General features: G+C 37.8%; 3 protein-coding genes across 3 annotated transcripts; 1 reads left to right on the top strand and 2 right to left on the bottom strand.

Moving 5' to 3' along the window:
- Nucleotides 1-11453: 11453 nt before the first annotated feature.
- Nucleotides 11454-14304, bottom strand: LOC113056396 (carbonic anhydrase 4-like). Its single transcript, XM_026223164.1, has 9 exons — nucleotides 14198-14304; nucleotides 13986-14055; nucleotides 13807-13833; nucleotides 13490-13660; nucleotides 12718-12869; nucleotides 12368-12469; nucleotides 12175-12247; nucleotides 11836-12002; nucleotides 11454-11718 (listed from the first exon to the last, which is right to left on the bottom strand). Exons 2-9 carry the CDS (start codon nucleotides 14053-14055, stop codon nucleotides 11521-11523), a joined length of 960 nt encoding a protein of 319 aa, XP_026078949.1. The 5' UTR covers nucleotides 14198-14304; the 3' UTR covers nucleotides 11454-11520.
- Nucleotides 14305-38058: 23754 nt separating this feature from the next.
- LOC113056394 (matrix metalloproteinase-25-like) lies at nucleotides 38059-56581 on the top strand. The gene is made up of 10 exons (XM_026223163.1): nucleotides 38059-38244; nucleotides 46168-46300; nucleotides 46683-46827; nucleotides 46930-47219; nucleotides 48025-48201; nucleotides 52961-53156; nucleotides 53477-53559; nucleotides 53980-54132; nucleotides 54233-54511; nucleotides 55783-56581. The coding sequence occupies exons 1-10, from the start codon at nucleotides 38146-38148 to the stop codon at nucleotides 56019-56021; spliced, it is 1794 nt and encodes a 597-aa protein (XP_026078948.1). The 5' UTR covers nucleotides 38059-38145; the 3' UTR covers nucleotides 56022-56581.
- Nucleotides 56582-66545: 9964 nt separating this feature from the next.
- Nucleotides 66546-70376, bottom strand: ca15c (carbonic anhydrase XV c). The gene is made up of 9 exons (XM_026223165.1): nucleotides 70224-70376; nucleotides 70020-70089; nucleotides 69878-69904; nucleotides 69567-69737; nucleotides 68154-68305; nucleotides 67782-67883; nucleotides 67591-67663; nucleotides 67255-67421; nucleotides 66546-67130 (listed from the first exon to the last, which is right to left on the bottom strand). Exons 2-9 carry the CDS (start codon nucleotides 70087-70089, stop codon nucleotides 66933-66935), a joined length of 960 nt encoding a protein of 319 aa, XP_026078950.1. The 5' UTR covers nucleotides 70224-70376; the 3' UTR covers nucleotides 66546-66932.
- Nucleotides 70377-72089: the final 1713 nt, after the last annotated feature.

Raw genomic sequence — 72089 nt, 5'->3', positions numbered from 1 at the left:
AAATAATAAGGTATGTGTTTCAATAATCCAAGAGCAACTCTTCAATCTCTAACAAACAACGTGCATGACCATTTTACAATGACGTTCATCCTATACTAACGATATGGCATGACTCATCAATTCTATCGAGTGGATGAATTACCCAAATACTCGATTATTTCTAGATATTCACATATATAATAAATCTTAAACAAATGATGAAAAATTAGAGACTCACTTTTCTCAAATGGACGCACACAGTTATTAATAATTAACCCCAACACTGCATCGCGACTTCAGGAACAGTTTTCCTGTGGCGTAGCTGTTATTGTCATGTGCAATCACTTCCAGCACATCTACTAAAAGCCACTAGATGGCGCTTTTGTGCTACCTTTGTAACACTATGGGACTGACTCCTTTTTGCAGCCAGCCTCAAGCGGCCGGTCGATGAATTGCAGTTTTAGTCACTTCCTTATTGGCTTCACGAGAGAGAGCGGGAGGTTGCCGCTCGGTTGAAAGTTTAGGCTATGAAAACGTTAATTAAAAAACAAATTAGTTTAAGGTGAAGCTGATGTCTACCTCTCATTCGGCACCAGTCCAGATGTTTCCATGTTCTTGACGCATCTGGATACTCAAATACTATTTATTATATAGTGTTTTTACTTTCGACATAAAATATCATCCTTCACATCAGCTATATCAGCATAGTGAGGCGCAGTCACACTGAACGCAACATTTTGTACAATGGTTCAGTGTTATGAAAAAAAATCTGTTTCTTTAATAGTATTATATTTTGATAATGACCAGGCTTCAATATAGCGAAATGATGTTGTGCCGGCGCGTAAGGCTTCGGCACGATGGTCATGCCAACGATGGTTGGTTATCAGTGTTGTGCCTGAACGCGTTCATTGAACGATAGTTCATGAACTCGTTCATATTTTGGGCGAACGTGAACTGAACATGCTGTATTCCTGCCTGATGAACGTTACTGTCAACTTGTTCATTCTGGTGTCTGTGAATGGCACGCTCTCTCAGGTTAACTTCGTTCAGTAAGGTGCCAGATTTCTATAGAGCCTTCCAGGCGAAAACCCAGCTAATATGTATCGGAAAAACACCCAATCTGGCAACACCAGCCACCAGTGTCACACCGCCGTCCGCCGCATGCGTGATGCGTCATCAAAAAAAAAAAAAATAAATAAAAAAAAAATACATGAAGGCGTATGATCATTTAAAATAATTTTATGATATTTATGACAAGGTCGGTGAGAATGGGAGACAAAGCATTAAAGCAACAATGGGGAAATGCTGTCCCCTCAATGCTAATGTAAACCCTGGTTGGATAAGGATTCAAAATTGGATATGAAGATGAAATCTGACTCATAGCTTCATTGTTAAAACTGATAAAATAATAGCTGTCCGTGATTCTATATGGGCTGTTGCAATAATTTTGCTAGCAGCAACATATGGAAAAAGAGAACTATGAACTAGTTCATTTTGGAACTGTGAACTTAGTTCAAAATTTTGTAGTTTGAACTATGAACTGAACTAGTTCATTTTTAAATTTGTGAATTGAACTTTGAACTAGTTCATGTAGAAAGTGAACTTTCCCAACACTGTTGGTTATACAGAAGCAATACATTATTTAAAGCTTTCAAGCTTTTGCTAAATAAAAACTAAAGCTTTTGCAAAAAAAAAAAAAAAAATCCTACTCTTTGTCTTGTTTTGTTTTCTGAAAACTTTGGAACGAGTCACAATGAACCGTAATTTAACACATTGTTTCTTTCATTTTGTGAAATATATTTAGTGTTTATGCCTATATTCCTTTTTATGTAAGTCTATAGTTTCAGATAAACTCAAAGGGCAGTGCATTGCGATTTGCCTATGATGAGTTCACAGCGGAGCGGGCATTTCATGCGTTGGCTTCAACGTCACATTTGCATTGGACGTACTGGAATTCATGACTGGTTGACAGCAAATTTCAAATATTAAGTGGAAAGATAAAATAACGTTATTAACCGGTTAATGGCCATTTCAAATTTTCGATTCTGTGCGGAACTATACAATTTTATATTGTTTTATTTCTGTTTGTGTTCCTGTCAAAATTTCGTTTGTTTCCAGTTTTTGTTTTCGTGCCTTGAACTGGTTCATAGCCCTTATTCTGACAACGACTTTTCATACCTTGTATGGACCTTGACACTGTTATTTACTTTGAAGTCTAAGGGACAATCTTAAGCCTGCAGGCTTTCACCAAAAATATCTTAAATTGTGTTCTGAAGATGAACTGAGCTTTTATGGCTTTGGAACAACATGGGGGTAACTGATTAATTACAACATTTTCATTTTGGGGTGGAGTATCCCTTTAAGTCTACTTCTTGTAAGACTGAGTCCAGCCGACTTGAGACATTTCAAATTATACTAAAATGACTATCATTTGCATTCATTGCATTCAGAACATTATATTATGCTATTGACCATTCTAAGTGAGCTGAGTGATGGAAAGGATGGGTGAAAGGAAGTGGAGGAAAAGGAACAAATGTATAGGTGAGAAAAAAAGCTTTCCTGCATTTTCTCTCAATGAGATGTGGGGAAAGACGCCTGTATATTAATACTCTGGTGGTTTCCTGTTCCATTGATCCCCACCAGTGATGTGCGGGTTGATCCAAAATGACTGGGTGCCTGCGATCACCCGCGGTTACGAGTCATTCAAAATCATTTTTAATGATATTCGGGTCATGGTCGGGTCGTTTTAAATAAAGATGCCAATTAAACCTTGGTAATTTATATAGTACTAGACAATTTTTAAATACATAGGCCTACATTTTATTGGCAGAATAACTGGCGCAAATAGAGTGACCACCTGTCCCGCTTTACATTGTACTGTACAGCAATTTTACCCTTTGTCCCGCCTCACGTAAATTGAGCATCTGTCCTGCTTTTTCATTCGACCCTGCCTAATAAATACATGGATACGTCCATAGGCCTACTGTTAACTTATGTCCAATAGTTCAGAAGAGAGCAATAAAAGCATTAGTCGATAGGCTGAGTCGTACATCAATCAAACAATGCCTCCTCAACATTGTCAACAATCTCAAATTGGAGAGCGCGCACGCGGTTCGTTCAGGTTAAGCAGTCGTGGCCAGTGTGGCCATGAAAAAGAGAAGATGCACTTTTAAGAGCAAACGGACCACAACATACTCTTGGTTAAGACATGTAGATGGTGAAGCAGAGAGAGCTTTTTGCATTTTAGCAGTTTTTCTGTGGGACATAGTGGAGAATATGAAACGAAGCGACATGGTGGATGTGAGTACCACAGAAAAAAAACACATCATCAAGAAACATGCAAATCAGTGCAATCGTTTTTCATAAACCAAATGACCCACAGGCTGACAAAGTTTGGGCAGCAGAAGTGAGGAGCATTTATCATACCGTACATCACACACATTCATATTGCTCTACCGACTGCAGTAACAAGTTAACCCCAGTACTTTTTCCAGATTTTGAAATAGCTAAGAAAAAAGTTGGAGTGAATGGGTGATATATTCTGGGTCAGGGAGTGTCTTAATCTTTTAGTCAGTTGGTTTAAAAACAAATATAGGCAATATATTACAGAAAGCTTGAAACGTCTAATTTTAAAAGAAAATATTCAAATGAAAATAAATAGGCTACTCTCTGATGATGTAATCTATATGAAATGTGCATTTCTCTCTGGCGTCCTTATCGTCAACTTCATCTTTGCAGCGACACAGAAAACACCAGTTTATTACTAAACAATTAAATGTCTACTTGCTAATTTAGACACATTGATATTCATTACTTTACCGGTTATTTGTTTCAAGCTTTATGTGTGCGGTCATAACACTTATTATCCTGTAGGCTATTATAGGCTATTTAAGTAATTAAATTAATATAAAGGCACAACGCATTTACTATTTGTAAAAAATGTGGGTCAGGAAGTGGGTAGGGTACGATATTTTCTTTTTCTTTTTTTGCAGTCCGAGTTGCGGGCGGGTTAGTTGAAAACATCGGTCGGGTGCGGGTTATTTATACATTGAGCTGCGCATCACTGATCCCCACTCCTTCAAAACTTAAACTTTGTTTTCTGTAGAGTGCCAGCTTGTGGCTACTGGAAAGAATGCTAGTGTCACATGCTGTTTTGGTTCTTAGAGTTCTTTTACTTTAGTCCCTGTGTCCTTAGTAACTTAAGTTACTGATTTGTTGATAGTATTTTTCACACTTTCTTCCTGTTATCATCTTACCGTTTTCATATAAATCCTTGCCTCAGCTTTCTCCTTGCTTTCCAACTAACTTGTGACAGAAGACAAAATAACAGAACAGAATATGTGTATTGGTGCAAAGCAGCCTTGGATTTGCTTGGCCGTGAAGTTTACAGGTACTGAACCCCCATGATCTTTGCCTTTATTATGATGTTTTGTTATTGCATGCAAACAATGATAGGGCTAAGAAACATTGTTTTTTTTCCCCTACAGCTTTTCCAATGTAAACAAAAAATCCTGTAAGTCAAGCAATTCTGGATGAGAAACAGATAATGTAGGTGAACGAAACTAAAGCAACTTTCCTTTAAATGTGGCAATGCAACATAATTAGTTACCTTTTTATAAAGATAAAATATTGTAACATGCTCTACAAAAAAATCTGGAAATATTCTGCCAAGGCACTGGGTCTCATTCAATAATTTCATGAATGATTTCATATTTGTATGAATCAGAACTTCTAATATATATATATATATATATATATATATATATATATATATATATATATATATATATATATATATATATATATATATATATATATTAAATCTGTATAATTCAAAACATTTGCGAACAGTTGTCTGGCAGGCCCTACAGTAGCTCTCATAAACAGCTATATCTGCTTTGATTCTAGATAGATAAAAACAAGATACAATTGATTGAAAAACTTAGGCAGTGTCTCAACCTTATCCCTCCTTGGGAGAGACAAGAAAAAAAAAACTTAGACTATAAAATTACCAAAACTCTGTAAGTGTGAAACACACTCCTGATAAAATCCCTTTTTGAGATATAAAAATTACTCCAACATAAATAATGTTAGACGTTTAATGCATTATTAATGTTAATTAAATACAACTAACACACAAATAAAAACTTTTATGGAAAAACAAAGAAAAATAAAGACTTTAAATATGTTGATTGGTCAAGCATGCACACCACTCAGCTAGTATTTGTTTGGAACATCTTTTTCTTGTTCAGCAGCCGGTCTTTAGAATAAGTTTCTATCTACTTCTTGATTTCTAAATTTTTCACACATCCTTGCAAAAGAGCTCCAGACTGGTCATTCTACAGGTGAGTACTGTGGTGTTTGAGTGATGAGCGGTCTTCTGGCTCAACAAATGGCCCAAATATTCAGACGTTCAATTGGACATTTTGACACAGTTTTTTTTTTAGGGAGTAAAGGCTTCCGACCAGCCATCCTGGTCCAGACAGATAAAGAATTAAGTATATTGTTTCATGTTCCCATTACAGTTACTTTAAGTCTCTTTTGACAGGTGCCTTGTTTTATTGGAATGTCATTGTTGTGCCCACACCACGTGTGTTTGTCCGTTTCCTTGGACCGTCTACTCTTGTTGATGATGGCCTTCAAGGCACAGTCATGGCACTTCTAGTGTATTGGAAATACTGAATCGTACTTCTTCACAATGACCCAACACAACACAATTCAGGATTAATCAAAATTACTTAAGATAATTGTAATTATATTTACTAGAAGAGTTAGATTGTAATTTGTTCCACAGAGCACCGTGACTCATTATAAAATGCCATGATTTTATTATTGTATTATTTTTTTTACATCTCAGAACACTGGGTTGTGTAGACTTTTTATACTACACTGCAATGTGGTTAATTCCTCATGACAGTCAGAGAGTTTATTGACTTTCAGGAAAGGTTAGAGGTGCTGAAATCTTTCCAAAGGCAGTTCAAATACGGGAGTCTTTCTGCTTTATGAGGTAGGTATTTATGGGCAGATGTGTTTTGCAATGGTCACAGCAGCTTGTGTACAATGTCTTTTCCGCCAGTTTTTTGAGGTTCAGTAGAACCTGTGGTTCGGACATTAAAGAAAACTCCTGTAGATTCTTCCTGAAAACTAGGTTAAGACTTCTTCCTGAAACAAGAACCAGAGGAGTAATTTAGTTTCTACCCCATAACGTTTCAAACATCTACAGTATTTATGCTAAATAAATGTACTCTTTGGGACTCTTTGGGATCCTAGCTTTCCAACGATGTGTAACACATGGAAATTTGATAATATTTGGAGAAGTTGTGGCCATTTGAAAGTAGGCACTCAAAAAAGCTCAAAAAGCAGAAAATAGCCTTTAAAGATTGTGCAGTTCTCACTGCTGCGAGTGACAATGGGGCTCATTCACATCTCATTTAGATAAGCCATACCCCCTGCATAGCAACGACAGACACTACTGGAAAAATCGGCCGCATACGATTAATAATAAAGGAGAATGTGCATTGTAAATTTCAGTAATTTATCTTTTTTGACTTTTTTAAACTGTTATTATTTTAATGTTTATTTAAACAAAAAGTACATATTGATGCTAATTTTATTTGTTATTTGCTGGTTTTCTACGTAAAACTTAGTGAATTGATTTCATTGTGTAGCATTAGGACTTTTTAACAGGATTCTGTGATAACCGATGAGCTAGCTAATAACAATAGGTAGATATGGGAAGGTCTAAACATGGACTAAACATGAGATAACGTGTACGTGTTATTAGAATGAACACAAAATGACAAACTTTGATGTTTATGGAAACTCACCCCATAAGAAACAAAATTATTCTTGCAGATCTCGATGCCTCCAATTAAATTAGTCGTTCGGGCACACTTTCTCTTTGTCGGGGTCTTCTTTGTGGATGTAACCATCTCCGAAGTTTGGACTGTGCGTCTGTTTGCCTCTAAATGTTACGGATTTTCCACATTTCTCTGTCTTTATCCCCATCAAATGTTACTATCGAGCCTCTGATATCTTACGGTCCAACTCGTCTGACGCCAGTCCAATACATTCTTCCTCGTCATCATCTTCGCTCAGTTGTAGATTAGGGATATTATACAGTCTTGTTATGCCGATTTCATCGTTGCTCAGATCGTCTTCAGAATCAGTGAGCACTTGTTTATAAGCATCCGGCTTGTCTTCAAGTACTTCAAAACATTTTCTGTGTAACGGCCATGGTTCAGCTCGTCTGCGTTCATCTTTGCGGTGTACATCTTCATTGAATTTCGATATCAGCTAGAGCCGGCCAGAGCGCTGCATACTAAGTAGCCACGATTCCCTCGGAGGGCGGGGGCAATAACAAAAGAAACAAAAGCCGGCTTAACCAGTATGGAAATACAGACAGACAATGAAACGCCCTTTACTGCGTGCTAGAATCTCCGACAAACAACCTGATTTCAACCTCAAAATGTACGCTTTTAAATATACCAATACTGCTATCTCAAACACGGAGAGGCTTCTTTGTGATCTCAACTAACAGATTCTGCAAAAAAACGAAAATCACCAATTTTGAAAAAAAAAACACTTCTTTCTCATTTTGCTTGAAAGTTGTGCTGCCGACTTTTGTCACTGGTTTCCGTGACGGGTCACGCACACACATATATAAATATATATATATATATATACACACACATATACATATACATATATATATATATATATATATATATATATATATATATATTAGTGGTGGGCCGTTATCAGCGTTAACGCGAGACTCTTATTGTGCGATAAAAAAAATATCTCCGCTAATCTATTGTAAAAGTTGGGTTAGGAGCTGGGTCTATACTAAGCAAGCTAAGATGACTTTCACCTTGATATTTTATATAACCGACTGGCTGAGGTCAGCCTAAAAAGATGCTCAGGACAGTTAACGAGCCACTGCTGCGCATCGTCATGAAAGCTTTTTTTTCACATGTTTTTACGCCTTACCGCTTGCCGATTTAAACATTAAAGCATCCAAACACAAGACGCGGAAAAGCTGAACAGAGTAGCTGGTTACTCGCCCACTGTGTTCAGTGCAGAGAGAGAGAGAGAGAGCCGGGTAACACGGACAGCGACACTGAACCGAGCTCTCTTCTCCGAAGAGAAAGGCGTCTTAAAACACTTGAACATCGAATTTGCTTATTTTTGCTCTTGTGCCGACAAATACATACAAAATATGTCAAAATATCTACCTTGGAAATTATGCTCGAAAAAACTGTCAGTTATTTCTTAAGTGAAAGTAAACAGTTGAGGGAAAAAATGGGATGTGTATTATATTGGATGCGTTCATCGTCTCTTAAAGTGACCGCGCCTAATTTAGCTACTGGCTGCTGTAATGTTCATCGAAGAAAATGAAAGAAAATCACTCACTGCTCTTGACTGAATTACTTTGTAGTTTTAACAGTCAAACCAAAAATTATTCAGACACCAGGTATATTTTTTTATATATATATAGCAAAACTGTAATACTATGAGAAATGTTGAATATGTCTGAATAAATGTAGGTTTGATTGTATATTTCATTTTTACATTGAAGACTATCCAGTGCTATTTTACATTTAATTATTTGGTTTCCGTAACTTGACACCTACAAACTTGAAAAAAACGTAAACATTAGTGTGAAACAGGCGTAAGGTTGTTTGCACCTTGTGCAATGTGGAATTAGTTTACAGCTTTTTCAAGCACTTTGTGATGCATTTTGGAAACAGGAGATGAGCCCCTTTTCTAATGCACCACCTAGCTTGATAAACCCCTTCTCAAAGACTTACTGTTTGTCAATTTTATTTGGGTAACATACATATTCTGAATGCCTTCGGCAGAATTCGAATGAGCCATTTTAATCTAGATTAATGAAAATTTGAAGTTCTTTTTGGAAAACTGGGAAGCCATTTCACCTGAACTAAAGAGGACAAGGACAACCCAAGTTGTTATCAGCGCTCAGTTCAGAAGCCTGCATCTCTGATGGTATGGGGTTGCATGAGTGTGTGTGGCATGGGCAGCTTACACATCTGGAAAGACACCATCAATGCTGAAATTTATATCCAAGTTCTAGGACATCATATGCTTCCATCCAGATATTGTCACTTTCAGGGAAGACCTTGCATTTTCCAACATGACAATGTCAGACCACATACTGCATCAATTACAACATCATGGCTGTGTAGAAGAAGGATCCGGGTACTGAAATGGTCAGCCTGCAGTCCAGATCTTTCACCCATAGAAAGCATTTGGAGCATCATAAAGAGGAAGATGCGACAAAGAAGACCTAAGACAGTTGAGCAACTAGATAAATACATACACATACATACACACAGTATATGTACACAAATACAAATAAAAGTTGCAACATTGTAAAAGAAAAGGTTAATGCCATTCTCAATAGTGAAAGAAAAAAAACGTAACTAAATAGTGCTATATGACTTATCCTTCAGTTACCGACAGTGTGAAACTACAAAAAATAAAAAATAAATAAAACAGCATTTAGACTGTATTCTAATGTATGTTCACAAGTATCTATGCAAAGTCTGGCTAACATTCATTAAAAACTAAAGCTATCAAATATAATCTTGTTTAACATAAATGTTCACGAATATTGTCTTCAAGACTCATATTAAACATAAAATACTCACAAGCAATGATTTCTGTAAGACAACAAAAAAGGATGAATGTAGATCACATCAGAAGTGGATTCTGCTGTAGTGATGGCCGATTCGTGAATGAATCGTTCAATTTAACCGGTTCTTTTTAGTGAACCGGTTGAACCAGTTCACCAAATCGAACTGAATCGTTTGAAACTGTTCACGTCTCCAATAAATTACGTCTTATTATAACTATATTTTATTTTGATTTTTTTTATTATTATTTTTTTTTTTTTGATTAATGTTTCCAATCTGTATATTGTATATAATGTATATAGGCCAAATGGGTTTTCAGGGAAGTTGGACAATAATTAAGACTCTAAAGACTCTTATGTTTAATAGGAATAAGGGATGATTTATGATATATCTGTACTGTATTTATAGTTAATGATGACAGATTCAGGAATTGAGTTTGTAGTAAACAGAACATGAACACGAGTAGAGCAGCTGATGAAACTGAACTGCAGCACGTGCCGGTTAGAGCGATTCTCGTTCTCGAGTCAAGAACCGGTTGCATCGGTTTTCGGATCATCAGTACACGCAACCGAGAATCGTTTCTGATGGACGTGTCCGAATTGAGAACCGATGATACTGCGCATGCGCGATTCAGCGTGAAGCCAACTGACTCACAGCATGTCTGAACCGAAGGGATTCTTTTGGTGATTGATTCTGATTCTGTACTAGTAATGTTATGAGCGAGGGGAATTTCGAGGGCTTTGATGAAGGGCAATCTGGCGAAACGTAAGTTAATTTAATAACAAATACATCGCAATGGATTATGTTTAGTAAGTGGATCATGGTTTCTGCGCTGATGACACCTAATTTATTTACTTTATATCTTCAAGACTTAAATCCTCATATGCACATTATTGCTGTTACTGTATTTAGGTGTTGTTGAAAAACTCAAATGTAAACTTTTCATGATTATGAGGTTTTAACTGACTAAAGTTATGATTACTGACTTTATATATTTGAATGTTTGATAGACGTGATGCCATTACGTCAAGCGTGAAAGAACCGATGAACCGGTTTTTTCAACCGGTTTATTGAATCGAACCGTCCGAAAGAACCGGTTCGCAGAAAAGAATCGAACTTCCCATCACTATTCTGCTGTCAGCATTTCAACATGTGCTGCATTTCTAACTCTCATGCTAGTAAAGGTTAAACATACACTCTTAACAAATACAACGCCTCCAGATGGAGGGAGAGGAAACTACTCCAGGAAACCTTTCCAGCACATTGGACCCTTTTTATTGGTCTTATGAAGTATTCTAATTTGTTGATATAGTGATTTGGTGGGTTTTTGTCAAATGTGAGCCAAAATCATCGCAATTAAAAGAACCAAAGACTGAACCTTCCTTTCAGTAGACATTCTAATTTATTGAGATTCACCTGTATATAGTGCATAAACAGAAATCATTTGGAGACATTTTATATTAAACAGCAAACATTTATTATTTTAAATGTAATAACTCAGTTTAAAACTAATCGTGTTTTACAATTTGAAAACAAATACTACTGAATTATCCAATATTGAATATAATGACATATGATTTCAAATGTTCTAAACTAAGAATTTGGGATTTAAAAAATGTATAATATATCCTAAGAACTGGTTATCCTCACATATAGCAACTTGTGCTTTTAAAAATATAGTAATAGAAACACAATTGGTAGAAAAAGAAACAGCTGTGTCATAAACTTCTTATTTACATTTAGTTTTTCATGTAACAAGATTCACAAGGGATCAAACAATATTTACAGATATCCTCAGTCAAGATCAAAAGCAAATCAAAGCGTACATCATTTTCAAGTGCAATAAATTAAATCATTTCATAAATGTGCACAAAGTGTATTTCTATAGCCAACACAAACTGGACAAGAGGAGTACTGTGATAACAGATAAAGTGGATGTGGCCGCTGATGAAGCTGCTGTTTGTTCCACCTGTGATGTCACAACTCTACCATTCAAGGGCTGAACTCCTCTGAAGCTGTTGGTGATCAGAACTGAAGCATCTGGATCTTTGAAAAAGACAGTAGTGCTAAAGCGGTTGATCTGTTTGGAGAAATAAAATAAATACGGTTACTTTTTTTTAAACTCAGAATATGAATAACATTGAATCAAATATATGATTTTCATGGATTATTGAACCATAGAGCTGTCTTTACTTACAAAGTTGTGACTGACTTTGACGGGCTCTTTAAACACGGTCCAAACCACAGCTTCATTACAGCTGGGTGTAGTTAGGGAGCCTTGATAACGGTAATATTTGGTCCTGTCCACACCTTCAATCAGACTGTTCAGTGTGGTTTGATTCATGATATCTGTGGTTGTATCACCTAAATATACAAATAAAATAAAATCAGTAGGGTGTCATAAAACAACTTGGCTCTCTTTAGTTATGTGTTGTTAAATCATATTGGTGAACAGAGATTAACCAAATCCACCAATATTTGAGAATTCACTCAAAAAATAAATAAGTAAATAAAACCTGACAAATATGTTTTTCACCTGAATTGGGGATGCTTGTCAAAAATGATGTAAGGACATCCCAGCTTTTTGTTTTGTTCACTTCACTGGTTCCCTGTTGTTAAAAGAAAAAAAAATAGTAATAAAATAAAAAGCCTGTGTGTGTGCACAACTAAGCCATGAATATACTTTTAGGTTTGCGTTTCTTTCAGGATATAATAAATGACATGCTCACCTCTATGAAAAATCCAAGAACAGCCAATGCTGAGCTGTCTTTGGCAGCTAGAGCAGCTGACACACTCCCGTTGTATTTTGAATGAACATTTACAATGTGCAGCTATGAGACATGAAAGAACACAAACACTTAAAAATAAAGATTTTTATCGACATCAATGGTACCACAAAGAAGATTTAACATCCATGGAACCTTCCCTTTGTACAGTACAAAAGGTTCTTTATAGTGAAAAAAAAATTCTTCAGATTTTTTACATTTACTTTAGACTTTGAATAAAAAAAAAACAGATCTATCTCAACACAATATTTGATAATAGAGTACATTTCCAGGGAAAATTCATTCATTCATACCTCCATTGGGTATTGTTTGCCATCCACGGTGTGTTCGGAGCCAGGTGAGGAGCTGCCGTTACCCCAGTGGAGATGGAATTGTTTAGTGTTGTAAACACCTGGAAGACCCCCTCCTTGCACTGACATTTTCTCATCATCCAGGTTAACCACCACTGTGAAGACAATGGACATATTATGGCAAATTTACAAGAAGAGCTTTCTCAGTCTCTGTTTAATGCTGTGCAGAAATAGTATTTACACTGCAAATACAATGGCGCACTTTGGGTGCAGAGGTGGGTAGAGCAGGCTTAATTTAGTTTGGCTTTTATGCAACATCGCATCTTCATATTGAGTTTTAAGCAGGCACAGAGCAGCCTTAACTCATCTGTTAAAAGAAAAATATGATATACACTGATGCTGAGCATCACAGATGATTGATCTGCACTCCATTGCCGTACACCTACTTTTGCCAGTCTAAGTTTCTATTATATATTCTTCTGTTGTCTAAGAGTATATCACCTTCATCTCTTTGCTAGCTCACACTTTTGAACTTCTCTGTGCAACCTTTTTTATTGTGAAACTTCTCGTTACCTATCCTTAACGATTGGTTTTCTAAGTAGACATTCCTCATATAAGTCACTGAATAAGGGATTGCTGAAAGATTTTAGCAATTATATTTTGTAAAGACAAACAAATCCTGAGAAACAATCAAGTTAATTCTGCAAAATGTGAATTGCAATAAATGCAAGTAATATTAGAAAATGCAGGTTCCCAAGCGTGCAGTGATCCTTACTGGATTCGCCGGAGTTTAATATTGACATGAAGGTGGAGCTGTCATCAAAACCATTAAAGTTAAAGGAAGTCAGGTTAGGATTGCCCTGAACACTTGCAGTCACGATATTAATGGGAGATTGCATGGATCCATTGCAATATTTAGGGGCAATCTTGGGCCAGGTGGTAAAATCTATTACAAACAGATAAATACATAAATCACTTCACAACAAGTTTTTAATAAATTAATATTTTTAATAAAAAATGTATATCAAGTTTTATGTTGATTTAGGCTGCAACAAAAATTATAAATAAAATAAATGAATTAATCACACTTACTGCATTCTGCCTTGTGATAGCACCATTCTGTTTACAGTGAAATTACAATATTAATAAATATAAACAAATTAAACACTTTTAAAGAGCATTTAGTGCCTTCTTTAACAGGATCATGCAAAATAAAAATAAAAACGATATTATTCACTGCGTAAATTAAGTTCAACTTCAGTTAAACTCACCCACTGAAGCATCCGCACTGTGGACGGTGGGACACAGAAGAGCAGCAAAAATGACCAGCAAGACAACCATCTACATTAAAAATAAATAAATTAATTAAAGTATAATCATTAACAGCAGAAAGCAATACTGGATTTTATGTTATCATACAAGTTGGCATAATTAATTTAAATGACATGAGAAATGCGATCAATAATGTGTAGTCTGGTCTCACCTCTCTGACTTGATTCAACTGTCTGCAGGGAGGAATGTGATGAGTTATTGGCTTCACTCTCCCCTTTAGTACTCTTCACTGCTCACCTGTAATGGGTGTGTCACTTCAGTTCATCTGCTGATGATAAACGACATTCCTATCGAACGCTCACGTCACATTAGGCGTCGTTTATCTTCGGAGATTTCTTACGAATTCATGGCAGTAGCTTTGATGTAATCTTATCGCCTTTTTAACGTCTCAGCATCAGATCGGTCAGATTCTCTAAAACTCTTGTGATGGAGGGTGAAGACGAAGTAGTCTACACTACACTGCGCTTTCCCCTACCAGCCATCAAAATGAGTCGAAATAACTTTCATTATTAGCCATCGACCTTCAAATGTTTATTTTAAAATAGTAAATAAATAAATAAATAAATAAATAAATAAATAAATAAATAAATAAATAAATTCTGGGTGCTTTTAAAAACAAGAATTCCTTAGTAGCCTAGTGGAACAACCCAAAAAGAACCAACCATAATTAGGTTTAATTAGATATAGGCTAATTCTAAATTTAACTGCCAGTGTCGTTATAAAAAAGGAATGTATGATATGACATTTTTCAAAAAAAAAAAAAAAAATCATTCTTCCGTATCATGCAAAGGCGGAATAATATAAACAGAAACCATTAGCCTCTATTGTTACTGTCAATCATCCCCATTCTTCTTTAGAGGTTATTTTAAAGGGCGTTCACATTATCACGCGTGTTCGGCATCAGCTGATTTAAATTTATATCCACCAAAAAAGTCACTATCCAACCCCCTTTCATTAGAAAACGTCATTATTTTACGAGGTGGCATGCGCTTTTTAGGGGAAAAATATGTAAATAAAATTTAAATATAGAGCCTAAGCATGAAGGACAACAGAAAGGTTAGGGACTTAAATATATCGAACAAATTCATACGAATCAGCTAATCCTTAAAAAGGAGGAGACGGTCTAATAATAAGTAAGTAAGGATAATTTGGGAAGGCTATACATTACCATACCACTTATGGCTTTTATATGACTAATGAGATACATAATAACCTAATTAAATAGCTTAAGAAGCCTATACAAAAAGAGGTTTACTTTCTCAGGGAAATAACCATAGTGTCATAGCTTCTGTGTACACAATCCTTTAGCAGTAATTACAGTCGCTCTTTTTAAGGATAGGCACACAATCCCACAACACAAATGTGCCCCACCTCAGCCAGATAAATTATATAATATAATTTCACTTATATTCATGTTCAGACTCATGCTGGGATGTTCCTTGAAACTGACTTTATAGAATGATCCATGATGCCACCAATGACATACTGCCTCTATACAATTACTTAAAATTACATCTAATTCGACAGAGCAATTGACACCGATTTAAAAGTATGCTGATGTGATTTTTCTTTTTTTTAGGCAACATACACTGAACAAAATTATAAACACAACACTTTTGTTTTTGCCCCCACTTTTCATGAGCTGAACTCAAAAGATCTAACACTTTTTCAATGTACACGAAAGGCCTATTTCTCTCAAGTGTTGTGTTTTTAATTTTGGTCAGTGAATAAACCACAAGGACATCATTAAATTCTAGTAACGTTTTATCAATGCCTGGCTCCTTTACGAAGGCTCTTAAAAAAACACAATAATAATAAAATCAAATAAAATAAAATGTAAAATTCGAAATAAATGTTATGCTTTTTATAAATTTGAATGCATTTCTTTAAAAAGCCAGCCCAGGATGAAGAGGAGATAAAAGTTTCTTTCCATGGGTGTAACACATGACTTCAGCTCTGAGTAACTCTATCTTTATCAGTTTGATCTGTTTTAGTCTATTGATTAAATCCGTCGGATGACTAAAAACTATTTAAAAAGTTACATAATACTTTTGTGAGCTGCCTATCTGCTGCACTACCTCTGCTTACCCGACTTTTAGTCTACATTTATTTTACTGTTACCTCTCAGGTTTTTCTGGTTAGCATTATCCCATTAGCTCTTCTTGAAGATGCTGTGACTCTCACCATCTGATTTTGTCTCTCCCTTTTTTAATGCAAACAACAAATAAATCCCAAATACTTCATAATGTTATACAAATATTGTGAATGTGAAATGTTCTTCCATTTTCCTTGTCTGTTTCATACCACAGCTCAAAACAGTCTCTGGGGTTTGGTTGTGTTTGGTTCCTTTTTCTTTTAGATGGAAAATTAAAAAATGACATATAAAGGAATACTGTGCCCACTGAGCAATTGCTACAAGTTGTTCACTGTTAGACACACACACACACACACACACATATATATAATATACTTATTCAGCCTATGCAGCACTTTACAAATGCTGAAAATGTATTATTTATTATCATAAAAGTTTCTTTGTATCTTTGTTCCTAGATTGATTTCACGTCTTCAGGTTGACCTGTTTTTGTTTTTGTTTTTCATGACTGATACTTAAGTTTAGGTTTATATTTTAAATGTAATGTAACGTTCATGGAGGTGGTGTAGAGTTTTATGCAATTAAATCCTTCATTTGTCCTATTTGTGCTATTATAAGTAAACATGCTTCCTCAGAGAGACACATATTATATATATATATATACAGTTGGGGCACTGAAGCCCCAACTGCTCCCTGGACGCCGCAGCATAAATGGCTGCCCACTGCTCCGGGTGTGTGTTCACTGCTCTGTGTGTGTGTTCACTGCTCTGTGTGTGTGCACTTTGGATGGGTTAAATGCAGGGCACGAATTCTGAGTATGGGTCACCATACCTTCACTTTCACTTTGGTTAATTTAGGTATTTCTACAAGAAAGTGTCCCTGGAAGAACAGAAATGAGAATCCATGTTCTTTAACCAATTTATTTTAATGAGAGTCATGAAAACAAAAATAAGTTTTTGAAACTCGAGATGCAGTGCATTTTTGTAGGGCTGTGACTTTTAATGATCTGTATCAATATTATAAGGGTTCCTTCTCTGAGCAAGATTTGTCATGGGGTCATTTTACATTTATATTTTATTACAAAAAAAGGATGGATAATGAAATTATACTGATTATATTAACTATATCAAATTTACATGATCCATTATTCTTAAAAAAAAAAAAAATTGAAGTTCTTAATCATTGTTTCCCTGTATTCTGTTTATTGTTAGGTTGTAAAAAAAAAAAAAAACATCTAGCTATTTCTATCATAGCCAAGTGCTTAAAAAAAACAACAAATAGTTTTGTAAGATGAAGTTATGTAAGCTAAGTTTTTTTTCCCTCTCTCTCTTTGTCTTCTCTTTCATTCTCTTCATTCCGCGTGTATATGCTCATACAGAAGGAAAAAGATCATGTGCTTTCTGTCTTTAATTTGCACAATGGAGGGGAGGTTTTAAGTGACCCATAAATATGTTTGCGGGTGTGCGACTCATCATTAAACTGTAGCTTATTCAACTAGTCTCGCAGTGTTCTCCACAACTGGCACTCTTGATAAATAAGTGTGAAAAAAACTGGATTTGCTGTTCATCCTATTTGTCTTTCATTAAAGAAAATTTTATGAAAATTTGCTCACCCTAAGGGCATCCAAGATGTAGATGAGCTAACATTCTAGATTAGTTTATTTCTCCATCTGAGCATATTTAAAATTACATCTCTTGCTCACCAATGGATGCTGTCAGAATGAGAGTCCAAACAGCTGATAAAAACATCCACAAGCTGTGTGTTTGTAATCAATAAAGCAATGCATCATAATGATGTTTTTTTAACTGCAATGCATCATAATGATGTTTAATTATTTACAATTTTAATAATTTAATAATAAATAAATAAATAAACCAACAAACAAACAATTTCATTTTTTTTCTCAGTCTGGCTGAGCTGACGTTTGTATGTTTAGTTGGTCAACTAGCTAAAAATCCAACCAGCTAACCAACTCTTTTTTTTAGTAGGGTAAACATATCGAATGCCATATCCATAAAACTAGATAGTCCTTGCTATAATCTTTATAATCTTTCTGTCCTAGGATATAATAAAATACATCAATAATGTACCAATATAAAGAAAAATGCATGGCTTTTTCTGACTTACAATGAGTAAAATGAATGTTTTGTATTTAAACTACATGCATAATTTTCGGATTGGGGCTCCTGATTGGTCAGGTGCTGTAGGACTGCATACATTTCAAATGAACAGTCACATGCGGTTGAGAGCAGTGGAAGAATAGACCACGCGATTGTTTTGCATTTATATGTTGTCATAGGAAATGTGTTGGAAGCCTTAGCAGCTAAAAAAAAAAAAAAAAAAAAAAAAAAACTAAAACTAAAACTAAAAGTCACAAGGAGCTGACCTGGAAAATGATATGACAACATTCATCATTTTACTGATCGCACTGATTTAGCAGAGGCGCGTGTGTATGTGGTAACATGTTCAAATCACAAGGGCTCTGCACCTGCTGCCAAAGGAATTTGGTTCAGATGTGTAGTGTTCTTTAAGAGATGAGTGTGATAAGAGACAATGACACAGGAAACAGAGTGTTGAAAGAGGGAGGAATATAGGGGAGATGGAGGCTAGAAAACATGACGGTAATATGACAACAAGATAAAACAACTGATATAGGCTACACATCACCTGAGCAGAAAACTCATGTGGACTTGTCAATCAAGCAATGTTATGTAAGCAGATATGAGATTATGAAACATACAGATTCCCCTCTGTAGGCTAGAGACTGGTGATGCGTTTAAAGTCTTTATTTAAAAAAATCTATATATTTTCCTTTTATAACAACGCATACATACATACATACATACATACATATATATATATATATATATATATATATATATATATGACATTTTACTCTCTTCTAAGCACTAATGTCATGTTTAGTTCCTGTTTATTTATTTATTGTGTGTGTGTGTGTGTGTGTCTGTTTGTTTGTTTGTTTTATTTGCAATAATAACATTACAAATGTTTGATGCCAGCATAAAAACCAGGAAATAGAAAAAGGAACAAAACACAAAAAGGACACAAGTGCACTTAGTAATTAATACTTTTATAAACATTTTTCTTGGGCTATACTACTCCAATTAGTGAAAGTTTGTATTCTATCCCCATTAATGCTTGGAATGCTGCCTTCTAAACAGGCAATATCATGAAAAGACAGCAGCCAGAATCTTCTAAGTTCCATGTCAGTGTGAACCATTGCTGTGAATGTTTTTTTGTTTTGTTTTTTAGCAGCAGCAGTGAAACAAAATATTAACAATCTTCTTTGAACTTAAATAAACTTTTGTTCTCTTAACATATACATAAGAAAATAAAAATCTAAATAGGCTGAGGCTGAATACAAATTGTCAACATAATTAATAAACAACTAGGCTATATCTGGTAAAAGATATCAGTGCAGAAATAATAATAATAAAAAAAATTAATAAGAAACCCTATGTTGAAAAAAGTGCATCATTTTCAGGTAGCTACGTTCAAAATCCTGTGAAACATTATGGACCGTTGACGTAGACTATAACATGTTTTAATGTCTGTAATAATTTCACCACTACCAACAATGCATTTAATTAATATTTTAGTTTTCATGTCTTAAAATGTATTATATAAAAACAGTGATGCAATAATGATCAGTTAATTAATAAAAATCATATGGTTTTATTTAATAACACTGGTAATATAATGTAATACAAAATAAACCATTTGCATTATTACGAAGGCCTGCAAAGGGCAACGATGGCGTGGTAATTGCCGTTGTTAGACTTAAAGGACGATCAAATTCTTGTTTTATATTTACCAAACATTTATATCAAATAACCAATTAATTTTTTTTATTTTTTGTCCACCTTTTTGCGATAGGAATGCAGCCCAATGACATCAACAAAAACATGTGGACATCACAACCTTTACCAAAATTAACCATGGTTTTATCATATTAAAACTTTGATTCAGGGTTAGCATCATCTGAGGTCCTCTGATGGTCAGCATCCTACCTTCTCAGGTGTTCTGGATCCAGACTGGAGCTTGTGTAAATCCTAGTTACCACGGGATGGAAATCCCGTGGCAAAACATAGAAACAAATAGAGACATCATTAGCATAGCTGCTGTTCCAACAAAGTAAAATTAATTAGTTTAACGCAAGCTAAAGAATAAGATTGCGCATTTGATCAGATGCAACTACACTCACAATTTAAAGGTGCCGTATGTAGGATTGTGGCCTAAACTGGTACTGCAATCACTATAAAAATACTGCAGAGCGGTGTATCCCCTCCCCCCCTGACTCGAGGTTGCCAGATAAGCTGCAGGATTCAGCAGAAACGTAGGCTGCTTTATTGAGCTTCCAATGGCAGGTGACGAACAGACGTACACAGTAAGTTTTTCTGTTTTCTGTTAATTATGTTTATGCTTCATGAGAGATATTTTGATAATTAATTATGTATTTAAAAAATGTAACCATTTGATACCATTCTAACGTAAAGAGTTAAATTCAAGTTATTATTGTTGTATATATGGTTTTACAAATTGTTTTTTGATTTGTTCTGTTTTTTTTGTTTGTTTGTTTGTAAAGAGCCTTCTTCATTTTTTCAATAAAAAAAAGTTTATTTAGAATAACAATACTATGTTTTTTACAATGTAGAGAAACAGTATATAAAATGGTATAATGCTAAATGTTACACAGTATAAATAGAAAACTAGACTCAGCTGCTCTGTACTGTTGAAACTTTTAGTCTGAACTTGTTGATAAGCAGCTTGTGACACAAAAGTTTACATGGCCATGAACATGGTCAGGGTTGTGAGGCTCTGGAAACTGGGCTTCACAGGTCTTTAGTGTGGAATGTTGACACTGAGAAGAGCAAAATAAAACCTGAAGTTAGTTTATTTCAAACTTGGAAGTGTTATGCATGACATCTGAATTGGTGTGTGGCATGTAGCCCAAGGTGCAAAATAAATAAATTGGCATTCAACCTACCAAGACCTCTCCTGACTTGGGTGTGCAGGAGTTCCTCAATGGTTGGTGCTGGCACAGGGGGAAGTGGGCCGTACCTTCTGGGGTCATCAGGTCGTAGTGTCCTCCGTCTGGGCATCCCCTTATCAGTTAATCTCTTTTGGAGGATCATAGCTTGCAGTTCTGGGATGTAGCCATACGTCTTGGATGTCTTCTGAGTGTATAGAATATACCTGCGAGCATTCTTCTTGTACAGCCTCCTGTACCTGAATTAAAAACAGAAAGGGGCGGGAAGAAGACATTTACATTCCAAGGGACATTTGTTGTAGTGTTTAAAGGGATACTCAACCGAAAAATGAACTTTCTCCATCAGCTGTTTGGCCGTCTTTACCGCAGACTCAGCTTTGCCGTTGCTTTGTGGATATGCTGGAGATGACGTTACATGTTTAAATTCCCAAGCCGTACTGAACTGCTTGAATTCTTGTGAGCTGTACTGTGGTCCGTTATCAGAGATCACAGTGTCTGGGATCCCGTGTCGTGCAAAATGGGCCTTTAACTTGTGTATTACTGTACTTGACCGTCAGTCCGTGAGACAGTCTACTTCCCAGAAGTTTGAAAAGTAATCCACTGTGATGAGATATGCTCTGTTGTTAAATGAAAACAAATCTGTTCCCACTTTTGACCATGGTCTCATAGGAATGTCATGTGGGCACATTGTCTCTTTCTGCTGCCGTGCATCCACTGCTCTGCAGACTGCACAGTTTCCTACGTATGTTCTTATGGCAGCACTCATCCCCGGCCAGTATACGCAGCCTCTTGCTCGGCGTAAGCAGCTTTCTATGCCTAAGTGTGAAGCATGAATTCTCTCCATGATTTCTGTTCTTAGCTGTGCTGGTATTACAGCTCTCTCTCCTCTGAAAATCACACCATGTTGCACACTAAGCTCTTCTTTTACTGAAAAAAAATGGTCTCACCTCTTCTTTCAGCTGAATCTTCTCTTCCGGCCATCCTTGGACTATCACTTGCTGTAATATCTGAGATGTCCCATCCCTAGCCATTTCTGTCTGTATCTTCTGTAGACTTCCTTCTGATATGGGCAGGTACTGCAGCATGTTAATCGTCTCAATTTCGGTCTCTACGGATCCTTCTGTAGCACACTCCGGTAAGTACGCTCTGCTGAGAGTGTCTGCTAGGTACATTAGTCGACCTGGAACATAGACAACATTGATATCATATTGCTGAAGCCTCAAAAGCATTCTCTGCAATCTCTTAGGTGTGTCTAAAAGTGGCTTTCTTGTGATAGTTTCTAGGGGTTTGTGGTCAGAATGGACTTCTACATTCCGGCCATAGGTGTACTGGTGGAATTTCTCCATCCCAAAATCAGTTGTCTTAATGCGTCGCAGCTATCTGACAAGTGTGCACAAAATTTGGACAGATAGTTCACCTTACCAAATAATCTCTGCAGCCCCTTCACATTTGACGGCCTGGGCATCTGCATTATGGCTCTCACCTTCTCTGGATCAATCTTTAGACCCTCTGAAGTCAGTCTGTGTCCGATGTATGGCATCTCTTGCTGTTTCAGCTTGAGTTTGTTGAAATTTAGTTTGATGTTTCTGTTTCTACATCGCTCCAGTAGTTGTCTTAGTTTTTCGTTATGATCTTTCTCCGCTGCCTCATCATTATCGCCTTCCCCACAGATGAGGATGTCATCCGCTATTATCCGGATTCCTGGGAGCCCCTCCAGCACCTGAGTCAACCTGTGCTGGAAAACTTCTGGAGCCCGGGCTGATCCCCATGGGCATTCTGATCCATCTATACCTGCCAAATGGAGTAGCGAAAGTAGTAAGATAACTTGACTCTTCTGACAGCCTTACATGCCAAAATCTGTCCTTTACATCACACACTGTAAAAACTATCGCCTTGGTCAGATCCGGGAGAACATCGTCTATGGTAGGCAGAGGAAAGTGTTGACGCTTAAGTGCTTTGTTTAGTGGTCTTGGATCTATACAGATTCTTAATTTTCCACTTGGTTTCTTCACCACCACCATGCTGCTAATCCAATCTGTGCTCTTTTCAAGATATTGAAAGGCCCGACCCCTACGTCGGACATCTAGCAACTTCCGCACCGTATAGACCGGGGAGCCATCCAATAGACAGGGGGGTTGGGGCAGATGGAACAAGATGGGAATGGAACACGTTTAACCCTGAAAACATGGAAAACAGGGTGCACCCGACCAAGCGTGGTAGGGAACTTGAGCTGCACCGCCGCCGGACTCAGGACCTTGGTGATCCGGTATGGGCCAATGAACCTGGGTGCCAACTTGCGTGAGGCTACCCTGAGAGGTAGGTCCTTGGTGGAAAGCCATACCCTTTGACCACACACCGCTGCTTTGGTCCACCTATTAGCCTGGGCGAAGGCCGCCTTAGCTTTCTTCCAGGTGCGTCGACACCGTCGGACAAAAGCCAAAGCAGATGGGACCGCAGCTTCGGGTTCCTGTGTGGGAAACAAGGGAGGTTGATAACCAACAGAACTCTGGAATGGGGACATACCTGTGGCAGAAGCCAGAAGGGAGTTATGGGCGTATTCTACCCAGGACAGCTGTTGACACCAGGAGCTGGGATTGTGGGATGCCAGGCAGCGAAGAGTGCTTTCCAAATCCTGGTTTACTGACAGAACTCCCTCCAAAACCGAGAGACAAACTCGGGACCCCTATCAGAGACCACATCGACCGGAAGACCATGAATCCGGAATACGTGATCAACCATCACCTGAGCAGTCTCTTTGGCTGAGGGGAGCTTGGGAAGGGGAATGACATGGGCCACCTTAGAGAAACGGTCCACCACCTTAAGAATGACGGTGTTAACCATGGATTCTGGGAGGCCAGTGACAAAATCAAGGGCCAAATGTGACCAGGGGCGAGAAGGGATGGGCCACGGGTGGAGCAGACCAACGGGAGGCGCATTGGAAGTCTTGTTCTGAGCGTGCACCGAGCAGGCAGCCACGAACTGCCTGACATCCTTGGCCATGGATGGCCACCAGAACCATGACAGATGGCAGCCATCGACCTCCGGACTCCTGGATGACAGACTAGCCTGGATGAGTGACCCCACTGGATCACTTCAGAGCGCAACTTGGTGGGAACAAACAGATTACATGCTGGACCCCCCTTTGGCACATGAACCTTAAGTAGAGCCTCCTCTACTCGTCTCTCGATGTCCCAAGAGAGGGATGCCGCCACCACCACCCCCTTGGGCAAGATGGTGTCTGCTGACTCCCTCCCCTCAGGAGCCTCGAAGAGATGAGAGAGCGCATTGGGCTTGAAATTCTTGGACCCGGGCCTGTATGACAGGGTGAAATTGAACCAACCAAAGAAGAGGGCCCGGCTAGCCTGTCTGGAGCTCAGTCTCCTTGCCGAACGGATGTACCCGAGATTCTTATGATCCGTCCAGACCAGGAAGGGCCGAGCTGCGACCTCCAACCAGTGACGCCACTCCCCCAAAGCCAGCCTGACTGCCAACAACTCCCGATTACCTATGTCTTAATTCCGTTCTGGGGGACTCAGGCGGTGGGAGAAGAGGGCACAGGGATGCACCTTACCATCCTCGTGTGACCGCTGAGATAAGACCGCGCCCACACCAACATCTGAGGCATCCACCTCAACAAGGAATTGACGTTCAGGGTCTGGAACAGACAAGACAGGACCAGAGATAAAACGGGACTTTAATTTATCAAAGGCCCCCTGTGCCCCAGTATTCCACTTGAACGGTACCTTGGGAGAGGTGAGTGCCGTTAAAGGTGTAGCAATCTGACCAAAGTTCCGGACGAACCGCCAATAGAAGTTGGCAAACCCCAGGAACCACTGCAAAGCTTTACGAGAGTCAGGAGATTGCCACTCGGCAACGTCCCCTTACCTTACAGGGGTCCACTTTGATCTCCCCCGCAGAAACAACAAACCACAGGAACGGAACCGACTGGGCATGGAAGGCGCACTTCTCCGCCTTGACATAGAGCAGGTTCTCCAGCAGCCGTTGTAACACCTGGTGAACATGCTGAGTATGTACCTGCAGAGATGGGGAAAATATCAAGATATCATCAAGATACACGAAGACGAAGCGATTCACCATGTCTCTCAACACGTCGTTAACCAGGGCCTGGAAGACAGCTGGGGCGTTGGTCAGACCAAATGGTAAGACCCGGTACTAAAAGTGTCCTGTGGGTGTGTTGAAAGCTGTCTTCCACTCATCCCCCTCACGTATGCGAATCGGGTGATAGGCATTCCGAAGGTCTAGCTTGGTGAAGACCTTGGCTCCCTGCAATAGCTCAAAGGCAGATGACATAAGAGGCAAGGGGTACCTGTTCTTAATAGTGATGTCATTCAGGTGACGACTCCTCAGTCTTCCAGGGTGGATGAACTGCCAGGTGCTGACATGAATCGCGTAGTCCGTCACTGAGCGACCCGCCTGACAGAGCCGTACTAGCTGGTCAGCCACTTCCTGACCTCTGGCAGAGTGGTTAAATAGCCTCTCAATCTCTTGGCGGAAATCCTTAAAAGAGGCGCAACAGGGAGCTTGAGTCTCCCAGATGGAGGTTCCCCAGTCTATAGCCTTGCCAGTTAGAAAAGTCAATACATAAGCCACTTTGGACATCTCAAATGCGAATGTTCCTGGCTGCAAGGCAAACACCAGTGAACACTGGGACAAGAAGGCCCGGCAGGAATTAGGGTCTCCATCATAGGGTGGTGGGTTATTGCATCGGGGCTCGGGCTCATGGTGAGGAAGATGGTGAGCTGCCCCACCCTTTGCAGCCTCTCATTGCAGCTCTTGGATGCGGGTGGTAAGCTCAGCCACTTGGTTGGCTAGGAACTCCACCACCCTTGTGGTGTTCATCAATCTGGCTTCGTGCTGGCCCAAAAGAACACCCTGCTGGGTGACTGCGGTTCTGACAGGATCTGCGCCTGCTGTGTCCATCTTGGCCAGATCGTTCTGTCAGGAACACAACTGGACACAGATGCAGGTTATAGTGTGAGAATTTCTTCAAAAAGTCCAAAAGAAAAAAACTCCCTCCAACTAACAGAAACAGGCCGGGAAATAATGGAAAAAGGTCCAACAGAAAAATAAGAGACTTCAATGTCCTTGTGTAAACACCCGGCAGGGGGCGCCCGACGGCGCGGTCGAGTAGAGAGCGGAGGAGCGAGGAGGACACGAGAGAGCCCGTCATGTAGCAAACCAAGAACACTTCTGAGGAATGCAGGTGCCCGGTCTAGGAAATGAGGGAGGGGAAAAAATAGAAAACAAAACAAAACCAGTAGCAGCAGACAATGGCACAACGGAGCAGGACTAGACAGAATGGTTACACATGGGCTGTAGTCGAACAACAATCTGGCACCAATTGTCGCGACAGATGGGAATAAATAGAGGAAAAGATGAACAGACACTGATTGCAGGTGAGTGGAGTCAAACAATTAGAAGTGGAAACTGTAGTAATGAGGGGGAGGGAGGAACGCCACAGATAGGTGCAAGACGAATGATCAAAACAAAACACCATGTGCACACGAAATGAAGACATAAACAAAAACACACACACACCGAAGAACTGGGTGATCAGACAGTGGACATGACACAAGTACATAATACTTTTAGGTTAGAATGGACATTTTAAGATAGAAAAAAAAAAAGAATTAAGGAAATCAACAGGTTATGAATAATTTGCTGCCATTGTGTGAATGAAATGTAATTATGTACATAAAAAGAAACTGTAATCTAATTATTACCATTTTAATGCAATTACTACAATTTAAAGCTACCTGAGATAAAAAAAAAAAAAAATTGGGTCAGTAATTAAAAAAAAAAAAGTTTTATTTGGAAAAAAAGTGGTAGTAAAGTCATTTATACCCTTTCTTTCAAAAATATTTTATTAATCCAAGAATCCTTACAAATATGTTTCCACAAAATATGAAATAGCACATTAAAATGTTTTTTGACCAAATCAGCAAACTATTTCTGAGGGATCATGTGACACGAAAGACTGGAGCAATGATACTGAAAATTCAACTTTGCATCACAGGAATTAAATATATTTTGAAACATATTACAATAGAAAACAGATATTTAAGGGCCAATCACCGAAGGTGTGTATTGTATTTCATTCTTCTTCCGTTTCCATTTCTTGAGTCTATGGCAGCCCATAGAACTGCTTGCGGACTGATAGAGGACAGTCCCTATCATGACTCAGAGACAAGATGCAAGTGCAAGTGCAAGTTGCAGTTTAATGTCTATATATATATATATATATGGTCAGACAAACAGACAACAATGACGCTCCAAACACATAGGGAGAGCGGCAACAATCACAAGCTCAGATGGTGTGTGATGCACAGACCTCGGTGGGCAACAGTGATGATCCTCGGTGATCCAGTGCTGTAATCCTAGTGAAGGTACTCGTGTTTCGGGTGCAGGGAACAAGAAGACTCAACGAGGAACAACGGGGGAATCCACGATCCAACACAGCTAGGGGAACAGAACGGAACACAAGGAAGAACTACAATGATCTGACAACTTGAGTCACCAGTTACTTCACTTAAATATACACACACAATGGGGCGCATGTGGTGCTGTTAATGAGTAGTGATCAGGAACCACACCCACAGACATACACCTGCACACTAAACAAGCAGAGAGAGAGACAGCGAATTCATGAACAGTGACAGTACCCCTTCCCCTAGGAATGCCTCCTGGCATTGCTCAACGGACTTACCTGTCAGTTGTAATCCTTGATCAGGGAGTGATCCAGAATGTCCCTAGCAGGAACCCAACATCTCCTCCGGACTGTAACCCTCCCAGTACACCAAGTATTGGAATCCGCGTCCCCTCCTTCTTGATTTTCCAGAATACAGTTGACCGAATAAGTGAGTTCCCCATCTACAAGACAGCGGGGGAGGAACCGCGACTGGCAGGTTAATAAATGAATGAAACAGAGGTTTTATTTTAGACGGGCGGGATGAATTCTCCTGTACGCAGGAGGAAGTTTGAGGTGGACTGCCACCGAACTAAATGATTTTGGTGAAAGTGAATGGGTCAATAAATTTAGGAGCCAATTTATTAGATACAGATTAGAGCGGAATGTTCTTAGTAGAAAGTGTTACGCCCATATAGGGGTAAAGGCATAACATAAAAAGAGAAGGGAGGAAACAGGGATTCTTTCGAGGGTTTTTAATTGAACCAAACAAAAATACAACCAACAAAATAAGTAAATGGGGAATATTCTTCAGGAGTTGACCAGGCCAAAATAATAAACAGAAAATAAAATAATTTAAGAAATCTTTCTTATACCCTAAACAAAATAAAACAAAACAAAAGTACAATATTTTAACCTAACACCCTAAACAAAAACAGAGATCAAAAGGTTACAATAAACAAAATGGCGTCAAACTCCTTACGTCCTCCCAACCCTCTATATTTACAATAATATACAACTATTTACAAGATCAGGCAAACAGAGTTACAAGGAGAATCCAAATCCACATCATAACAAGCAATAGAGTCAAAATACCAAACAGTACCTACTTACAAAAATAGTATCAAAGTTCAACAGAGATCAAACAACCAAAAACCAACAATTCTCTCTCTCTCTCTGCTCTGCACTGCACTGGAGAAAGGAAGTGACATCAGGGCTTTTAAGGTGTGCCTAAATTTGAATGCACCAATCCACATGGGCCAATCATTAGCCTGTAGGAGCCAATCAGCATCCTACCTGTACACAAAATACTTTTTCAAATACAAAAAAGAAGACAAATGACAAGATGCAAAACAATGGGTTGTAACAAACACCCTCACACATAAGAATAAACATGGCAGCAGGTTTATACAGATCACTGTGACAAAGAATCAGCAATTACATTATTCACACCTTTCTTGTATCTGATTTGTAAGACTCGCATGAGTCTTTGATTCTTATTGGACATGCGATGAAGAAAATCAAGTGGATTGTGGCCTGTAAATACCTCAACAGGCTGTGAACTTGAACTGATGTACACTTCGAATTGCTGTAATGCTAATAAAAGAACTAAAGCTTCTTTTTCTTTTTCTTTAGTGCTGTAATTTAACTGGTGTCGATTGAATTTCTTGGAGTAAAAGCATACAGGGTGGTCGATCCCATGATCATCCTCTTGTAGGAGGACAGCACCGGCACCGGTTCCACTGACATCCACTTCAAGTTTGTACAGTTTGGTGAAATCTGGAGTAGCAAGGACAGGAGAACTACACAATGTTTTTAGTTTAGTGAATCAAAAGCAATTTGACAATTAGGACTCCAAACAAAAGAAACATCTTTTCGAACAGAAGTTTCTGTAATAACCGACCATGCCAAGAAAATGCCGGAGTTCACTTTTAGATTTAGGAGAGGGGAAATCCATGATGGCACGAACTTTAGATTCTACTGGTCGAACCATACCATAAGCAACCTCCTTACCTAGATAGGTGACCTTGGCATGACAGAAATCACATTTAGCTAAACTGAGGGTGAGATTAGCTTCTTGGAACCTAGAGAGGACTTCCTTTAGAGTCTTTAAATGACTTTCCCATGTATCAGAGTAACAAACAACGTCATCATGGTAGGCTTCACAATTTTTTACATTAGACAGCACCTTGCTAATTAATCGCTGGAAAGTTGCAGGAGCATTTTTCAGGCCGAAGGGAAGAACCTTGTATTGCAGGAAAACACTTGGAGTAGCGAAAGCGGAGATTTCTGAAGCATGATCAGTGAGTGGCACCTGCCAATATCCTTTTAGTAAATCTAGCTTTGTCACAAATTTGGCCTGACCAATGCGTTCAACACAATCATCTATTCTAGGAAGAGGGATTGAGTCTGATTTAGTCAACTGATTAACTTTTCGGTAATCTGTGCAGAAGCGTGACGTTCCATCTGGTTTAGGAACTAAAAGACATGGGGAACACCAGGGACTTGAACTTGGGACAGCTAAACCATGCTCAATCAAGTACTGCGTTTCCTTCTGCATGATCTCACGCTTTACTGGATTGATACAATAAGCATTTTGCTTAACAGGACGAAGATCACCCACATCAATGTCGTGCTCCAACACATTTGTTACAGTGGGCACATCAGAAAACAGTGAAGAATATTTTTCAATCAACTGCATTAGTTCCTTTTGAGATGAACTAGATAAATGAGACAATTTTGAACTGATTACCGCAAGGGATTCAGAATTTTTCAGGAAAATGTCAGACAAACAGGCACTTCCAATTCGTAGATCATCTACACTAGGTGAATATTCAGAAGAGACTCCACTCACAGATACAATAACAGGAAGTGGAACGGTGCATTCAGGCTTAGGACGTGAAACATACAATTTTAGCATGTTAATATGACATACCCTCTCTTTCCTCTTCCGGTCAGGGGTTTTTACCACATAGTCAGTGTCACTTAACTTTTCCTCAATCTAAAATGGACCCGCAAATCTAGCTTGAAGAGCTGACCCAGGCAAAGGCAGTAACACAAGAACTTCATCACCAGGCTCAAATGAGCGTTGAACAGTGTTTTTATCATATCTACTTTTCATCCGATACTGTGGACTTTCTAAGCTTTGTTGTGCCAACTTCCAGACAAAATGCAATCTTTCATGGAAATAACTGACATGATCTAACACATTCTGTTCTTTAACTGAGTGACTTTGAGAAAGAAGTTGTTCTTGCAATCCAAGGGATTCCTGGACAGTATTTCTGACAGCAAACAACAAGAGGGGAACCTCTTCATCCCAATCCTTCTCATGTTCAAGACAGTAAGTTCGAAGCATAGACTTAAGAGTTTGATGGAACCTCTCTAACACACATTGTGATTGTGGATGATATGCACTGGATACACAATGTTTGATATTCAATTCTTTCATTACCTTATGAAACACATGGGACATTAAATTAGATCTTTGATCTGACTGAATTATTTTTGGCATACCAAAAGTGGTGCAGAACTTAATGATGGACTTCACAATTTCACTTCACAATTGTTTCTGGAAACCTGGTAGCAGGGCACATTAAAGTTAACAGATACGAATGGCCGGACTTAGTTCTCGGCAAGGGACCAACACAATCTATTACCAGTTTCTCAAAAGGTTCGCTCATTACCAGAACAGGCTTTAATGGTGCTGGGGAAACAACCTGATTGGGCTTTCCAGCAACCTGACAAGCATGACACGAACGACAATACTTAGTTACACTAGCTTTCATGCCAGGCCAGAAAAAGTGTCTTAGCAGATTGTTATAGGTTTTCTTGATCCCCAAATGTCCAGACAATTCATGGTCATGAGCAACACGTAGAACATATTCTCTGTAAGAATTAGGCACAACTATTTGGAAAACAGAGTTCCAGTTACATTTTCCTTCCGAACTCCATTTACGCATAAGTACTCCATCATCTAAAAAATAAGCAACAACATGATCATCTAACAAGGTTTTATCCATCACAGCATTAAAACAAGTCGTCAGTGTACCATCAGATTTTTGTGTTTCGATTAGGTGCTTCCTATCAAAAGGAAAATAAAAATTTGGCCCAAAACTCAAAATTTGTTTGTCTACGTTTAAACTAGTCTCAACATCTGACTGATCAGAACACATACATGAGTCGGACAGATCAAGTTCTTCTTCAAACTTACGAGCTTGTGCTCGTGTAACAACACAGGAATGAAATACCATAGGAAACTCCTGAGTCAATAGCACATTACTCTTTGATACACAGGGTATATCATCTACTTCAGGAAGACAAGACACCTTACTTCTGGCTAAATCATTACCAAAAATGAGAGAAATGCCCTTCAGTGGCAACTGAGATTGTACAGCTATTTTAACTAACCCAGTCACAAGATGAGAACGCAAATATATCTCGTGGAGCGGAACCCTAACTACCCCAGGTTCAATTCCTTGAACAAGGACATCTGAACCACAGCTGGACTGTGTCGAAAAAGGAAGTACATCTGTCAAGATGAACGACTGTGCCGCACTCGTATCTCTCAAAATGCGTACATGTTTATGCTCTGTGTCTAACTCAGAAAACGAGACTGTACCATCACACACAAATGGTTCAAAGGTGGGATCAATCACAAGCATAGACTCTGAAGGGTGGGTACGCACAAAAGCAACACTTTTATGTGTGGTCTGTGTTTTCCTCTGGTTCTTACATTGTAACTTAGGACATAAAGCAATCAAATGACCTTTCTCATGACAGTAAAAACACTCACGAGAATCAGGACCCTGCTAATCATTCTGGCCAATCACAGTTTTAGGATTGTGATTCCGCTCAGTGACACGACGAGTAGGATGTAAAGGAGAAAACACAATTTTGTGTGTAAGCACAAATTCATCTGCAAAGATGGCAGCTTCGGTGAGTGATGTCACCTTTTGCTCATTTAATGAACTAAAATCTTTTCAGACCAGCAATTCTTAAACTCCTCTACGAGGATTAACTCCTTAAGTTGTTCAAATGTGCTGATTTTACTTGCTGCACACCATTTCTCAAACAGAGTAGTCTTTTCTCTGGCAAATTCAACAAAAGTTTGGCTGGAGGTTTTCATATGCTTTCTAAATTTTTGTCGATAGGCTTCTGGAACAAGCTCATAAGCTCTTAACACAGAGGACTCAATTACATCGTAATCTAGACTTTGTTCTAAAGTCAATGCCGAACTTACCTCCTGCCCTTTACCCACTAGTTTACACTGTAACAGTAAAGGCCAAATATTCTTGGGCAACTGCAGAGTAACAGCGATACGTTCGAAAACAGTGAAATAACTAACATTTGCTAACATTTTCTCTTTTGGTGAAGAGGAATTATCGGGATCTATGCGCTTGTCCTCATTAGACTTGAGCTCCTTTTCTAAAGAGTTCAAGTCGTCAGAAAACACTGGATTTGTTGCAACACCCGTTACCTCAGCTTCACCAGGTAAAATCCTTTGCTTTACAAACTCCTTGTGCAAGACTTCCTTAATCTCTCTCTTAAGCGCATTTCGAGACACGCCTATAATCAAAAAAATCAGCAAATAACAATAAATCATCCTTTCGACACTTTTCAAACTGTTCTTCTGTAGGCACGATCGTAAATTTCTCAAGTTCAAATTTTAACGACATTGTAGACCATAAGCTTCCTCCCACACTAGATGAAAACCACCAGGCAAACACAAGAAAAACACAACTCTGCAAAAACAGTGAGTACCCAAATACTAAACTTCATTCAGATGGAGTAAAAAAGCTTCTAATTTCATGCGAATGGACGGACGAGCCTCCAATTCATGTTACGCCCATCTAGGGGTAAAGGCATAACATAAAAAGAGAAGGGAGGAAACGGGGATTCTTTAGAGGGTTTTTAATTGAGCCAAACAAAAATACAACCAACAAAATAAGTAAATGGGGAATATTCTTCAGGAGTGGACCAGGCCAAAAATAATAAACAAAACTTCTGTAGTTTAAGATCTCTTTCTTATACCCTAAACAAAATAAAATAAAAGTACAATGTTTTAATCTAACTCCCTAACCAAAAACAGAGATCAAAAGGTTACAATAAACAAAATGGCGTCAAACTCCTTACTTCCTCCCAACCCTCTATATTTACAATAATATACAACTATTTACAAGATCAGGCAAACAGAGTTACAAGGAGAATCCAAATCCACATCATAACAAGAAATAGAGTCAAAATACCAAACAGTTCCTACTTACAAAAATAGTATCAAAGTTCAACAGAGACAACCAAACAACCAAACAGCCAAACAGCCAAAAACCAACAATTCTCTCTCTCTCTCTCTCTCTCTCTCTCTCTCTCTCTCTCTCTCTCTCTCTCTCTCTCTCTCTCTCTCTCACTCTCTCTCTCTCTCTCTTTCCAGTCAGCACCTTCTCCATCTGAAGTTATCTACTTTACTTCTTGGTTTATTTGTTGGCTGATGGTTTTAAAGGAATAGCTAACCCAAAAATGAAAATTTGCAAAACATTTACTCATCTTTAGGCCATCCAAGATGGATTTGCTTCTTCATCAGAACAGATCTGGATAAATTTAGCAATGTGTCACTTGCTCACCATAGTGAATGGGTGCCATTAGAATGTGAGCCCAAACAGCTGATAAAAAACATCACAATAATCCACAAATAATCCACATCACTCCAATCCATCAGTTAACATCTTGAGAAGTGAAAAGCTGTGTGTTTGAATGAAACAAATTATTATAATTGATGGACAGTGTGGATTACTTGTGTTTACGGCACCCATTCACTGCAGAGGATACATTAGTGAGCACGTGTTGTAATGCTGAATTTCTCCAAATCTGTTTTGTTGAAGAAATAAACTCATCTACATATTGGGTGGCCTGAGGGCAAGTAAATCTTAAACGATTTTAATTTTATTTTTATTTATTTATTTTTTTTTGTACTATTTAAAAGTGCATTAAATTTTCCATCTTTTACTGTTTTAGGTTTGATTTCTCCAGGCATCTCTGTACCTGTCCAAGTGCCAGGAAATGATCAAAATATGGGGCAGTACTGGGCCAGAGTGCAGTGATACTAAATAGAAATTTTTACGGAAGAATACAAAAAAATCGAAACTCTGTGGAAAACAATCCTCTGATGGTTCAACCTAAAGAACAAAATTCATAAATTTGACATGCACATTTATTTTAGCCATGTTTTTAGATCTTATGACATCGTGCAATATTTGCTTCTGTTTCAGACAAACAGGAATATACAGTATATGATTTATATGCATATGATGCACTGTGAAATGACATTTGTGCTGATTTTAAGCAAACGTCTCTTCAGAACTATTGACATGAGTTCCTGGCAGAAACTTCATAGAATTGGGAAGCATATTATGATGATTTAATAACATAACTCTGGCTTCTGCTTCTTTTACAGTAATTCCCCATCTCTACACTGTAATTTCCCCATTAAAGTAATTTATTTGTTGTGATCATTTTCATAATCAAATATATGATATATCACTTTTTAGGGAATGTTTATGACCATAGCTTTTCACAAACCTCACTAAGCTTGAGACAATCATGTTTGCATTAATCGTTGACCAGTACACAACTGATTTAAAAGGCAGAAAGCAGTTAGTGACAATCACTTCATTTCTCTGAAAGCATCAGTGAATATTGTATGTCTTATTTATTCTCAAAAAAATCTTCTGAAAACATCTCATCTGGCAAGCCAAAGTATTTATACTGAACATGCTGTCATACAGTATATATTCATGACTCTGTGAAAATATGTCTGAATATTAAGAAACTATGTCTGTAAACTATAGTTTATGGATTGTGTAGAATGCAGCGATGTGTGTGTCAAGTCGGTCGAGTCAGCTTTATTTATATAGCTTCTTAAAACAGATGCAAATCAACCAACCTATTGGATTAGAGCTGTTTTGGCTTATAAATAGGTCTTGATCTGTGCTTATTTCTCTCCTGATTCAGACAAGATGACTTTTTCACAGGAGGAAGCCATATTATGGATAGAGAACTTGTATTTTAGCCAGAAACAATGGTTTAAAAGTTAAAGTTTGAAGTTTGTCATTTTTTTATCCCTTTGTACTTGTATGAGGATGTTATGTTCACTCGCTTAGTCAACCCATTTAATGTATGCATTAAATCCTTTAATAAAATGTTGCAATGATTAAATGTGAGTTGTAACGGTCTCAAATACAGCATCATCCCAATTGATCATAATTATTGTCCATTTAACCAAATAAGCATATAGTAATTTTTCACAGTCCATACACACATGTAAATGGTTTCACTTAATGGACATTCTGATTGCATAACACCATCATGAGATTAAAGAGATGAAATATATCTCTTTATGTATATCCTTAAGAGGCAGTCATGGCCTAATGGTTAGAGAGTCTTGGGACTTGTAACCCAAAGGTTGCAGATTTGAGTCTCAGTACCAGCAATGATTGTACGTGAGGGGAGTGAATAACCAGAGCTCTCTTCCACTCTAAATACCACGACTGAGGTGAGACCCTTAAGGCTGCCCACTGCTCCGGGGGTGTGTTCACGGTGTGTGTGTGTGTGTGTTCACTACCGTTTGTATGCACTTGGATGGGTTAAAATTCCGAGCATGGGTCACCATACTTGGTCACACGTCACTTCACACTTCTATTTTACTAGTTTCATATTTGAGTCTACATGATGAGTCACTCTACAAGCTTTAAATAGTTTTAGTGAAGTAGGAAAAAAAACAGACTATATAGCCATTACTACATCACTGTGTCTGGCTCACTTCCTTTTTCTTTCATTCTTTCATTCTTTCTTTCTTTTTCTTTCTTTCTTTCTTTCTTTGTATCTAATGAGACAAAAAGTCAGAACTGCAAGTTATAGGCAAAACTCAGAATAGTAATATATAAACAATAGAACATACACAATTATCTTAAAAAAATATTCTGTAGTAGAAACAAACAAAAATATATATAAGGAGAAAGGTCAGAATAGTGAGATGTAAATAGGATTCAGATCAAAGAAAAGTCAGAATTGCAAAAAATAAACTCTGAATTACGAGATGTAAACTCATAATAGCATTCAGAAAGTCGTTTAGAACTAATTTCTTTATCTGTTGATGAAACAACCTTCCATAGACAAGTAATTATCTTGAGTCAGAGTATTATTCGTATTTACATGCATGGGCTTGGAAATATATTGGCAATATTGTGTGCAAAATGTAAATTAGTCAATATTAACTCACTGTTTATTGAACTGTTGTATAAAAACAATATCAATGTGGGATCACATTGGTATTATTCCGGTCAAATTACACGGGCAAAAAATTTTGAACTGCTCACACAGAAGTCAATTTCAACCTAAGCAGTTTCTCTTGGTCCGTGAGGTGAATCTGAGCGACCAGCTTGAACACAAGCAACCTTTGAGTAAGGACATTTTAGTTTTATATTTGTTTCCAGGCAGAACGTTAAAGAACGTGACACACACGTCTCGTGGAAATCCTGTAGAATTCAATCAATCCGATGATGACTTCGACACTCCTGAAGTGTTTCCACTTTTGTGTGCCATAAGCATCAGACGTTTAGCCAACGGTCAATCGGAGGCTGAGACTAAGATATAGGTCACTTCAGTTTCTTCAGTAGAACACAGAGCAAGATTTTTAGCTCAAACCTTTGCAGTCTATCACTCTTATAACGTAAGTGTATGAGAATCATGGCTAAAACATACAATTAATAAAAACAAAAAAACATGCACAAACAAAACAATACGTTTCTTGCACTGACCAATTGTTTTCTGTCTTTACACATCAGTGTATTATCACGAGCCGCAGGGTATAATTTGGTTTTGTTCATGTATGTTTGTTTTGTTTTATTGTATGTTTTAGCCATGATTCCCATCCACTTACATTATAAGAGTGACAGACTGCAAAGCTAAAAATCTTGCTTTGTGTTTTACTGAAGAAACAAAGTCAACTACATCTTGGATGCCCTGGGGGTAAGCAGATAAATATAAAAAATTTAATTTTGGGGGGAAGTATCCCTTTAAGAAATATGAGTGTTGTAACGGTTTACTAAGGCTTTAAACATCCGGTCTCTTTCAGTTATGGGTGTTACTGCATCTTTAACCTAAATTGTGTTTTGTGGGTTCTGGTGACATTTGATTGATTTATGTAGGGCAAAATGTGAGAACGGCAAAGGATGACTTGTTTTGAATCAAGGGATAGTGGAATAATTAATGGTAATATTAATTATGTATATTAATGCAGTTAAGTAATGCTCATTTGTGAGAGTGAGATTTTCTTAATTTTTCGGAATAGACAAACAGAGATATGTGTGTGTGTGTGTGTGTGTGTGTGTGTGTCTGTGTGTGTGTGTGTGTGAGAGAGAGAGAGAGAGAGAGAGAGAGAGAGAGAGAGAGAGAGAGAGGGAGAGCACACTTCTCATGTATTTGGTCTGCAAGAGCTGCATCAACCTCAGAAAAAAAAAGTAGATCCTTTTGATTGTCTGCAGCTGTTTATTAAATGGTATTCCGTCCAGCAAGATGACTTTCTCAGGATGTCTTTGGTTGGTTTACCTGACCTGCACTTTGCTTGCGTTTGTCTCTCCGGCTCCGATGCTGGACCAGTACTCTCAGGGTTTGGTAAGATGAGCTATTACATTACTAAAAGTTAAATATTTTAATAAATAGGAAAACAAACGTTGTGCCATATGTCCAAAGTGAGTTTGGGTTGTATTGTTCTTGATGTGCTTATGTGAGCATAATTTTCCATGTGTAAAATCCCTATGTGTCATATTAAAATAAAAAGGGAATTTCTTGAATTGTTTTGATGAGGGCCAAAATGTGTTAAACAATATGAATATGATCTTAAATTGTGGACTTTATATTTATGATTATATGCAGCTGTAGTCAATTCTCTTCATTTGTCCATCAACTGAGGTGTACGATAAACAAAAGACCCATTAAATGACCTTAAAACAGATCAAACTATTAATTGGACAGTTACACTATGAAAGTGATACAATTTCACTACATTCTTAAAACTGATGGGTTGGAAATTTCTTGAACTTCTAGATGAGGTTAACACATTTTGTGTTACTTTTAAGTCAACAAGTGTGTTAGCCCTCTTTTGGCAAAAGTGTGTTTAGATATTGTAATGTGTTATAATCACACAATTTGTGTAAAAAATATGCTATTTGACCCACCACCTCTCATAATGTATCTATATAAACTGGTGAGCGTGATTTCACCAAGTACAACATGTTGTAGGCTTAAATTCAGGGTAAGGTGCTTCTACACCCTTGTTAAGATATAATTTCCCAATGATTTTAGGAATGAAATATGGGTAGGGTTAGGTTTAGGGGTAGGGATAGGGTTAAGTCTAAATTTTTGGACAATAATGTTGATCCAGGATCATCAACAGATTTTGATCCAGGAACAAATCGTACTTGGGGTGACCATAAACTACAGTTTTAAAGAATAAAGAAGTTTAGAGGGACCTTCCCGTGGCCATGTAAAAAGAGATTGAGAATATTTCTGGCAGCACCGATAGATAAAGTTATAATTTTTTCAGTTTTTATGGACAAATTATGCAATGCAAAAACTCTAGCAATAGCTCGCTTCCATCCATGAACACGTATCACTGCATGAAATTTCACAGTCTGATGCATCAGTCATATAGAGAGAGAAAATAAAATAAAAAAGAACACGCGCTGTGTTTTCTCAAAAGGACTTTCATAGGATAATACTTAGGTTATGAGACACTGACGCATCATTGAAGAAAAAAGTTACATTAAATTCAATATCTTGTGTCTTTAAGACTTGAGAACCAAATGATCAGTGACAGCAACACAGAGCAGTGAAAGGTGTCCCGAGTTTATACCTTTTAAAAAAGGCACAAAAACTGCAAAAATCAACAAAATGGTAAAATACATCCACCCAGAGCATGCTCACAGCTGTTGAATTACAACAGAATACAATACAATGCCGATGGAGTGGATATTCACGATTGAAACAAAAAGAAAAAGAAAAAAATTTAGTAAATTAAAATAGCTACTGTTAGTGCAATTGACTACTTATTTTTGACAGTTTTTTTTTTTTTTTTTTTTTTAGTTAGCCTCTCCAAAATGAGCCTTTTTTCAGTTATTTATAGGTGATGCAGTCATTAAAGAGATAGAGAGGAAGAGATAGAGCGTGTTTTTTTTTTTTTTTTTTTGGACGTTTGCATGAGAATTTCTTGCGTGTGGGAAAGACAGGACATCAGTGGTTTTCAAACTCTGACGTCAGGTCAAGTCAAGTCAAGTAACCTTTATTTATATAGAGCTTTAAACAAAATACATTGCGTCAAAGCAACTGAACAACATTCATTAGCAAAACAGTGTATCAATAATGCAAAATGACAGTTAAAGGCAGTTCATCATTTAATTCAGTAATGTCATCTCTGTCAAGGACCTCCAAGGAAAATTTAGTTGAACACGTTCTAATCTATAATATTTAAAAGATCTTAGTGACCACAGACCACACAAACTTACACAATACAAAAGTAATAATATAAATCTTCATAATACTGTTATTGCATACTGTTCAAAGGTTTTTATGTTGTGGGAACAAAGGTTCTTGAAAAAATCATGTCAATAAAGCCCATCTGAACTGAGAAAAATAATAATAATAGAGATACAAGAAATCTGAATAGAAATAACATATTATTGACATGACTTTTCCTGACCTTTAAATATTTAAAGCCCACATTGTGATGTTTGCAGCAGCACTAACTGCCACCTTCTCTCCTGTCTTTTCTCAATTGTTTCTCTATCACCCTATTAAATTCTTCAACTTCACTGAAATAGTAAATGGAGAATATAATCACTGCTCAGTTAACGGAAATAGTAGTAATGATTAAAAAAGGATGGATTGGACATTGTGTAAAAACAAAGGCCACTTTACCATAAGCATACAATCCCAGTGTTTTCCACAGATCTGGCGTGGCAAGCCCTATTATCAACAAAAGGTAATATTAGTGATACTTGAAACATCAGCGGCTGTCCTCTTTTCTAGAACACTTCACATGATTCATATGACTCAAAATCAGGATTCATTCATAAATAGTGGCATGGCTAGTTCAATCGACAGAAATATGGCACATAAATCATAACTGTTGCAAATTAGCTTTCCTTATAATTACGTACATTTCACTTCAACCTTCAATGAATTATCACAAACTTTTCAAAAGACATTTTGAAAGTCTTTAGTAGGCTATTATATAATCACCTGACTTCCAAGTAAGCGATATTCAGTGAAAAGTTGAGGCACCAGAGAAATAATGGCTTGTGAAGTGACATAAAAAGCAATAATTAAATGGAAATGAACACATTGAGTTTAACAATGCATTTTTTATTATTATTTTATAAAACACAACCAACACAAAATGTATAACAATGATGTTCCTCTTCAGGAACTCGAGCTGCGTCAAATGCGCTTTGGGGAACGCGCCCAGAGTGAGCGTCTCCGAATATTGTGTGTAATCAGTCTAATGGAAGAGCGTGACGTCACAGGCGGGGTGATGTAAGCAACCAGGAAGCTATAAAAGCACGTGCCGCGCAGCTGGCATCAGCTTCGCGTCTTTCAGCAAGTGCTCTGTGTGTGAATGTCACTTGTTTGTCTTGTGAGTCTTATTTACTGTTGTCTGTCCAGTTAGAGCTCCTAGACATGCCAAAGAGCAAGGCAAAAGTTAAGCATTCTGATGGCGATTCCAAATCGCGTTATAGGTTGTGTGTTTCTCCTTGCCCGTGATATATAATGGGTGGGGATACACACAGCCTATGCATGGTTTTTCTGGGTTTGAAGCACGCTGAGTCGGCTCTCGAGGGGGCTGACTGCCTGCACTGTGAGCGAATGTCGGTGCGGCTGCTTCGTTCCCGGAGGCCCCTCTTTGAGTAGGGGGCCTTCGCAATTTGTTCCCCGCAGTGCTGGTCCTGCTTCTGCTGAGGCAGAACGGTGGCTGCACTCGTGGGGTTCGCAAGTCCCTATCTCCTTCCACTTCCCCCAGATCTAGCACCCAATCCCTAGAGTCGGAAGCACACTCTGCAGTTCCTTCCACTCAGGGAGAGGGGTCGACGCTCCGCCTCTCTTCCTCCGAGGAGGTTGATGTTGAGTCGGTCGACAGGGATTCACCACCCCACTCGCTGCAATATGAGGAGCTCTTAGAGGTGGTTAAGTTAAGCATTGATTTGCCCGCCAAAAAAAACGCAGCGAAGCAAGCTTGATGAACGATTCCTGTGCGCGAGTCAGCCACCTCCCAGCCGGGGCCTTCCATTCTTTCCAGACCTGCATGAAGAGATCGCCAGGTCATGGAAACGTCCATTCTCGGCCCTCCTCTACGTCCCCTCATCTGGCTATTATGGAAATGTGGTGGGGATGGGAGAGCACGGTTATAGAGCGATGACCCGGGTAGAACAGACGCTCATGAGCTATCTGTTCCCCAGCGCGGCATCATCTCTGAAGGCCCAGTCATTGCCCTCAAAGCCACTCAGAACAACATCGGCTTTGGTGGGCAAAGGGTATGCGGCTGCAGGACAGGCATGGTGGTGTTACAGGCGTACCAAGCCGACCTACTTAAAGTGCTAGACGAGGGAGAGGAGATCAAGTCCCATGATATTTCAGAGCTAAGAAGGACCACTGATCTCTCCCTCCGCGCCACCAAGGAGACCGCCCGAGCGATTGGGCGGTCCATGGTAGCTATGGTGGCCGCGGAAAGGCACTTATGGTTGACCCTGTCCGATATGAAAGAGCGGGACAGGGTCTGCCTCATGGACACCCCGATTCAGCCTACTGGCCTGTTCGGCGGCGCAGTCAATTCTGTCGTCGACAGGTTTCAGGAGGCCCGCAAACAAGCGGCGACATTCCATAAGTTCCTCCCTTGTCGCTCTCTTGGGGCATCTGGGCGGGAGATGCCCCAGCCGCACCCTAGCTCCTCGTATCACGAGGCCCAAAAGCAGAGCATCGCCTCTCATGCTCCTCCGCTCTCTGCCTAGGTCTTCTAAGCCCAAGCAAGATCTGAGGGCAGTTATTAAGCTAAGAAGTCCTCTGCCAAGAAACCCTGACGCCATGAGCCCAGGGTTTCAGAGGGCAGCCTCTTCTGGGGTAGTGCAGTACACACCGCAGTACATGGTGCCCGTCTCGCCTCAGCACCATCTGGTGGCCGGTCTGCCAACCCTGCCAGTGTTCTAGGGTGCAGCGGTCCCCAGCGAGCATCGGACTCAGTATCTTCCGCCCGTATGGGTAGCGGGGCTGAGACACTCGCCGCCCCTGCGGGGGCCTCTTACACCAGAAGTCAGTCTCGAGAGACTGATTCCTTTAGTAGATTATTTAGCAGTGTGGAAACTGCTGCCAAATGTATCTCCATGGGTCTTGCACACAGTAGAAAAATGCTATCGTATTCAGTTCGGCTCCGCACCACCACTATTCAACAGGGTCATTCCGACGATAGTCGGCCCCAGGCAGGGTCTGGTTATGGAATAGGAAGTGAAAACGCTATTAGAGAAGGAGGCCATCGAGGTGGTCCCTCCTCAGGACAGGGAGTCCGGATTTTACAGCCGGTATTTCATAGTACTAAAGAAGGATGGGGGGCTGCGTCCGATTATAGACTTGAGAGTCTTAAATCGTTCAGATATGAGATTAGAGTTCAGAAAGCTCACAATCAAGCATGTTGTAGCTCAGATCAGGTCCGAGGACTGGTTTGTCACAATAGATCTCAAAGACGCATACTTCCACATATCCATCCTTCCACAACACGGAAGTTTCTGAGGTTTGCTTTCAGGGGCGAAGCTTACCAATATCAAGTACTTCCCTTCGGCCTTGCTCTCTCACCCCGCACATTCACAAAATGTGTATACGCGGCTCTGGTCCCCCTGCGCATGCAGGGCATCCGCATTCTCAACTACATTGACGATTGGTTGATTTTAGCTCAGTTAGAGCAGGTTGCAGCTCGGCATCGAGATGTCATTCTCGCACATATGGGGGAGCTGGGTTTGAGACAACGCCAAGAAGAGTGTGCTTTCTCCGGTTCAGAGAACCACCTATCTAGGCGTAGTATGGGATTCGTCCACGATGCAGGCACGATTGTCCCCTGCTCGTATCAAGTCGATCCTCATCTCAGTCTTGAGAGTCAGAGAAGGCCAGTCACTTACTGTCAAACAATTTCAGAGATTGTTGGGTCTGATGGCAGCTGCGTCCAACGTGATACCTCTTGGCCTGCTGTACATGAGACCCCTACAGTGGTGGCTCAAGACCAAGGGATTTTCCCCCGAGGGGCAATCTACTTTGCACTATCAAGGTCACGCTGCTCTGCCTCCGTGCCTTAGACATGTGGAAGAAACCTTGGTTCTTGAATCAGGGCCCGGTGCTGGGAGCTCCTTGTCGCCGTGTAATACTAGCGATGGACGCATCCCTCACCGGGTGCAGTCATGAGTGGCCACCCTGCCCGTGGTCTGTGGAGCGGTCGCCATCTATCATGGCATATCAATTGTCTAGAAATGCTAGCAGTTTATCATGCACTGAAGCACTTCCTCCCAGACCTAAAGGGTCACCATGTGTTGGTGCACACCGATAACACATCGGTGGTCTCTTACATCAACCACCAGGGAGGTCTTCACCCAGAAGTGGTGAAGCAGATATGGAGAGTATTTGGCAGGGCTCAAGTAGACCTATTTGCAACTCAAGAGACATCACAATGTCCCCTTTGGTTCTCTCTAGTTCATCCAGCTCCTCTGGGACTGGACGCTATGGTACAGACCTGGCAGAGGCTTCGTCTGTGCGCCTTTCTCCCTATTGCTCTGCTCCCGGGAGTTCTGGCGAGAGTACGCCGGGACAGGGTCCGTCTGTTATAAGTAGCCCCGTTCTGGCCGGGCTGAGTATGGTTCTCAGATCTAGTCTCGCTCGTCGACGGCTCTCCGTGGGAGATACCATTTAGGACAGACTCTCGCAGGCGCAGGGTATGATAATTCACCCTCGGCCGGAGTTGTGGAAGCTGTGGGTGTGGCCCCTGAGGGGGCACAACTGTTAGCAGCTGGTCTCTCAACTGAGGTTGTTGAGACCCTCCTCCAATCCAGAGCTCCCTCAATGAGGAAACTGTATGCCCTGAGGTGGAAACTCTTAACCTCATGGTGCAGAGACAGCCAGTTAGACCCAGCAAACTACCCAGTTGGTACAGTTCTGCAGTTTCTACAGGCTAGGCTCTCTGCAGGATTGACCCACTCCACGCTGAAGGTTTATGTGGCGGCCGTTGCGGCCTACCACACCCTTCTCGATGGCCAGTCACTGGGAAGACACCCCCTAGTTACACGTTTCCTCCATGGTGCGCTGAGGCTGAGACCTCCAGTACGGTCCCGTATTCCCCCGTGGGACTTGGTTGTGGTGTTAGAGGCAATTTGCAAACCCCCATTTGAACTTATTCAAGATATCTCAGATAGACATTTCACACTTAAAACCTCCTTTCTGTTGGCTATCACCTCTCTGTGGAACTTATCTTGAATTTGCATCTGGCATGACTAAAGCATTCATATACCCTCGAGCGGGATATGTTCCCAAGGTTCCCTCTGTTACACCATGACCTGTAGTGCTGCAGGCCTTCTGTCCTCCTCCCTTTCAGGGGCATGACCAAGCGAAGCTAAATTGTATGTGTCCAGTTCGAGCGCTGGACGCATACGTCCACAGAGCTGCCCTATGGAGAAAAACTGACCAATTGAATGTATGCCACGGTCCCCCCAAGAGGGGTTCTCCTGCTTCTAAGCAGACTAGTAGTCATTGGATAGTCGAGGCTATCAACGCCACCTATAAGTCCTTTGGTCATCCCCCATTGTCGGGAGCCAAGGCTCACTCTGCTCGGGGTATGGCGACCTCCAAGGCCTTTTTAGCAGGTGTTTCCATGCTGGACATCTGCAACGCTGTAGGATGGTCCACGCCCTCTACGTTTGTTAAATTCTATGGCCTAGACATGCCAGTCACTCCAAGCGCTTTCTGTCCTCCTGTCCTAAGCTGTGCTCTTCTGATACACACTAGGCAGGGGTTTGGTAGCCTGGCGGCGTTGGTACTCGTTCCCTAAAGCGCATTTTACGCAGCTCGAGTTCCTGAAGAGGAACGTCTCTAGGTTACGATTGTAACCCTAGTTCCTTGAGGGAACGAGACGCTGCGTCTCGGAGCCATACCCCTGGCACCCCTGCCGGCGCTTGCTGGTACTCGAAACTGATGCCAGTGCTTTTATAGCTTCCTGGTCGCTTACGTCACCCCGCCTGTGATGTCACACTCTTCCATTAGACTGATTACACATAATATTCAGAGTCGCTCACGCTGGGCGCGTTCCCCAAAGCGCATTTGACGCAGCATCTCATTCCCTCGAGGAACTAGGGTTACATGCGTAACCTAGAGATGTTATTAATTAATACATCCTTTTTGAGAATGTATTTTTCTAATTTCTATCAATTGAATAAATATATAATATAAATAAAGTATATTTTTGTCTTTTGTAAGTTATACTAAAATTTTTAGCGTGTGATTTCTGATTTCTCTTAGGATTGGTTGAGCAGGTATGGATACCTGCCCCCTCCGGATCCCCACACAGGAAAGCTGCAGACTAAAGAAGGCATTGAGAGAGCCATTAAAGAAATGCAGCGTTTCGCTGGCCTCAAAGACACAGGCAAACTCGGTAAATTCAACACATGCAGGAAATGGTCCAATGGCATTGTTTCACAAGTCTTTTTCTGATCCCCCCCCCCCCTTTCTTTCTGTTGTGTAGTGTTTCTTGCTTCTTCTTTTTTTTCTTTTTTTCAAATCATATTCAAATCAAATCCCTATGTTTTAATTTCATCATAAATGCACGTGTACTGAATAGATTTAGACTGACTTTTTCCTGACTGACTCATGCTGTAGTTGGTGGCTTGTGAATGGTTTGGTCAATGCATCTCTAGAGAAAGAAGTATTTATTTTCTCTCCTCCCAATATGGATTTTTATTTTACGTACTGCAATGGGCTCTCTATCTCTGAAGTCTATATATTGATCTGGACCCTTCTGTCCTGCGCTTCTCTAGACAGTGACACACTGAAACTGATGAACACACCACGGTGTTCACTGCCAGACATTATAGGGTCTGAGGACAAGCTGAAAAAGCGGAGGAGGAAGAGAAGATATGCAACCACTGGGCTTCGCTGGAAAAAGTCTGAAGTCACATGGAGGTCTGCAATGTTAAATTAACAATGGTCACTGACACAATATATACAGTCAACTTTATAAATGTGCAGCCACTGATTTATCTTTTTTCCTCTTTCTTGTCCTAGCATCCATAATTACCCATCTCTCCCTCCATTCCTCAATCCCAGTGAAGTGAACAATATTATGGCCTATGCCCTTAAAGCCTGGAGTGATGTGACCAACCTCGAGTTTCGTGCTACATCCTCAAACAAGCAGGACAAAGCTGATATCAAGATCTCTTTTGGTCGAATGAACCATGAAGATGGGTATCCATTCGATGGGAAGGGAGGGACACTTGCTCATGCCTTCTTCCCAGGGGAGGCTGATATTTCTGGAGATACACATTTTGATGATGATGAGAGCTGGACCTACAAAGGTATAAGGTTTTACTAAATATTTAGTGGTTAATAGATGAATGGCAGTCCCAAAGGTTGTAGAATATTTATGGATTAATCAAATTCAGTGATTTTGTAAATTGACTTTGTTTCCATTTATGAATTTGCATTTATTCCATTATTCCACAGAATATATATATATATATATATATATATATATATATATATATATATATATATATATATATATATTTAATTATAGCATAAATCATGTCATTTATTTCTATAGCGCTTTATAATATAGATTGTTTCAAAGGAACTTTGCATTAATAAACTGGAAAATAAGTGTTAAAGTCTTAAAATGTATAATTTATTAAATCAGTTCAATTTTAGCTGTGAAACAGCTGTACAAAGTGTTGCAAAGTTAGTATCATTGTCAGCTTGGGGTGTTTGACTTCTTTCATAACAAATAAGTATTGCTGTATATGTATTTCACAATTAATTACAAAGAAACACATTGCATTAAACATGAAACAATAAAATAGAATTTTCTTGTAAACTATGATCTATATTTACATCAAAAAAAGTGTATAAGTTCAGCAGTAATGTACTGACAGGTAACTTTATCAAAAAAAAAAAAAAACAGTGAGAAAAATCATTACTGTTACAGTACATGCCATATTTATTTTAGAACATTTGATTAAACATTTACGTAGTACGTGAAATATAGTCTGAAGAGGTTTATCTTGATGTGGCTGAAAATGGCCTCAACTGATGATTCCCCCACTTATAAATGTTCTTACAAACAAAGAAGAACCACTCATCTTATTCTCCCCATTTGTTTAGCTGACTGGGGCACTGATTTGTTTGCGGTGGCTGTGCATGAATTTGGTCATGCCCTGGGTCTCTCTCATTCCTCCGCTCATCATTCCATCATGAGGCCGTACTACCAGGGTCATGTTGGTGATTACGCATCCTACATTCTTCTGGAAGATGATCGTTATGCCATTCAGTCGCTCTACGGTAGGAGCATGTTCATAAGCTTTAGTTACCTGCAGGGGTGCATTAACGCTCAGGCTTTAACGGGCTGAAGCCCAGGGGCCTGCACTGGGGAGGGTCCTACTGGCTGCTGGAACATTATATATTCTTTTATATGTATTAATGTATGAGCGTCAGCATCAGTTGCAGCAGCATTCTGTAAACAAACTCACAGACTCACTTTTGGCTATATTTTCCCGTAATTCCCATTTGTAAATTTTGGTCTCTTGTTTCCAGCTATTTTTAGTTGTAAAAAAACTTCTTCCACATTGGAAAATAAGGTGGATAATTCTGCAGTTCCACAAGTGCCACCCTCTGGCAAAAAGTAAATTGGATATTTTAAAAGATATTCACTTATATTCACATTTATGCAGAACAATGTTGTTTATTTTCCCCTTAAAGTTGGAGATGAACAGTCTTTGCAATCTTTGTTACTCTGTCTAAATGAAATTAAAATTTGGCTCTATAATAATTTTCTTCAGCTTAATGAAAGAAAATGTGAAATCATAATATTTGGGCCATCACATTTTAAAGAGTTTGAAGTCAGTATTCTTGCTTCATTGGAGATGACTGTGAAGGATAATGTGAGAAATCTTGGGGTCATTATTGACTCATCGCTTAGCTTTGATAAACAGATTAATTCAGTTGTAAGAAGTAGTTTTTATCATCTTAAAATTATTGCTAAGCTTAAACCTTTTCTTAGTTTTAAGGATTTGGAGACCGTTGTTCATGCATTTATTTCTTCGCGACTGGACTACTGTAACTCCCTCTATGTGGGGATCAGCCACCGACAACTGTCACATCTGCAGCTTGTACAGAATGCTGCAGCTAGACTTCTGACGGGCACCAAAAAAAGAGAGCACATCACTCCGGTGCTGCGTTCTCTTCACTGGTTATCAGTCAAGTTTAGGATTGATTTCAAGATTTTACTGGTTGTTTTTAAAGCTTTACATAATTTGTCTCCTAACTATATTTCCAACCTTATAGAGCCCTAGATTTCAGTTAGGTCTTTAAGATCATCAAATCAACTATTGCTAGTTACTCCTCAGTCCAAAAAGAAGTCAAAAGGTGATCGTGCTTTCTCAGTAGCAGGCCCAAAACTGTGGAACAATCTCCCTCTTTATATTCGACAAGCTCCATCAGTGGAGGTCTTTAGGTCTCAGCTGAAGACTTATCTGTTTAGCTTGGCTTTTTAACTAGTTCTTGTTTAATTCTGTATTTTAAAATTTGTATGTCTACTTTGTTTTTATTTTCACAATGTGAAGCACTTTGTGCAACAAAAGTTGTGTATAAATGTGCTATACTGTTATGTGGAGGGGTTGGGATGAACTCAGATGCAGACAGGATGTAACAAACACAGGGTGTATTAACACAAAAAGGGGAAAACAAAACCCACAAGGGGGAAAACAAGGACTAGGGTAGACACTGAATAACTCTCTAAAACACAATAAACAAGGTAGACAAAGACTCTGAACACTAACTACTAACAAACACTCACGGTAGTACAACGACTTCTTTGAGGGGTTACAAGGACACGATATTTCAGGAGGCTGACAGGTAGGAACACATAAGTAGCACATTGACAGAGTGGAACAGTTTGAGGAAACAATGAACCGACCAAAGACAGAGCACACTAGAGCCGCGTTTCCACCGCAGGAACTTTACCCAGGAACTAGGGACTTTGGCCTGGTACTCGGTGTGTTTCCACCGCAGGAACCAGGAACTAAATAAAGTTCCGGGTAAAAAAATGCCCCTCAGAAAGTCCCTGCTGGCGAGGTGGTACTTTTTCAAAGTTCCGGAACTTTCGGGGGCGGGACTTTGGCGCTAAACATTCTGATTGGTTGAGTTCACGCAGCATTGGTTGAGTTCAACCACCATTTATTCGAATCAACATTTTCTAAATATTACTGTTATTGTGTCATGAAATGTAATTTTAAAAGTATTTCAGGCGAGAATGTAGTTGTTTAAAACTCAAATCTGTGGTTTATTTATAAAGACAGTGCCTATTTAAAAATGTGTTTCGCCGATCTCAGAGACGGTAAGCTCCACTCGATCAGCGGGAGCTCAGTCCTCATGTATCCGCAGAGAGCAGCCTCATCTCGGATAGATCTTCTGATATGTGCCGCTGGCTTTGATGTCTCTTTAGTGGTTAAACATAAAATATAATTCAGCTGCGTGGTAAATCTAACAGGTTTTCTTTGGAATGTATTCAATTTATCTATATGTTAAAATTAAAATAAAAAAGGCAAGTCTATATAATATTTCGTTTCATTGCAATGGCTGTATATAACATTACACATATCCCTGAACTAAGTACATTTCTGCAGCTGTTATTATGTTTAAATGAAAACGAAAGGAGGCAGTGGTATTTTATATCCTATTTAGTTTTATTGTAAATATACTGAGGGGAAAATAACAGTAGCCAAAGCGATCTGAGTTCACGCAGCATTGGTTGAGTTCAAACACCATTTATTTGGATCATTTTCAAATATTACTGTTATTGTGTCATGAAATGTAATTTTAAAAGTATTTCAGGCGAGAATGTAGTTGTTTAAAACTCAAATCTATGGTTTATTTATAAAGACAGCGCCTATTTAAAAATGTATTTCGCCGATCTCGTAGACGGTGAGCTCCACTCGATCAGCGGAAGCTCAGTCCTCATGTATCCGCAGAGAGCAGCCTCATCTCGGTCAGATCTTCTGATATGTGCCGCTGGCTCTGATGTCTCTTTAGTGGTTAAACATAACATAATTCAGCTGCGGGGTAAATCTAACAGGTTTTCTTTGGTCTGTATTCAATTTATCTATATGTTAAAATGAAAATAAAATATTATAATATAATATTATAAATATAATATTTCGTTTCATTGTAATGGCTGCATATACACGTACATATCCCTGAACTAAGTACATTTCTGCAGCTGTTATTATGCTTAAATGAAACCAAAGGAGGCAGTGGTATTTTATATCCTATTTCATTTTATTGTAAATATACAGAGAGGAAAATTACAGGATTCGCGTAGTCGCTGACATCACACTCCCCAGTCGAATGCACAAAGTCAGAACTAACTACCAATGATGCACGTCCAAAATCAGCGTACCTTTTTTTTTTTTTTTTTTTTTTAAATCAGGGGTACTTTGTATTGAGAAACGCGCAGACCTACGTCACCAGTCTATTTGCCTAATCTACCCGGTACTTTACACCGTGGTGGAAACGCAGAAAGCAAGGGGTCTGGGGGGAAAAAAGTTCCTGGGAAAAAAAGTTCCTGGTACAAATGTTCCGGGTAATTTCGGTGGAAACGCGGCATAGGAGATCTAAATAGGGGAACTAATCAAGACACGACAGGTGGCACAGATAGGACAATCACGACAAGACTAGGATAACAAGGGGGGCGGGGCAAGGGAACGAGACAACACAAGCACATGGCCCAAAGACAAGGCCATGTGCTTGTACACAAAACACGGGTCTGTCATGGTCCTGCCTCTAGACTAGAGAAAAGTCAGGACATGATGGCAGGACCATGACATATACAAATAAATTGAAATGGAAAATTTTTAATAAAAGTTAACTAGCATATATTTAAAAATAAAAATAATTATAATTTGCCTTATATAATTGTCAGGAAGCTAAAAAAAACAATCAAGTGTAGGGGTGCCTTACATGATGCTGTAGCTCAGTGGCCTCTGGTTATCTGAAGATGCCCTGGTTACCTGCTCTGGTAGGGCTGTAATGATGCACCCCAAACCGGTTGAAAATTGATACAAATATGTGATGATTCAAATCAGTTGAGATGTTAACGAATCACGATACAGTTAGGGATCTGAGTTTAAATGAATTTTGCCTAAGAGTAGTGATATGAGTGCAGCACTGCTTTTTTCTTTTTTTTACAGGCGTAACCAAGGAAACACTGTATTGCTGCTGTTCCATGAGCGCCACCTGTTGTCAGAGAGTGAATTTGTGTCTCATGCAGCCTTTCTGCTCTTTTTGTTTTATGCAGGGTTTTATGTAGTAGTTTCACAAAGCTAAATTCAGACCATTCTGTTTTTTTTTTTTTTTGTTTTTTTTTATCTATTTTCAATCAAAAACTCATGTGTGCAGCATCTTTGTTTGGATTGTGAATAAAATGCAGTGGTTGTCTCTAATTTTAAATGGAAAGCACTGGCAAAGCCTTTGATTATATGAAAATATGTGTATTATTTATTTATTTGATTTGCGTTTTGTTTTGAAACTTGAGTTTAGTTTAGTTATTTGACACAAATTAGTGTGCAGCATTTTGTCCAGACAATATTAAAGGACGCCTTTTCATTTAGAATTTGTCTTCAATATTTTTTGTTAAAATATAAATAACGAAATAAATAAATTGTGTGAAATCATATTGTGGAATCAGAATTGTGAACTGTATCGCATCGGGAGTTGAGTGAATCGTTACATCCCTGTGCTCTGGTAACTGTAATATTTCATGCAGAAATGAGTATTGTGGTCAATTTACAGTCATTTTAAACTTTTTTTCTTTGTTATTGAACTATCATTTTAAACAAGAACATGTGCCACAAATTTAAAATAAAATAAAAACATTAATTTATTTCATTCATTCATTTAAACATTGTAACATTTATTTATTTAGATTAGGCTTGGCTCATATTTCATTGTCTGTAACTGTAAACCAATTTTTCCAGTTTATCATGATGTGCTGAGCTGACCATAACTAAAGTTTTCGCTGTGGTTTTGGTTTGTGTTTTGGCAGGAAGCAAGAGAAGCACATCAAAACCATTCCCAAATCTTCCCACACCTGCCTTGCCAAAACCACCGAGACCACCTCAGCCCAAACCACCTCAGCCCAAACCACCGAGTACACCTCAGCCCAAACCACCGAGACCACCTCAGCCCAAACCACCTCAGCCCAAACCACCGAGTACACCTCGGCCCAAAGTTCCAATACAGTGAGTCATTTTTACCTATTTGTACCATTTTTATCTAAAAGTGATGATAATATATCAGCATATTACAATGATTTATGGATCATATGACATTGAAAACTGGAGTAATGATGCAGAAAATTCAGCTTTGCATCACAGAATATTCCACAATACAGATTTTACTCTATCAAATAAATGCAGCCGTGTTGAGAATAAGAGTATGCTTTCAAAGACACCCCAAACATTTGCACAGTAGCATAGAAACACTGTGTGGAACTTCTCCAGCACTCAAATACATCAACTTAAAAGTGTTAATGGCCTCTGTGACCTCTCTGTTTATCTAGACCTGATCCATCAGTCCTGGACCGTTGTAAAGGAGATTTTGATGCAGTGGCAAACATCAGAGGAGAAGTTTTCTTTTTTAAAGGTATCCGATGACTGTTCTTACAAATGCACAGATATTGAAAGGCAGATCATAGTTGATCATCTTAAAGGCCACTAGAAACTTAAGATTTGTAATGCAAGACACTACAGGTGAACAGAGTAAAAAAAATAACTAGATATTACCATGCTTTCTCCAGCAGATTAATCAGAGTATTATTAGAACTTTTCAGAAATTAAATGATTACATATTTAAAGATCCATTCTCTTATAAAATATGCACTAATTACCAAATTTCCAGAACAGAAATGTATGGATGCAAATAGATAAAGTGCAATAAAAGAAACTGTGAAAGAAGACAAATTAGGGAAGCAAAATAAAACCTCAGAAATGACGATAAATACTGGATTTGCTTGTAGTGACTTACACAAAGGTGGAAATTTTTGTTTCATTCCTTTTGCTCTAGGTCAATATTTCTGGCGAATCCAGCAATCCGGTTCTCTTGTGTCCTTTGAGCCAGTTCTCATAAAAAACTTCTGGTTCGGTCTTCCTCCCGGCACTAACAAGATAGATGCAGTTTATGAAAGACAAACGGATAGCAGGATCATCTTCTTCATAGGTTAGCTCCTTTTTATTCAATTTGGGCACAATGGAAGTACAAATCAATTTGAAAAAGCTAATTTCTGTAAGGGAATGCATAACTTTTTTTTCCCACACAGGCTCACAGTACTGGGTATTTAAAGACAACATGGCAATGTCTGGCAACCCACGTCCACTGTCAGACTGGGGGCTGATCTCTCATGACGGAAGTGAGGTGAGGAGGGTGGATGCTGCCTTTATTTGGGCTCATAATGGAAAAACCTACATCTTCAGTGGTGGAGAGTACTGGAGGTTCTCTGGGACTGAGAAGAGCCGTGCAGATGCAGATTACCCCAAAAACGCCATCCTCTGGACGGGCGTGCCCAGTAACCCAGATGATATCATCACCGGGAGAGACGGTAATGTAGAGAAAGTCTGTTTACATCAAGTGCATTTCCAGCTTTAGGCTGCTACATTATCAGTTTACTATAGCTATGAAGCTTTGGCTTCGTTTGTGACCACTCCAATCAATCTGTAGCAGAATAGAGCACTGCAGTAATTATATATTTTTTGTAGGCCAATTAAAAGTTTGCATCACCCTGGTTGCCTTGACAAAAACCTAGTAGGATTTTTCTATTTGCTTTTTAGATTATTGCATAAAATAATCTCTGTAACCGACAAAAGTTTATGATTCTTACACATTTTGTTCATTAGGTTAATCTTCACAAGTAAGCAAAACTTAGAATACAAAAAAAAAAAAAATATATATATATATATATATATCATGGTCACATGACTTCAATGTCACCACATTTGAGAAATTGTAACTCTTTAAAATACATTTTAAAGTTGATATATATATATATATATATATATATATATATATATATATATATATATATATATATATATATATATATATATATATATATATCAACCTTAAAATGTATTTTAAAGAGTTACAATTTCTCAAATGTGGTGACATTGAAGTCATGTGACCATGATATATATGTGTGTGTGTGTGTGTGTGTGTGTGGAAGTGCTAAAATATGAACTTTTTTCGGGTTTGTTTACAAATTGTTATTATTCAAACTTTTCATAAGTTAGCTGTACATTTCAGGCATTAAAATGCACTAAAACCTAACTGAATCATTCAATTTTAATACATTTTTATAAATCTTTAATTAAAATATGGACAATTTATATATTTATATTCATATGTCTGTATTAAAGTCATAAAATAAATTAGATTTTACTGGGTTTCTGCTTTGTCTTTCATTGGTTATTCAATTATTCAAATTATCAAAACACAATTAGAAACATTATAGGTTATTTTGTATTTTACATTAATGACACTTTAAAATGGTATTTAAAGTACATTAAAATTATAGTAAAATTATAGAAACACACAACTGCAGTTCGATCTGCTTGGTCTTCCATGTTCAGCATAAGAAATTATGCAGAATGAATATCAACCACAAGTTATAACATTATCTTCTTCACTCATTATTTGTAAAGTACATGTAAACATTAAATCTGATAACCATGTAGCATTTAAATATTTAATGCAGAATTACACAATGCAGTATGTTGTACACAAATATTGGGTGAACTGATGAAATCAACATTTCTCCAACTTTGTATGCAATCTCAATGCATTTTACTCACAATTACTTTCTCAACCTCTCAGGAGATTGCTATTTCTTCAAGAACAACTCATACTGGATTCTGAAGAACGGAGAATTAGACAATGTCAGTCAGAAATCAACAGCAGTCGATTGGATGATGTGTCCTGAACCGACCAAACTTCCTGACAATCCACGTCAAAGAGGAGAATATGACTGTGACCAGAACAGAGCCTTACAGATGAGTGCTTCATCCTGGTTACTGTTGATCATATTACTGTTTTATCCAGGTGTTCTTGTATAGGGCCACTTGCAATAACAACAACAAAAAAAAACCTTCAAACTTATTTTTACAGAGTCTTTCAAAGCACTTAAAGTGATATATAATTTCCAAATAGTACTACGAGCAGCTTTGCATGGTAAAAGACAGTTTTATATTTTAACTATGCACCTTTAATGTGTAAATATATTAAAATGAATTATTTTAAGCTTATTTTAGGGTAAAGTTGAAATAAAGAGGCTGAAATGATATTAATGGAACTGTATACAGTAAATAAATAAAAACCTTCAAACTTATTTTAACAGACTCTTTCAAAGCACTTAAAGTGATATATAATTTCCAAATAGTACTACGAGCAGCTTTACATGGTAAAAGACAGTTTTATATTTATTTTTAACTATGCACCTTTAATGTGTAAATATATTAAAATGAATTATTTTAAGCTTATTTTAGGGTAAAGTTGAAATAAAGAGGCTGAAATTAAATTAATGGAACTGTATACAGTAAATAAAGCATGCATTGAAAAAATGCATGCTGGGGTCGGCCATTGCTGGCACAGTGGTTAACCAGAAAAAAAAAAAAAATTGCACTTCATGCCCAAAAGGTTGTTGACCCATGCTGTATGTAGTTCTTATGATCTCTAGCTGTGATGACAAGTAGGATCCACATGGAGGCATTAACACACAGCAGAGGTTTACTACTTCAGCTTGTGTAGGGGTCATTGCATAAATACACAAGGCCTGGAACTAATTTTGCTTGGACATTTTGATAAAGATAAGGAACCTACTTAGATTTTTTTTTTTTTTTTTTTTTTTTAATAATTTATTTTATTTTTTATTCATACAAATGCAATTGAAAGAAGTGATGCAATCCTACTGATATTATAATTACGAAAAAGCCTCATTCAAAGAACATAATTCATGATGTGAAAGTACTATTGCATTACTATTTCTTTGAAAAACAAAAACAAAACATACTATTATAAAAAAAAAAAACTCTTTTTTTTCCTGCAATTCAAAATCATGTGATGCATCCAATGTTCAGATACATAGAAAATGTGTGAAGATAAAAAAAAAAAAATCTTAAAATATCAGACATTAAAAACATTTTCACTAAAATACTATCATAGTTTTCTTATTTCTAATTAGTTTTTATTTTTGTATTTTTCTTTTTAAAATACGTATATGTAGTTTTTATTATTGTGTGTATGTGTATATATATATTCAGCTTTGCAGTTTTTAGTTAATTTAATACATCAAGTTAAACCAAATGAAAATTTAACGTGGGAACGTGGGAGCTGAAATTATTTTCCTACAGGAATGTATGTTTGGTGCAAATTTCAAGTTTTTAAAATCAATCCAATGGATACAGAGTTGTGCAGAAAGTAAAAGTAATATACGTGTGATGTATCTATGTATGTATATATCACACACTTTCTCTATGTGTACTGTTTATATGCACACACACAGACAATGGCAGATTTAAACATGTTCCAATGATAGACACTGTAAACAGACTTTGTGGTCACAATTATGAATATGAGACTACTGATATAAATGTCTCATATTTGATATGTACAATAAGCAGAGTAATTGCAACATAAAATGGAGATAAAAAAAAAAAAAAGAACCTCAGAACGTCAGTCTGTCAGTGAAGTCCAAAGAACACATTATAATGTCTTGGGAAACATTTTTGTTTTTGCTTTTATTTTTAGTTAGCTATAATAACCCTGCTCAGACTTTGTTTTAGTGTTTTCAGTGTCGCATGTGAGTGGTTGTCTTCTGACACTTCATCAGTCAATGTCATTAGAACTGGAATTTTCAGAGTTCACCTAGACACACATTAGATGGACCTCTGTCATCATACTGTCACCTGGAAATGATGGTTACCTAATTAATTTAGAGAAAAAATGTTTTGCAGTAATCATTTGTTTGTGCACACAAAACAATTGTAAAAGAACATGGGCAAAGTTCAGAAGAAAACACAGAGAAGAGGAAATAAAAAAGGCTGTTTAGTATTCTAAACATTCTTCATCATAAGTTCCAGAATACCGGCTGACTGAGAGATCCCTGTGTGTGAGCTTCTCCGATTTAACTAAACCAAAAGAAAGAAATGGAAGATACACAATGAAAGTATATACAGTATTGTTCAAAATAATAGCAGTACAATGTGACTAACCAGAATAATCAAGGTTTTTCGTATATTTTTTTATTGCTACGTGGCAAACAAGTTACCAGTAGGTTCAGTAGATTCTCAGAAAACAAATGAGACCCAGCATTCATGATATGCACGCTCTTAAGGCTGTGCAATTGGGCAATTAGTTGAATTAGTTGAAAGGGGTGTGTTCAAAAAAATAGCAGTGTGGCATTCAATCACCGAGGTCATCAATTTTGTGAAGAAACAGGTGTGAATCAGGTGGCCCCTATTTAAGGATGAAGCCAACACTTGTTGAACATGCATTTGAAAGCTGAGGAAAATGGGTCGTTCAAGACATTGTTCAGAAGAACAGCGTACTTTGATTAAAAAGTTGATTAGAGAGGGGAAAACCTATAAAGAGGTGCAAAAAATGATAGGCTGTTGAGCTAAAATGATCTCCAATGCCTTAAAATGGAGAGCAAAACCAGAGAGACGTGGAAGAAAACGGAAGACAACCATCAAAATGGATAGAAGAATAACCAGAATGGCAAAGGCTCAGCCAATGATCACCTCCAGGATGATCAAAGACAGTCTGGAGTTACCTGTAAGTACTGTGACAGTTAGAAGACGTCTGTGTGAAGCTAATCTATTTTCAAGAATCCCCCGCAAAGTCCCTCTGTTAAAAAAAAGGCATGTGCAGAAGAGGTTACAATTTGCCAAAGAACACATCAACTGGCCTAAAGAGAAATGGAGGAACATTTTGTGGACTGATGAGAGTAAAATTGTTCTTTTTGGGTCCAAGGGCCACAGGCAGTTTGTGAGACGACCCCCAAACTCTGAATTCAAGCCACAGTACACAGTGAAGACAGTGAAGCATGGAGGTGCAAGCATCATGATATGGGCATGTTTCTCCTACTATGGTGTTGGGCCTATTTATCGCATACCAGGGATCATGGATCAGTTTGCATATGTTAAAATACTTGAAGAGGTCATGTTGCCCTATGCTGAAGAGGACATGCCCTTGAAATGGTTGTTCCAACAAGACAATGACCCAAAACACACTAGTAAACGGGCAAAGTCTTGGTTCCAAACCAACAAAATTAATGTTATGGAGTGGCCAGCCCAATCTCCAGACCTTAATCCAATTGAGAACTTGTGGGGTGATATCAAAAATGCTGTTTCTGAAGCAAAACCAAGAAATGTGGAATTGTGTTAAAGAATCATGGAGTGGAATAACAGCTGAGAGGTGCCACAAGTTGGTTGACTCCATGCCACACAGATGTCAAGCAGTTTTAAAAAACTGTGGTCATACAACTAAATATTAGTTTAGTGATTCACAGGATTGCTAAATCCCAGAAAAAAAAAATGTTTGTACAAAATAGTTTTGAGTTTGTACAGTCAAAGGTAGACACTGCTATTTTTTTGAACACACCCCTTTCAACTAATTACCCAATTGCACAGCCTTAAGAGCGTGCATATCATGAATGCTGGGTCTTGTTTGTTTTCTGACAATCTACTGAACCTACTGGTAACTTGTTTGCCACGTAGCAATAAAAAATATACTAAAAACCTTGATTATTCTGGTTAGTCACATTGTACTGCTATTATTTTGAACAATACTGTATATATATATATATATATATATATATATATATATATATATATATATATCTTCTTCTGTAAGATTATACATAAAATCAGCCGAGACAGAAGAGACAGTCGGGGGAGAGTTCTGATGCACTAGTATGATTTCTAAAAGAGCATGTGCATTCAGAAATTTACTCCTGTTTATGTCACTCTAAAACTGTTTTTGTTCTCCAAAACACACAGTTTTTGTCCATACAATGAAAGCCAGTGGGTCAAAAACAACATGTCTACCCTGACATTTTGAAAATAGCTTCTTTTGTATTTCATAAAGAAAGTTAAAGACATAGGGGCGATTACATCCCTTTAACAAACAAATAGTCTATTATGATTACTTGTGTTTATTATAAGCATTTGATATTTTTGTTATACTTACAGTGTTACGGTGTTGTTTGAGTATTATTTTATTTTATTTTACTGACATTGATATTAATATTTTGGTAATATTTTAAATTTGTTTTTATTGTTGTATTTTATGTTTTCATTTGAATTCTAATTAAAGCTTTAGTAATTTTGTTATACATTTTTGTCATTATTACACTATTACACAATTATAAAAAAAAAATGTATCTCAATATTGTCCAATTTTTTACGATATTCAATATGTATCTCGATATGATTGCATTTGCATTTAAATAATAAACAAACTGGGAAAAATAATTAAACCAGGATAAGTATTTTTTTTTACAAGTTTTTAGCTAAGAACACAAGTCTGTCTACTGTCTCTGGTTTAAGAGAAGCTCTGTGGCTCTCTAGAAGACCAACTGCATGCACTTCAGGCATCCACGCGCATCAAGTACTGGGTTTGAGAAAATCTGGTACCGTGACGTTTAAAAAATATTTGTACCGAAGTACCGGATCCTTGACACCAATTGAAAAAGTACACTTGCAAGTTTACTACGAATGCACATTGATATTAGTATACTTACTACATAAAGTATACTTAAAAATATACTAGAACATTACTTAAAATACTTCATAAAATGAACTTGAAGTATACTTCTTTTTCGTAAGGGAAGACTAGAACGATTAAATGCGTTCTTACTCAGTGCATCTTGAATTTATATTTTTGGTCTGATCTGGCAGCTTCGAGTAGGGCCTTCTCATTAATTATGAGACATTACATTATTTTGTCAGGAGAACACCTGGCATGTATACAGTAGCTGTAGTAGTACACTTTCACCACGAGTTCACTTTTTATGAGCTACACAGTTGCGCTGTTCCTTGTCTCTGTCATGCACTATTTTATTTACAGTCTATGGTCATGCGGCAGTCATCATCAGAGAAAAAAACATCTCCACAGCATTTCTCTTTTGTTTGTTTTCCCGCTCTAGCTAGCCTAGAACCAATTACACATTTTTTAAAAAAGATTTAAATTAATCTGAAAATATTAACCTATATATAGAGAGAGAGAGAGCCAAATGCTTGTCGCATGGCCGCATAATTAAAGACTGTTTATAACCAGGAAACATCCTGATCACTTTGCTGCGTTATATTCTGGGAGGCGTTATATATTTATTATTATTATATATTTCTGGGAGGCGTTATATACAGGCCCACACCTCCAGGCTTAAGAACAGTTTTTATCCAAGTGCAATTGGAGAATGAAATGCATAAATTACACAAAGGACCTTTTCAAACACTAGGAAACTGCAATATTTATGAATGTGCAATAGATCTATACACATCTTCTGTCTTCCGTGGTGTATTGTTTGTTGTATTTATAAAACTTTCTTTTGTATGTTTTTTACCACAAGGACTTGCAAATGAATCGCATTGTACAAATTGTGCAATGACAATAAATTGTTCAAATAATGAACATCACGGACATGCAGAGAGTTTCTCGGAGGCAGGGGCTCTAACGTAAAAAAGAGGCATCTACAGTATATATGGAGTAATTCAATTTTAACATTTTACATTATATATGTGCATAATTATAAAAAGAAAGTCAATTGCATGTTATTGAATTTGAACTGTTTCCACTTCAGACAGTGGTGTTGTAGTGCAATGAAATTTAAGCTTAATCAATAAGCAATGGCAATGACGTCTCAGACTGACAGATACAAGTACAAAATAAACAGGGGTTTTGAACCATTCTTTACTGTACATGTTGACATAATTATACTTCAAATGCATTTTGTTTTACTAGAGTTTCACTTTGCTTTTAGATACTCACTCTGGAATTTCCCTAAGCACTTCTCCTTGGGGGGAATCCCTGCTGCCAGTTGCACTTTATGATTGGACCAGGGAAGTTTGTATGGACAGACCCTTGAACCTTCGATTTTGACTAAAGGAGTGACTCTGCTTCATATGTTCAACAAAAGTCTGCAGGAATATAGCTCTCCAGGAGCAGGGTCGGATAACCCTGGTCTACACACATAAACTTGAAACATGGTGGAGGGGAGAAACATAGCTGTTGTACTGTAGCGTGTTATACAATTTTCCCCACATCATCTACACTGTCCTAGACCTGGAGCGTTCTTTTTGGGCCAGATGGTAATTTGCATGAAAGACAATGGAAAAGGGCATACCCTATACAGTAAGGGAAGGGAAGGAAGTCAAGGAAGAGGAACAAATGTATAGGTGGAAAAAAAAAAGCGTTCCCGCATCTTCTCTCAGTGAGATGTGGGGACAGATGCCTGTATATTAATACTCTGGTGGTTTCCTGTTCCAATGATCCCCACTTCCTCAAAACTTAAACTTTGTTTTCTGTAGAGTGCCAACTTGTGCCTACTGGAAAGAATGGTAGTGTCACATGCTGTTTTGGTTCATTGAGTTCTTTTACTTTACCTGTTTTTAGTCCCTGTGTACTTAGTCGCTTAAGTTACTGATTTGTTGATATTTTCACTTTTTTTTTTTTTTTTTTGTCCTGTATCATCTTACCGTTTTCATATAAATCATTGCCTCAGCTTTCTCCTTGCTTTCCAACCAACTTGTGACAGAAGACAAAATAACAAAACAGAATCTGTGTATTGGTGCAAAGTAGCCTTGGATTTGCTCGGCCGTGAAGTTTACAAGTACTGCACCCCATGATCTTTACCTTTATTATGGTGTTTTGTTATTGCATGCAAACAATTTTAGGGCTAAGAAACAGTGTTTTCCCCAAAGCTTCTCCAATGTAAACAAAAAAATCCTGTGAGTCATTCTGAAGGTGAAACAAATAACATAAGGAAACTAAAGCAACTTCCATTAAATGTGGCAATGCAACATAATTAGTAACCTTGCAAGAAATCGAAAAGAATTCTGCCAAGACACTGGGTCTCATTTACCAATTTCTTGAATGATTTCATATTTGTATTCATCAAAAATTCTCATGAAAAAAATGTCAAACAACATGTGCGAACACTTGTCTGGCAGGCCCGTAGCTCTCATGAACTCTCATCAGCTTATGTTCTGGATAGATAAAAAGAGGATGAAGTTGACTGAATAACAAGGGCATATCCATCCTTGGGAAACCATGGTGGAGAGAGAAAAAATAGACTATAAAATTACCAAAAATCTGTGAGTGTGTGAAACACACTCCTGATAAAATCGGTCATGACACTTCTAGTGTACTGGAAATACTGAATGGTACGTCTTTACAATGACATCCCAACACAACCAATTCAGGATTAATCAGCATTACTTAAATGATGACCAAAGAATTATAATTACATTTACTGGAATAGTTTGATTGTAATTTGTTCCACAGAGTACCATGACTCATTATAAAATGACATGATTTTATTATTGTATTTGTGGGCAGATGTGTCTTGCAGTGGTCACAGCAGCTTGTGTACCGTGTCGTTTCCGTCATCTGCTTTTTGGAGCTCTGTTATGTTCTGGTCATACTGCCCTTGGCTTTTTTTGTTTGTGAGGTTCAGTAGAACCTGTGGTTCACACATGAAACCAAAATGCTTTAGATTCTATAAATAAAAGTTAAAAATGATGTAATGGAGACTGTTAATGCCGTTCTCAAAAGTACAAGAAAAATACTGAACTGGATTCAAATAAATATACTCTTAGCAGAATAATTATGTTTTTAGCATGTTTAAATTTGGCTTAAGCTTTTTCGTGTAAATTCTTCCTTTAAGTTTACCACTAGGTGGAACCCTAAGCTTTTGTTTTGCATTCTGTTTTTTTTACTGAAGAAGAGACATACAAGTTGTTTTTGAACACATTTGTTTTATTAGAACCAACAACTAAACTTGTTTTGTTGTTATTTTCATCCGAGTTGCAAAAGTAAACAAAAAGGTCTGAAGAAACGTATCAGTCCACGTATCGGGTCTCTAAAACATATTGATAAACTGGAGTGTACTTCAGCATAAGTTTCTCAACTATAAGGGGTAATCGGATGCCAATTTGATACAGATGATTATTCTTTGGGGTCTTAATGAAAAGTCTATAACATTTTTATGTTAATTTCTCAATGGAAGAGTAAAAAACAGCTTTTTACCATCAAAATGGCTGTTTTTTGCAAGCAATTCTAGTTCATGTTGCTTTAAATGCTGTAAATGATGACTGCCGTGTCCATTATTACATCCAGCAACAAAACACCTCAATCACTTAATCTGAGACATTCTTTTCTGCCTAACAAAACTTCAATTCAACTTGAGCTCCCTTCTACACTCAAATGATGGCACGTTACCTTTAAGGAACTACAATACAAATTAAAAAGCTTAGTTTCATTCTGAAGTGCAAAACTGATGATAGTCTTATGTCCAAATCAAGTGCACAAACATGAATTTCAAAAACACCACAATACAACAATTAGCATGCACGCACCAAACAGTGATCTTAAGTTGTATAAAAGGCGATAACATGTTAAAAGTAGTTTTGGATGCTATTAAAATTAATGCATGAACAAGCAGGATGCCTTTAACGATTTTATTCAAGATCTGCACGGGCCATTACATGATAAGTTTATGGAACAAGTATCATTCTTAAATTATTATGATTATAATTTTTTTTTAAAACACTTAACTTGTGCCATAACATTACCAACCTCACACTACAATCCTACCAGTATGCATCCGTTTCCAAGTCAAATGCTGTTTGGGAAACAGGACTAGTAGCTCTGGTACCAGCCACCTGTGAGGTCACAATCCTGCTGATGACCGGCTGAACACACCTGAACGTGTGCACCATTAGGTGAGAGTTGGTCGTCTTGTTGATGTAAACACTTGTATTGAACTGGTTAATCTAATAGTGAGAGGCGGGAATAGAATGGTTTAAAACTATTAAACCAGTACGGTGCCCTTAAGATGACTTGTTCGGTTTAATTAGTTTTGGCGTGGCCACAACATAATAACTCGTGGGAACGTCATATGATGTCGTGGCCACGAGATCATTTTGTCGAGGTAACGACATCCTTATGTCGTGGCCTCGAGATGCTATGTTGAGGAAACAACATCCATTTCTCATGGCCTCGACTTCTTATGTTGAGAGAACGATATTTTTTTCTCATGGCCACGAGTTTAATGCGTAAACAAACCTGCGTGACCATAGTAACCCCGGGATTATCAGAGATGGATTCATTAATATTTTATCTTGAATTAAGTAATTATTATATTAACCATATGCTTTGGCTACCGGGCTGCATTACATGCGATCGTCAGCATTCAAATGAAGTTTATCATAAATAAATATTACATAAAGTGCATAATAAAATATTGAGTCTTTCCCCGTAATATGTGTACATTATTATTATTAATAGCCTATTTATTTTATTTTTTTCGTTTATATTATTTTTTGTTTTGTTTTTTGCTTCAATTTCGGGATGTCGTTACCTCGACAAAATGATCTCGTGGCCACGACATATTATCACGTTCCCACGAGTTATTATGTCATGGCCATGACAAAACTAAGTAAACCGAACAAGTCACCTTACAGGCACCGTAAACCAGAGATACTGGAACACTTCAAAACTTTACTGCTGTAGGAAGGAAAATGTACTTCAGCGGTTACCAACTCTGCTAAATAAGCTTTCCCCCATACTTACCAAATCACAGTTGACTTTGATGGGGTCTTTAAAGATGGTCCACACCACACCTTCATTGCAGTTTGGTGTGGTCAAAGAACCAAGATAACAGTCATATTTAGTTCTGTCCACTCCAGGAATAAGATCGTATATTGATATATTGAGTTAATGCATATTTTAATCACCTGAGCTGAAGGAAGAGCATTGGAAGTCACTTATTTGTATAGCTCTTTTCACAGAAGCAATTAAGAAGGTGGGGGGCAGTAACAAAAATAAAAAAATAAAAAACAGTAGAACATAATACCCAAAGATACAATTTGGCAAGTATGTGCCACATTTGCTGCCTGAAACTTGATATTTTAAAATTAAAAATAATGGTGATTTTTGACAAGTAGATGTTAAGGTCTTAAAGCTCTCTGGTTTTCCAGTGTCATAAGTGGCCTGTGGGTTCCATAATACACCAAAACAGTTAAACAGAATTTAAACCATTTTAAACCACACTCCTAATAGAGATTCTAGATATTAGTATATTTTTTATTCAAATTTTATTCAAAAAGCCTTGAGCATAAAATACTACTTTCAAAAACATAAAAAAGTGTAACTTTTGAGTGGTAGTGTGTGTTTGTGTGTGTGTGTGTATACACATACACATAAAAAGTGTATGATAGAGTACTGAATGAATGGTACTGTATATAAGTACATATAATTACAAACATTTTGATTGGTCATTGGACCCTCATATACGGTACATAAACAGAAATAATTTGGAGACATTTTGTTATTAAACCACAAACATTTATTATTTTAAATGTAATAACTAAATTTAAAGCAAATCAGGTTTTACAATTTAAAAACAAATCATTTTAAATACTACTGAATTATCCGATATTGAATATGACACAGAAGCTTCATATAAAGCATGAGCAGCGTAATACATCTAAAAACTTATTATCATCACAGATAACAACATTTGCTTTTAAAAATATATAGAAATAGAAACACATTTGGTTGAAAAAGGAACAGCTATTTGTCATAAACTTCTAACTTACATCTTATTTTTTCCCATGTAACAACAATCACAAGGGATACAAATCTATATTTACAGATATCCTCAGTCATGATCAAATGCAAATCAAAATGTACACCATGTAGTGCAATAAATTAAATCATTTCATAAATGTGCACAAAGCGTATTTCTATATCCAACACAAACTGGACAAGAGGAGTACTGTGATAACAGATAAAGTGGATGTGGCCGCTGATGAAGCTGCTGTTTGTTCCACCTGAGATGTCACAACTCTACCATTCAAGGGCTGAACTCCTCTGAAGCTGTTGGTGATCAGAACTGAAGCATCTGGATCTTTGAAAAAGACAGTAGTGCTGAAGCGGTTGATCTGTTTGGAGAAATAAAATGAATAGGGTGACTTTTTTTAACTCAGAATATGTAAAAGTTGTCACCCAGTAATAGACGAATATGATTTTTATGAATTACTGTACCATAGAATTGCCTTTACTTACAAAATTGTGACTAACTTTGACGGGCTCTTTAAACACGGTCCAAACCACAGCTTCATTACAGCTGGGTGTAGTTAGGGAGCCTTGATAACGGTAATATTTAGTCCTGTCCACACCTTCAATCAGACTGTTCAGTGTGATTTGATTCATGATATCTGTGGTTGTATCACCTAAATATACAAATAAAATAAAATCAGTAGGGTGTCATAAAACTACTTGGCTCTCTTTAGTTATGTGTTAATGTGTTGTTAAATTATATTGGTGAAATAGAGATTAACCAGATACACCAATGTTTAAGTATTCACTCAAAAAAAAAAAAAAAAAAGACATTTTTTTCACCTGAATTGGGGATGCTTGTCAAAAAGGATGTTAGGATATCCCAGCTTTTTGTTTTGTTCACTTCATTGGTTCCCTTGTGGTTAAATAAAAAAATAATAGTAATAAAATAAATAAAAAGCCTGTGTTTGCACACAACTAAGCCATGAATATTCTTTTAGGTTTGCATTTCATTCAGGTAATGTCATGCTCACCTCAATGAAGAAACCAAGAACAGCCAATGCTGAGCTGTCTTTGGCAGCTAGAGCAGCTGACACACTCCCGTTGTATTTTGAATGAACATTTACAATGTGCAGCTATGAGACATGAAAGAACACAAACACTTAAAAATAAAGATTTTTATCGACATCAATGGTACCACAAAGAACATTTAACATCCATGGACCCTTCCCTTTGTACAGTACAAAAGGTTCTTTATAGTAGAAAAAAATTATTTAGATTTTTAAAATGTACTTTAGACTTTGAAAAAAAAAAAGATTTTTGTGGAACCCAAAATTATTGTTCTATTTCATCACAATATTTGAAATGATGCAGTGCATTTACAGGGAAAATTCATTCATTCATACCTCCATTGGGTATTTTTTGCCATCCACGGTGTGTTCGGAGCCAGGTGAGGAGCTGCCGTTACCCCAGTGGAGATGGAATTGTTTAGTTTTGTAAAGACCTGGAAGACCACCTCCTTGCACTGACATTTTGTCATCATCCAGGTTAACCACCACTGTGAAGACAATGGACGTATTACGGCAAACTTAGAAGAGCTTTCTCAGTCTCTTAACTGTTTAATGCTGTGCAGAAATAGTATTTACACTGCAAATACAATGGCATACTTTAGATGCAGAGGTGGGTAGAGCAGGCTTAATTTAGTTTGGCTTTTATGCAACATTGCATCTTCATATTGAGTTTTAAGCAAGCACAGAGCAGCCTTAACTCAGCTGTTAAAAGAAAGATATGATATACACTGATGCTGATCATCACAGATGATTAATCTGCACTCCATGACCATACCCCTACTTTTGCCAGTCTAAGTTTCCATTATAGACGGTTTCAACGGCATCAACATAAACAAACGTTAATGCGCGTGAGCGCTTTTGTGGACCTAACTTAACTTCCGGTAGACTCCAAATAGAATCAATAACAACAGCCGAGTCCCTCTAGAGTAGATATTTTTTGATAACAAACAAAATGTGTTTTCTGTGTGGATCAGGCGGACTTAATGAAAATGCTAATTCATTATTTGCCAGCAGATGTTTTAAAGCATAGACATAAAGCACGAGAAATAGAGCTTTCCCCAGTAACAGCTGTAAACAAAGCAGAGCTGGTACGCTCACACGCTGCTTTATCACGCATTAACATGCAAGTCTTCTTTCAGAAATACAGCGATATAAAAACACCTGTGCCTCGTTTTGATATTTAAACATAAATGTAAGGAATTATTGTTATTAAACATGCAGTACGTTATGTAACGTTACGTTACTCATGTTTATTTAACGAAGCCTTTTTGAAAATCGATCAGTTTTAAAATTGTGGCGAGTCTCCAAAAATAAATAAATGTATGGGAAACACATCCCGCAGCACAGCCACCTGAGCCCAACTTCAGTCTACTCATCACCTTGACTTTAACTGCGTTTGTAGATGGCACCGCAGCCAGACCGATATACACAACACAGACCGGAAGTTAACTTAGGTCCAGGCGCCTGCGCCCGATGAAACCGTCTTCTGTTGTCTAGCAATATATCACCTACATCTCTTTGCTAGCTCACACTTTTGAACTTCTCTGTGCAACCTTTTTAATGTGATACTTCTTGTTACCTCTTCCTAAGGATTGGTTTTCTAAGTAGGTATTCCTCATAGAAGTCACTGAATAAGTGACTGCTGAAAGTTTTTAGCAACTATTTTATAGGTTATTCTGTTAAATGTGCATTGAAATAAATGCAAGTAATATTAGCAAATTAAGGTTCCCAGTGTGCAGTGATCCTTACCGGATTCTCCTGAGTTTAAGACTGACAGGAAGGTGGAGCTGTCATCAAAACCAGTGAAGTTAAAGGAGGTCAGGTTAGGGTTGCCCTGAACACTTGCAGTCACAATATTAATGGGAGATTGCTTGGATCCATTGCAATATTCAGGGAAAATATTAGGCCAGGTGGTAAAATCTATTCATATAGATGAATAAATGAATAAATAAAACACTTCAGAACAAGTTTTTAATAAAGTAATATATACAATTTATAATCAATTTTATATCAAGTGTTATGTCAATGTAGGGTGCAAAAAATGCATTAATCACACTTACTGCATTCTGCCTTGTGATAGCACCATTCTGTTTACAGTGAAATGACAATATTAATATATATAAACCAATGAAAACACATGGCATGCAAAATAAAACTATACTATTCACTGCGTAAATTAAGTTCAACTTCAGTTATACTCACCCACTGAAGCATCCGTACTGTGGACAGTGGGACACAGAAGAGCAGCAAAAATGACCAGCAAGACAATCATCTATATTAATAATAATAATCATAATCATAAAATTAAAAGCAGAAAACTTTTTTTTTGATCATATAAGTAGGCATAATTAATTTAATTTGACAGGAGAAATGTGATCAATCATATAATGTGTAGTCTGGTCTCACCTCTCTGACTTGATTCAACTGTCTGCAGGGAGGAATGTGATGAGTTATTGGCTTCACTCTCGCCTTTAGTACTCTTCACTGCTCACCTGTAATGGGTGTGTCACTTCAGTTCATCTGCTGATGATAAACGACATTCCTATCGAACGCTCACGTCACATTAGGCGTCGTTTATCTTAGGAGATTTTTTTTAACAAATTCATAGCAGTCCCTTTGATTTAATCTTATCGCACTTTTACGTCTCAGCATCACATCGGTCAGATTCTCTAAAACTCTTGTGATGGAGGGTGAAGACGAAGTTCACTACACTGCACTTTCCCTTACCAGACATCAAAATTAGAAATAACTTTATTATTAGCCGTCGACTCGACGTCGATGTTTCAAATGTGTCAATAAATTAAATAATTAATTAATTTCGGGGCGCTTTTAAAGCAATGATTCATTAGTAGTGGAACAACCCAAAAAAACAACAACCATTATTAGATTAAATTAGATATAGGCTAATTCTAAATTTAACTGCCAGTATATTATCATAAATTTTTTTAAAAAAAGGGTGAATATATATAGGGTGAATGCTGGTAAAGTGGGAGAATGGGTAAAGTGGGACAGTTAAGCTTAATAATTTATATCTTTACATGGATGTGTTTTTTTTTACTAAAAATCAACACTGAACTCCAGTGAACTGTGATGGTAAGTAAAATGACATAGCATTCTGAGGTAAATCATGTTAAGATTATAAAAATAAAACAACTCATGGACCATTTATAATTGTTACATATTTTGTTATAGGATGTAATGGTGAATCAGAATTTTTAAAAATCACATTCATATTAATCTTCTTGGGGGTTTTTTATGCTATTTTGACACTGTCCCAGTTTGCCAATAGCATATTGTTAAATTGGGACAGGGTATTGAATTAGCTGTACCTGCACCCCTTCTTAAAAAAAGTGATGTTTATATTATGTTGTTTATATTGTTGTTTATATTGTTATTTTGTATTTAATTTATAAGGCCTACACTTGAATAACAACTGAATGTGTTTTAAGTGTCCCAGTTTTCCAATAAAGGTGTCCCAGTTTGAGAGTAGCGTCTTGAAAAATGTGGTTTGGGGTCATTGTTTGTTTGAGGAAGAGTCATCCATCCTGTGTTTAATGCTTCTTTCTTTTTTATTGTCTATAATGAATACATAAATAAATAAATAAATAAATAAATAATCTTAACAGGAAAGTGATATTACACTGGCTTTATTTTACCTAAATGATTTACAATTTATTATAATATATATTAAAATGTATAAGATGTGCATTGTTGTTGTGACCTAAATGAACACATTACAGTTATTTTTATGACTGTAAGTCATTTTCCTCAAATGCTATTATGTTAGAAAAGTATATACCAATATCTTATGTAACTTTAGAGTTTTTTTTTTTTTTTTTTTTTTTTTTTTTTTACTTTCGTTTTCTTTTCCTTTCATCGGGTTTCTGATGTGTTTTAACTGGGCATAGATGTCCATCCATCAGTTATGAACATTCAGCCGCAAACATGAGGTGCGAGCAGTAAGCGAGCGCGGGGAATGGCGCATGTTTCGTCTTCACGCACAGACGAAACTTACAAAAGAAATGTGACATAATTTACCTCTATAAATAAAGACAATGTCATTTTTTTTTTTCAGTCAACATACACTTAAAATTATAAACACAAAACTTTTGTTTTTGCCACCGTTTTTCATGATCTGAACTCAAAGATCTAAGACTTTTTCTATGTACACAAAAGGCCTATTTCTCTCAAATATTGTTCACAAATCTGTCTAAATCTGTGTTAGTGAGCACTTCATCATGAGAGATAATCCATCCACCTCACAGTTGTGGC

Source organism: Carassius auratus, chromosome 37, assembly GCF_003368295.1.
Source record: "Carassius auratus strain Wakin chromosome 37, ASM336829v1, whole genome shotgun sequence".
NCBI classification, from domain to species: Eukaryota; Metazoa; Chordata; class Actinopteri; order Cypriniformes; family Cyprinidae; genus Carassius; species Carassius auratus.
Note: the sequence above shows the minus strand (reverse complement) of the source record. Positions and strands in the feature narration are given on the sequence as shown.

Excerpts from the sequence above, each read along its gene's own strand:
- ca15c (XM_026223165.1), bottom strand. The coding sequence starts at position 70,089 with ATGATTGTCTTGCTGGTCATTTTTGCTGCTCTTCTGTGTCCCACTGTC. Across the intron at positions 67,884-68,153 it reads GCAAAAAATACCCAATGGAG|CTGCACATTGTAAATGTTCA; the intron begins GTATGAATGAAT and ends CATGTCTCATAG. Across the intron at positions 67,422-67,590 it reads GACAAGCATCCCCAATTCAG|GTGATACAACCACAGATATC; the intron begins GTGAAAAAAATG and ends TTGTATATTTAG.
- LOC113056394 (XM_026223163.1), top strand. The coding sequence starts at position 38,146 with ATGACTTTCTCAGGATGTCTTTGGTTGGTTTACCTGACCTGCACTTTG. Across the intron at positions 46,301-46,682 it reads CAAAGACACAGGCAAACTCG|ACAGTGACACACTGAAACTG; the intron begins GTAAATTCAACA and ends GCGCTTCTCTAG. Across the intron at positions 53,560-53,979 it reads AGAAGTTTTCTTTTTTAAAG|GTCAATATTTCTGGCGAATC; the intron begins GTATCCGATGAC and ends CTTTTGCTCTAG.
- LOC113056396 (XM_026223164.1), bottom strand. The coding sequence starts at position 14,055 with ATGGTTGTCTTGCTGGTCATTTTTGCTGCTCTTCTGTGTCCCACCGTC. Across the intron at positions 12,470-12,717 it reads GCAAACAATACCCAATGGAG|CTGCACATTGTAAATGTTCA; the intron begins GTATGAATGAAT and ends CATGTCTCATAG. Across the intron at positions 12,248-12,367 it reads TTCTTGGATTTTTCATAGAG|GGAACCAGTGAAGTGAACAA; the intron begins GTGAGCATGTCA and ends TTTTAACAACAG.